The following is a 50,798-nucleotide window of genomic DNA, read 5'->3' as shown; positions in this document are numbered from 1 at the left end:
GTCTTGTCGTTTGTCTTGTCGTTTGTCTCATTTTGTTGTTGATTAATAATTGAGGTAATTCTGTGTCTTTTGGTTGTCAGTCTTCCTCTCTTTCTTTCTTTTTGTCTTATTCTGCAACTTTGCTTTGCCACGTTTATACCTGTTTGTCTCCTTTTGGTGAATTTGCTTTAAAAATGTTGTCATTTTGTGTCAGCCATTTGCCACGTGTGAAAGTCTATATGTCATTCTTGTGCTCTCTCTGGAATTTATGAGACATTTCTAGGATAAGACCAGGGCCCCATTCACTCCTTGGGCCCTGGCCCTGTAGCTACTAGGCCTGGTAAAAAACTATTAATTTTTCGGATGTTCAGCATCTGCCCCTGTGAATAGAATTACCTTCTCCCATTGTGGTTGAATTGCATACGGTTTGCAGTTATCTTTGTCCTTTTTTATTTCATGCGCTCTTCATATTGGTGGTTATTCATTGGTTCTCCAAAATACTTTTCTCATTTGAAAACAAAATGAGATGCCTGATAGCTCTTTACGCATGCGCAGTGTCGCCGAAACGCTTTGGATCCAGTCTCACCTCGAGAAGTTATTAAATCTGAGCTGCAGGGCGCGTGGTAGGCTCAATTGTTGACGTCGTTACGCTGGTTTAGCTTAAACAAAGTCGTACCTTACTGGAATTACTTCTATTTATTTATTAATTTATTGTATAGAAAGCAGGTTCAAATAACCGTGTTTAGTTAAGTTTGTTAGCCACGCTTTTAATTGTTATCATGTTTCCAACTTCCAGCAGAGTAAAACTCAACCGAGTGGCGTTAAAAGACGTTGTTGGGCTCAAACTAGCCCCGCGGAGGCGAACACCTCCAAAACCAATCACTAATATTTCAGCTGGCTCCTCAAAACAAGGAGAAAACGTAGTTTCTGAGTCGGCTTCTTTTAATAGCAATGAACCACTCCAGACTTGTTTAACACAACTACAAAACCCAGAAAGTGGGACGGATATGCCCATTGACATCCCTGGCGGAAAGTTAGAGGAGAAATGCGTAGGGACGCAACAAGCAAAGAGGAGAAATTATCATGTGTCACGCGATGATATGGAGTGTAAACAAAACCGGCCTAACACTAGAGGCAAGTATCAGCTCTACACTAGGAGCTCTACACTCTACACTAGGAGCAAAGGCAGGTTGGAGCAACCGGAAAGGCTCGGCAATTTTAGATGGAGGTTCGCATGGTGCGTTTGCGCCGATTCGGACAGCGAATTGTTGAAAAGCAGCGGGGTCAGCGGCAAGGTGAACAGAGGGTAAAAAAATACAATATGCCCCGCCGGGTAAAACTGACAAGCGGGGCACCACCAGTCACAAAGACCGCAGAGGGGCATACACAATTGGCCTTCGAGCCAGGTAGAAGATGTGGATCTGTAATGGGGAACGATAAAAGTTGTGTTAGCCGCGTTGCTAAGAGCGCTGGAGGTGGAGGGGGAAGGAGCTCAGGGAAGGCCAAGTCCGAGCTGTGTGACCCTCAGCCCGCTGCTGCACTTACGGGACGAGTGACGCCGTCAGTACTCTCAAGACCACCAAGTAAGGTGCACTATAGGTGTTAGGATAGCAAGCGACTGTAAGGTATTTCACTGAGCACATGGCACTTTGTCGAAATGTACCAGCAGTTCAATCGGCGGTTTGGTTGCAGATAGAAAAAAAGATTCAGCTAATTGTTGGCTAAGTTGCTTTTTTTCCCCCCTTTTTCTTTTGTTGCCAAGTTTGTGAGATCGGTGTGAGATGCTAAGCTAACGGCGGGATGAATCTAGCATCTTTACCTACTGAGCAAAATGGGATGTTTTGTTTCTTGGGTGTCCTGCAGGGCCAAAGACCAGATATTACCTAAAACCACACTGACATTAAACATCAACGAGGAGGCTGATAGTTTGAGTCCTCGAGGGGCTGCCATGTTGTGCTGAGACCCTTTTTTGCTTTAGTCCTCAATTAGTTGCTGTTAAGAAGCCAATTGGCAGCACTCTGTGCTGTTCCAAGTAGAGATGATTTCATGTTACTTAAGGATCATAGGGATCAGTTAAAAAGAAGAGCTCATCTATTCTCTTTGGGGTTTATTAACCAACATTTATTACTAGTATAATCAAGTATATTATGATAAGTATTGAATATTCATAGGTCTAGCATTCTTTTGGGACTGTCTCATCTGCATCCTGGGAGATGATCCCAGATGGTTCCCACTGAAGCTGCACTGCTCTATAACCTAAATGGGAAAGTTCATTCATTGTACATTTGCTAGCAATTGGTCCTGTCACCTAAGTTGTTCCCACTTGTAAAACCAGGATATTTTTAAAGCACTCCCTACATAGTGTAAATCTCAATTTTATGCGTTCAGGTGCGTTCCACTGATGTCATTTGAGGTTGGTTTGGGCCAAGTGGGTTTGTCACCTTTTATTGGAAGCTTGTTAGGAATGATTTGTTTTCCTCCTAAGCCAACAACTGGTAAACTGTAGCAGCCAGAAATACAGATAAAGGGTTAAAGGGATAAAGTGTCTACCTCCAGAGAGGGAGAGAAGTCCAATTTTCATCACCATTTCAACATGGTTTCTCAGTTTTCTTCGCCCCTTCTGTTGAGGTCTAATAGCACCAAGAGTTCACGTTGGGGAGTTGAACTTCTGATTTTCGACCAACTGCATTTTCATGAGCATCTGTTCTCATAACATCAAGTATTTAGTCACTCGGCCAAACACGACAGCATCGAGGTTAGGCTCGTTTTTGTGTTTTCAGCCAAATTAGAAATAGAGAGGTTAGAAAGTTGCACGAGGGGCAGCTTTTTGCAGCAAAAGGCCACGGTTCAAAGGCACCAAAAGACAGATCTTTCATGGCGGGTGTTTGGCTCACAGTTGATGTCGGATAAGATTTCATGATTGTGACAGTTTCAGGGGGCCTGCTAATGATGTCGTGGTGATCAGGTGCCGAGTGTTGCGCTCCTGTTATGGCACTTTTTTTACTTTTGTTTTTGTCTCCACCTGCAGACATTAATAGAAATGCACACCCAAACGCCACTGGACCTGCTGGTTTGAGAAGATCCTCTGGAGCCTCCCACTGTGTTGCTTGTGGGGAAAGTAACCACGTTAACTCTCAGCAGAAGAACTCGCGTAAGCAAGCGCCAAAAAGGTCTCGTCCGGGGTCAGAGCCACGTACCGTTGAGTTTAAGGTCAACAGAGAAAACGCAGTGGGCGGGGCAACTGACAAGATCATTGTGTGGATAAACCAGTATCCAAAAGTGACTCTTTGCGACGTAGCCAAAAAATGTGACGCATGCCGTCACAATTGTGGCTACGTGTTGCCGGACATTCTGAAGAACAAGGTTGTGCGCTGCTTCAAACGGGAAATGAGAGCTGGATTTCGATTTTGGCCCGGTTGTTTTGGGCGTGACAAAAATGAAAGAGAGGCAAGTGCTCAGGCTAAAAGTAATAAGTGCTGTCCCAGTGTTCCAGATGAGGAGCGAACCTGTCAGCCTCCAAGTCTGGATGAACACCTGGAAGAGGGCAGGGATTCACGGGCGCCGTCCTGTCAGACTGCAAAGCGTTTCCGCAGCTGCCGAACGAGGGAGGACTCTGCAACTCGTTCGGCTTTTTTCTCAAGTGGCAGACATGCCAAAGAGGGGGAGTACGGGACTGGCGTGTGGGGCAGAGACGCCTTGGAGGACACCGGTCTGGGATCTGACCCGGTGGGTGTAGAGATTCACAGAGACAAGAGAATGAAGCTTGGCGATAGCGTTGTGAGCAGCAGCACTTGCGGCTCAGCGGTGAAAGAAAACTGCATCGCCAAGAACCCTTGTGATCAGAGAGGAAGTCCTGCAGAAACTAATGGAGTGGAAATGTCATCGGAACCTTTCTGTGAGGAGGATGAGGCGGGCACAGATGAGGCAGAGTCATTCACTTGTCAGAGAGTGAAGGCGTACGTCAGAAGAATAAATTTTTCCTGTGCCCGCACATATGTATCTTGGCCCTTCTTAGGTGGGGGCCCGGCTCGTGCTGCTACCGCGGCCACTTCGGCAGGCTCGATCCATTCATCAGTAAGGGACAGTCCCTCTGTTAAAGCCAATCTGAACGAGGCCAGTTCATCCAGCGACCAAACTAAGAACCTCCTCCCGGGTGCACGCCGAGAGGCGCAACTAGAAAATGATGAAAGCATTTTGGAAAGAAGAAATGGGAAACGACATAGAAATGCATTCTTAAACACAGATGGAACAAATACAGGGATCAGAGGGCAGATAGCGTGGTCTGAAGAATCTGTTTCCTTTTCCTTCCACAGTCAGCGTGGAACAGAGCCTGGTGTTGATGCAGCACTTGCCTCATCTCTTCGAGGTAATGGGCCTGAAACCTACAGCTCCATGTCCACCCCTTCTCCGTCAGCCTGGGAAACTGACACTACTTTGTCTACTGCGTCAGATCCATCCACAAAGGATGGTCCAAGTAGGCTCTCAGCCACACCACCCTCCCTCCCGCTTCTGCCAGGCAAAGCCAGTGACCTTAAGTTGAAAAGCGTAGAAAACTTGCTATTCCACTGCAAAGAAACCCTGCTGATTTCTTGTGGTTCTTTATCCTCTGCTCCACCTAACTCGGTCTCCTCTCGTTCAGGTGAATCCTCCCCGCTTCTTCTTCAAAACACACACAACAATAACGAGTTTCTCCCAGAAAGGAGCCCACCAAAACTGGAGCCTCGTTATTACACAAGCACCATTAAACACGGCTGCTCATTCACCGGGGAGCATTGTGTGGTGACGGACTCCAGTGGGTTTATGCTTCCACCGATGCTTTCTCCTGTCACTTCGCCACAAATGCACTCGTTCCGGAGTAGCCTCTCGTCCCAGAGCTCAAGCAGTTCTGAAGAAGAGGAGGAGGAAATGATCGCAGACGCCAACAAAAACAAAGCGGTAACTGAATGTCAGATGTCACAAATCGTTAACCGCTGCACTGAAAACTCCATGGATTACCATGAAGAACGGGAAGCAGTTTCAATGAATTTCAACAGCCTCACCACCACTGACGCTAAAGAGCTGGGTGATTGTAACGAAGAGGAAAGCCAGGAGGAGTCAGATGACAAAGATGATGTGGAGCAGGGTAAAAGAAGTTCGGAACAAGTTCCCTTAAATCCGGAAATAAAGGCTTCCCTTGGCTCAGGTGTTCTGACTGAAGCCCACTCTTCTCCCAGCAGTGACGAAGAAGACGGCGAGGAGGGAGAGCAGAATTCTGCTGGAGAAGTGGACTCAAGGCCGTGTAAGATTTCAGGCAGGGAAAGGGATAGAACCAAAGCGGGGGCAACCGATGAGTCTCAGTCGGACATTTTGAACGAGTTCACAGCTTACGAACAGGACATCCTGCTCGTCGATGTGATCCAGGACGACCCGGAGCTGTTTGACAACCTGCCGGAGCAGAGTCTGCTGAAGCTGGGCCCTGCCAGAGCGACTGAGGCCCCCAGAAGGAAGCTGACCGCGGTGGTGAAAACATCATCAAGGATAGATGGCACACCGGCGGAGCTCGATCGGAGGTACGGTCTTCACAGCACAGTCTCAGAGGAGTTGTGCTTCAGCTCCTGTAAGTGAAGGTTTTTTTGCCTTTTCAGATTCACACCAGGAACTGGAGACTTTCACTGCCACAGCCCCGATAACACGGGTATGAGCAGAGGTTGCTGGAGAGACAGACAAGGCCGTGACGGAAATTTTGTATGTTCGCTCTCATTTTTCTCAAATGTGGTGCACTGATTTCGATTTTTGGTATTTGCAGAGGAGAGTGACAGCAGGCCATGGAGACCGCGGCGTGACACCACCCCAACCGAAATGCAGAACACATGCCCCGCCACAAACAAGCAGCCCAGACATGTGGTAATGTAATGCGGTCTGCGCTACCCCTGCTTTCTGTCATGTACCGGAGAGCAAAGACCTCTTCTCCCGGCGCCCATTTTGAAGCATTTTATTGCAGGGCCTCAGACATAATAATATCTCGGCTTTAGAGAGGAGCGTTTATAGTGGTTTGTCTTCCATAAAAGCTCCAAACTCAAAAGTGCAGAATGAAGACCGAGGAAAAGAGCGTGACTTGTTTCAAAATGAAGAAAACACGACACCCTTTTATCTGTTTTTAGGTTGAAACGACCAGGATTTTCACAGTTTTCCAATGCTTAGTTCGTGATTTAATGTCACACACTGGAGACGCTTAGACGTTACGTACAAAATCTGATTGGGTGTTATTAGAGGTGACTCTTCTTTTTTCCTTCTGTTTTTAAAAAGGGTCAGTCCGACGTCAACAACAATCACACGGACGGTGACCTGGAAAGGTACACACACAGGTCACAAGATCAGAGCTGCTTTGTGTGTACAGTGTTCAAATGTTGTGTTCGTGTCCACTCGCAGGAGTCAGCCCATCCACACCGGCTCCCCTCACAGCATCCCCCAATTACTGTCCATAGGCACTGGTGAGTAAAGGTGAAAGACGCTTCTGTCTCTGATGAAACTGAGACAGAAGCTGAGAAGATTCACTGTCGGTGTGAATCTTCGGCCGTGTTTTCCTTAAGTAAAATAAAACCGTCTGCCTCCCCTCGCAGGGCCGTGGATCAAAAACGCATCAAACGGGACTGATGTGAGGCGGCAGAAATCTAATGCTGTAAGTGTTTTCCGTTGTGTGAAGTATGATCACCAGCTTCCCTCAGAACAAGCCTGATTTATGCTCTTTTTTTTCATACATGATCACTGGGTTTAACTTAGATTAAATTGTAGATTGTTGGATTGTTTTTTTTTAAAGAATCTGTCTGGAATCAGCTGGTTGAATGACTGTGGGTGATGCATTAAATCTGTCGATGCAAATTGGACAAAAAGGGACATTTGTTCCATTTCCTCTGCTCTTGCAGCTTAGTAGAAAACATAAAAAAGGACCAAAGAGTGGTTTGAGTAATGAATTCTTTGGAACTGCGGTTTAGTTCTGTATGGCACACGGTTGGTTGCGGTGTTTGGTTCATCTGTGTAACGCAGCAAATCTTCTTCTAACTCTCAGTACTGCAGGCAGTTCTTCAGTGAATCTCTATCCTGTGGGTTCAAGATGTGTCGCTTCCAACATCTGCCTGTGGAGGGGGATGAGAAGGTACGTTGAGTAAAATGCATTCGTTCTCAGCTTGAAACCAGTGTGCTTAACTGTGAAAACACTTGTAGAGACCTGGTTTCCCTTAATTCAGCAGAAGAAGAATTGTGAACGGTACATTTTTCCTCCATCATTATGAGTATTGGAGGCGAGGTGCTGTGGGAGTGTGTTCATGTCAAAGCTTTCAGATGACTGTTGAGCTCCCCCTGCTGTGCTACAGCTGTGATTGCACGCTTCTGATCCTTTGAGGCTGTTCTTTTGTTGTTATGTCTCTACTAGTTCTGTGTTGAAACTGTGGCAAGGTTCAGCAAAAATCCAGCATGCCTTCAGAAAGCTGGTAAGTCCTCTTTTGGATATTTGATAAATTTGCCATGAATGCTATATCCGATGGATTTTGGAATAATCCCTGCTTCATGAGCATGACTGCTCTTTCCTGCCTTTCTGTGCCTGTCTGTAGGAGCCGTGTTTACAGGATACTACCACAACAACCCACCGGGAGTGTATTTCTCCGTGCCGGTCCTGCTGTCCCTGCTGCGGGCTCTGCTCAAAGCTGCCATGGTGTCTGATGTCTTCTCAGTCCTGAGTGTCAGCTTGGCCCACAGCATAGTGGTCAGTGGGGCGGTCGCTCATCTAACGTTAACATTAACATCACACTGCAGTATAGTAGCTGTAGCAGGGTCTGTGGGGAGTTACTGCTCACCTTTGGACACCGGATTAGACGTTGAACTTGTCCCCCTCCTCCCCTCTTTCTAGCCTGGCCATGAGTTCCTGCTGGACCTTTTTAACTTTGTGAGAGAGAAGGGTCTCGTGGGCTTAGTACCTGAACTAATGCAGCTCACATTCAAGGTATTTTAGTGCCCTTGTGCCGTATTTACAGCAGGCCGGTAGGATCTGCATTTGTTGTGGTGCTGGATGTTTATTGTGCGTGTCTGTTTACAGATGGCCAGTGTTGGTCTGGAGCTGAGCTTGGATTGTCTTGACTGTGTAAAAAACGCTCCTATGTTCCAGCAGACGGTCAATCCAAACTCAACTGTCGCCGTGTCTGCCAACCACAAGCAAGTGGAACTTTTTTTTCTTATCCATGCAGTGTTTTCCCCCCTAATCATAGTATAATCACCTGAATGACTGTCTTCATTCCCTAAGGTTATCCACCGCTGCACATTTTCCAGAGTACCTGAATTTAGCCCATGCAGTTGTTGAAATAGAGGTCGGTGCTTTGCTTCTTTCGCCTGTCATAAGCACGTTTGGTTTCACTTTACTGTCATATCTTCACGAAATGAATTCTCTTTGTCAGCTTTGCACCAAGCAAGAGGACTGGAAGCGGATTGGAGAGGTTTTCAGGTCCATCTGCCAGTCCAGCCACCACCCCAACCAAGTAGAGCGCATCAGTGGTCGCATTACCATTGCACTCCTGTGTGAGAGCAAAGACAAGCTGTCGCTGCCCTTTGCTGCCTTTGTAGAGACAGGTACCAGCTGTTTGTGAGCATCGCTCTATTCACTCGTGCTTATCACTCTCCTTTAAACATATATGATAATTCCTGATAACATTGTTTTTTTTTAGTGTGTCAGAATGAAGGTGAGGACAGCCTGATCAAGAGTTTTGTTGGCAGAATCGGAGTCTCGTTGATGTTAAGATACCACAAAACTCATCAGTGGGTCAAGGTAAGTGAAGCGCCTGCGTCTTCCAAAGGTCGTCTTCATTTTCCGTCTCATTTCTTATGCTCGTGGGATATTGTCTTGTGCGTCTACAAATGTAGGGTCGCAGGGTGGTGGAGATCATGTCTACTTCAAAGGTCAGCTTCACAACACTGAAGGGTTTGTTTGGGAACGAGGATGGAGCATCGCGGTGCTACCTGGTCACTGTGGCAACAGAGCTCCTCCTCCTCAGTGGCAGTGTGGAGGGGGCTCTAAACACACTCCGAGGTAACAACTCTCAGCTGACCTTATCAAACCTGTAAAGCTTTTTTCTGTAGTGGATTCTTCTTGATGGTGAGACTGGTGGGTTGAATAAAGGGGAAAGCAGGCGACTGCACTCGTGTTACACCCAGCGAGCAGCAAAAAGACAGCTGGCCTAAAGGCCGGGGACAGTTTGACTGGCTGAAACAGCTCTTAAATAATGAATAGCTCTTGTGCGATTGACAGTAGCAGCAGGTTCAGAGAAGGGTTTTCCTTAAAAGTTAAGAGAAGAGAACCAAAGAGATTTCTGCCATTAACAAAGACAAGTGCAATCTGACATTTGTCTGGTTTGTTAGCTTTCTGACTGCTAATCATTATTCTACAAAAGTATGACAAACCATTGACGTGATAAGCTGTTTAATGTCTCCCATGTTTAGTCTGTGTCAGTGCGTTGTTTTTACTAGTCGAGGCGACCTTATCCGGAACCCAGAAAGCTGATTTGGCGTCATTTACACCCTCATCTTTGCAGTACAACCTAGCAGTTCAGACGCTTTCAGGATTTTCCTCATGAATTTCCACATCAGCGAACTTGATCTCTGGCCAGATGTTGACGTCTGCGGTCCAGATTGTTTGGGAGGTCCCAAAGATCTCACAGCCTTGACATTCAGCCTATGTTACGGCCCCTGGTTTCAGAATATTTCTGATTATTTATTCATGCTGTCATTGTGCGATTCACTAACAGTTCAAAGTGTGGAATAAAAGTGTGTTTGATCCTTCCACTGTCGCTGTAGAGCGGAGAACGACATCATTCATCGGCCCTGGTCGACGTCTCGCCTCATATCTTTTTTATGAACCCATAAGTGCCCGATTTATCTTTAATGTGTAGATTTGCTTTGTATACGTAGTTTATAAGCTGGAACTGAAAGTGAAATATTTTAAGGAAATAAAACTCCCAGAGGAGGGCAGAGGAGACAGGATCCACATTCAGAGTGAACTGGACTTGCAGAAACTACAGTGTGTAAACAGACTTGTCAGCCAAGTCTTGACCTCTTTTTGATGTGTGGGTTTTCTCCGTCCTGTGACAGACTGGCAGGTCTGTCCAGGTTGTACCCCGCAGTTTGCCCGATGGCACCTGGGTCGGGCTCCAGCTCCCCCACAAGCCTGAATCGGATAAAAATGGATGGATGTGAATGCACTGACAATATGGAAATGGATAGCTGCTGTTTTTTCTTTCTTTATTTTGAACTGTTTAACTGTTCCTGTAAGTCTTCAGATTCATACTGATAGATAATGCAAAGAAAAAGCCCATCTTGCATAAGTTTTGCTCTGAGCATGGACCAAATGTGCAACTCAGTGGGGAAAAGGGTAGGAAATGATCTTAACGTGCACTGATGCAAACGAAAATCCAGTGAGCCTGAACTTAATGTTTATGTAAGCAAAAAGACGATACTCTACACTTCCCGCTGTAATAAAAAAAGAGAAAGTGGTGAATTATTGCACCAGCCTTTTTTGCATTGCATTACACTTTTATTGTTTTTCCATTGGACTTTTATGGGATACTTGATACCGGCAGATGGCTTATTTCTGCTTCTGTTGGCAGTAAATTTTCACTGAGTTCCAGAAATAATAAAACACCTAATTGGACTGAATTTTGACCCTTGAATAGAGTTTTTGTGCAGATGTAGCTTTGAGATCTCACCAGACTGCGTATGATTCTGTGAAAAGGTTAAAAAGCAGACACGCTTCAGTGCTTTTTTTGCCTCCGTCTTGTAAACCGCTTTACGAGCTTTGGCAAGTGTTGTTGATCTTGTTTGTGCATCTGTCCACTCAGAAAACAAATGGTTCCTGAGCTCGTCCTTGTGGCCGTGTGAGCCTGCAGATCTGGAGAGTCGGACTCATGTGTTGATGCGTCTGGCTGAGAAAACATCCCACAGAGACACGCTGGAGGTGCTCTCTAACCTCCCTGGAATTAAAGAGCCGAATGGTGAGCTGTGGGAGGGAGGGGGGGTTGGTTGGTTGTCAGATGCTTGGAGCATCGGAGAAACCAAACAGTTGAAAGGTTTTCCTTCACCAAATTTTCAAGTGTTCCTATAAGTATGTATTTAACTGGGTGTCCTCTGATCAGTTGGATTCCCTTCTTTCCCCTCAGACTTGATCGACATCTCCAGGTACACTCCCCTGTTTAAGTCCCACCTACAAGTGTGTGTGGACAGACTGATGCTTCCTGTAGCTTCGGACACGGTGGACTTCATGCTGTCTAAAAACTTGGCTGTTGAGCACTCGTTGCTGCAGACACTTCTACACAAACTGGGCAAGCAAAACATCTGGCTGCGGGCCCGGGAGGTCTTCAGACGTAAGCATCGCGCTCTGGTTTATTGTTTGGCTCATTTATGGCACAGAGGGAAAAAATGGCCAAAAATTAGACAATTGAGCTTTCGGTTGAGGCTATACACACGTAGCAGGAGGTCGTATTCCTGCTGGAGGAAGAGTAGGGTTAGGGTTAACATGGCTGCTCATTGGATCATCCATTGTCTCAGATGGGCATTAGCTTGGAGAGGCTGCAGATTATTTTTTCTAGGCTTGAAATGATCACAGCTAGGCTGACGAGCTACAAAATTAACCCCTTTGGCTACTAGTGTGCTGAAGGATTAGGATTGAAGACTTCAGTTATAGAGCAAGCAAATTTACAATTTGACTTTATTTTTTAAGATCTAATAGCAATTCAATTTAAGTTTATGGTGACACACACTGCGGTAACAACCTAGGCAACAACAGGAGGCCGGAGCATATTGCACAATCTGCCTCACAAAAAACGAGGAGCTAACAGCAGTTAATGAGTTAGCCCAGTTAGCTTTGGCACGCTAGTAACCAAAGCAATAGACTAATTTGAAGGTTGTCTGCCTCAGTATGATGGTTACAAGCCATGCTAATGCCCAGCTGTGGCAGTGGTCACCAGCTCAGAGATGCTAGTTGTTAGCCTCTCCAAGCTAACGGACAGCTGAGACATTAGGCGATCCAATGGGTAAAATGCACGAGTTACCGACCAAGATCCGTCACCAACCACTGCTACACTAACACGGCCTTATTTTCTCACCCTTTTACTGCACCATAGAAGGTTGACCTTAAATAATCGATCAAATTCAAAACATAAAGTTGACTAAAGAAAAGGAAATAATTTAATCTGAACTTTCAGAGATTGGTGAAATGATTTTTTTTTTTTTTTTTTTTTTTTTTAACTGAATGGTCACCTCAGTATGTGTGATCAACAGGTTCTTTAAGTGTGGGCTACTACCCTGGAGTATCTGCTCCCCCTGGTGACATGGCACTTATCGTCCCCTGTGAGCTTGGAGAGGTGGAGCTGGCCCTCGCCTTTGAGATGTTCATCACCGTCAATGCATCGGTCATTCTTCCTCTTCAAGAGACCGCCACTTCTTCTCTCAGCATCACTCTCAAAAGGTAAATTGCATATTTGTGTGAGAGAGAATTCCAGCTTGTTTGGTCTGCACGTACGTGATGGTCTCGCTTCCTCGTCTTCCAGGAACCAAAGCTGTGAGAGCGAATACCTCTCAGCCGGAAGCCGCCTCCTCTCTGCAGCTTGCATCCCGCAGCCCAAAATCATTGTCCACTACACCGCGGTTAACTCCTCACAAGAACAGGTCTTCAGACTCGACGTATCTACAGCGCGCCGTTGGCTTCGCCACAATCATTTATGGGCCAGTGAAGTGTGGACGCACTAAGCCAAATCTTTATTCCCCTGTTGTCCCCAAAACTGCTTATCTTCAACACGCGTTATTCAGTGAACTCCCTGAAGGCGACCGATGAAATCAGGAAATCGAGTGTACATTTTGTATCGGTTCAAGTGTCACTACAGATAAGATACAGAAGATCACAACCAAAGACTGACGCCAGAACTTTACCTTTGTTTTCTGTTCAGATTAGTTTTAAAATCTCTGTCCGAATAATTTTGTTTCCTGAATCATTTGTGTTCATCTGTAACTCACTATTTTATGAGATTTTCTATTTGAATACAATTATCTTTGGGAATGGAATCCAGTATAATTTTGCAGCGTCATTGTTACAGTATTGTGTTAATTGTAAATAGAATTTGAGTGTAAATAGATATATATTTATAATGGTGTTTAGTCTTTGACAGCATTATGTTACTGTGTTAATAATTGTCAAAATCTCAATTGTTGCTTGTTCAGGAGCTGTGGTTTACATTTTCTTTGTATAAAGTTTTTATTAAAAAAAAAACAAAGATTCTTCTGTGGTGGATTTGAAGTCAGTAAATGTAGTGTTGAAGAAAACTAGATTTAGTTATTAATTAATTATTAATCTCTAAATGGGGAGTCATTTTGCATCCTAAAGAATCAAAACAGTTACAAGTCATTAGTTATAAAAAGAAAAAAAAGTAATTGTGTAGAGTTATTGCTGTGGGGGAAGTAGTATGATTACAATCTGTGAGTGACTGGCTCTGGTGCTGCTGAGGCAAACGGATGGCTGCAAAGAAAGTTGTTCTCGTCTAAGACTTCTAAAAGCTACGCATTATCTTGATGCACGGTCAGGACTTAAGTTGTGCTGGAAATCTGAACTGTATAGAGTTAGAAACTGTAGAAGTACAGTTCCCTGTGGTTCTCACTTTATTAAACACAACTCTTCTAGGCTCACAAACTATGGTCTTTTCCAGGCGGTTGTGGGGCACCCCCCTGTATTTTATGCTTCTTCTTATAAAATTATAATATAATATAAAATAAAGTTGTTTTAAAAACACTTAGAGAGCTCAAAGAACATGATTCCCAGAGTGCTGCTTGTTCTGTCCAGGTGAAAGTAGGCTTGCTGCAGCAGGTAGATGATGACATCTCTGAATCCAAACCCAGGACAATTAGCAAACTCTAGTGGTTTTTGAAAGTTGATCATTTACTTACTGAGGTGAGCCAATAACGATCTCTACAGGGCTTTCATGATGTGAGGTGTTAGAGCAACTGGTCTGTAGTTGTCCTTGAAGGCTAAGGTTGAACAGAATCCCACATAGTTGTTCCACACAGGCCTTCAGGAAACTGAGGCTGGCACCATCTGGCCCTGTAGCCATGCTGCGGTTCTGTCTCTTCAGCTGCTTCTTCACCTGACTGCTGGAGACTGACAGGCTGGGCTGTTAATGTCCATTACTGAGCTGCAGGATGACTCTGTAGAGGATAATGCTGTGTGTTGTTTTGAACTGAACATTTTTGACAAGGTGTTCAGGTCACTATACAAAAAGGCTCTGTCGAGACTTTCATCAATCTGTTGTTGGAGAAGCACTTCACTACCTTGTGGGGATGATAGTATCCACAAGGATGCCGATATAAGCTAAGCTGTCACAGGCTTGGTTATAACGCTGGTGTCATCACCATGTGGCTCACAGATTGTCTTTCAGGCTCTGGCCTCAAAGTACCCCCTTCAGAGTTTCTCGAGCTTCCTGAGACCACCTCCTAAGATTCTGTTTGATCACAGGTTGCTGCTGAACAAGTACCAGATTGTCGTTTGATTTTCTTAATGGTGGATATTCAGAGGAGCTGTATGCATCTCTAACAAAAAAAAACAACTTTATTTTCTCTGGTGGAGCAGCTGACAAACTGTTCAAAGATTGGATTTGTAGAAACGTAGTTGAAATCTCCAGAGATTGACATGAATGTGTTTGGGTGTTTGAAGCTTGTCAGCATCTCAGCTAATGAACATGTTATATGTTTGGAGGGGAACTGAGTAACATACACACCGCTCCTATATTTATACAGGTGAAGTCTCTCAGTACAAATGTTTTCATTCTCAGTGACGTGTCCAGGATTCCTCCGTCTTTTTACACTCTTTCTGGTGTTGGTGTTTGCCTACATAATCTGAAAGTGGGGTCAAGAGGTGTTTGAATCCGCCTTATGCTTCTGCCAACATGTCTGTGTGAAAAACATTACATTGCATTATCCATAGCCCTGCTTTGTCCTTGTGAGTTCTGCAAGCTTGTCCATTTTATTTGCTAGCAGTCTCATATTACTCATGTGGATTTAGGGAAGAGATGACTTAAACCTCCTCCACCTCCTTTACTGACATGCTACCGCCCAACATCCACAGCATTTCCTTTTCATCTATGTGGGGTCTTTTGGGGGCATTAATTGGCTTTTTAAAAGTCAGCTGCTCCATTTAGTGAACAACTCTTCTACTGGCATGTTAACTCATACCAGATGTTAAAAGGTATGAGAAGAAATCCCTCAAGCATCATGGCCTTTAAACCAGCATTGAAAATCAGTGGAAAATCTAAACAAAATACACAAGAGGATCTGGGCTGCTGCAACTTACTGCCGGTATGGTGTGAGGCATTCTAGAACCAATTTCCCCATTTCATTTCACTGACAGTTATGAAATTTCCAGTGTTCTTTAACATTTCCAAGTAATGTGCTTCCCTTTTGTTAATGCAGGCTTTTCCACTGGTAGCTTCCTTTCATTGACATGCGTAACTTATAAGGATGTATGGAGCACATGAGCACCAATACTTTTTGTTTTGATTAGAGCTCCATACTGTATAGCACTGGCAACAGACACTGCTGTACCACAGAATACATTGTTTGAAAAAAATAAATAAATAAATAAATATATATATATGTGTATATATCAAATGTATCCCTACACTTAACTGCAAAATAAAGTTATGTTCCCATAGACTATCAAATATTTATATTCATAAGGAGGTGCAAGATATGATCATAGATGTCTCTTTCTTAATCTTTGTTGTGCTACAGAGCTAATCAACCACCAGGGGGTAGTACTGGATTATAGTGAGAAGACTTATTAATGCAGATGATGGGCAGTTCAGTGTAATGTGAATAACATTAAAAAGATTCATTGTTGCATTGGTGAAAATCTACCTCTGCTCCTATGGTTTCAGGTGTTCTATGCAAAATCTAATTGCCTCTTTCGTAACTTATTCTGCCAAAGGCCAGACAAACACCTTCTCACTTTCTTACACAAACTAATGGTGTAATCACTTCTCAAATCACAGCCTTTCTCGCTTCACTATAGACATGTGTTAAGTCTACCATCCGCTGCAGCAAAGTTTTTGTGACCTTTATAATGTCTAGATGCACCTAAGTGATACAGAGACAAAGTGAGGCTGTGAAGGATGACTTCCCATTTCCTAAAAATCTCCTAATCTATGAGACAGTCATGAGATGTGAGCTCAGAGATGAGCAAACAGGAAAAAAACCCTGCAGAGCTTCATGTGGTGGTCTGAGTCCATTAATGTCTGAGGGGATGTCACTAAATCTTAACATTCTTAAGAGGTCATTCAGTTAGATTCCATGCCAGTGAGGAAACAGGCGCCTAGATACATGTCATCTAGGGATAGAGATAATCAGAACACAGGCTTGTTTGTGTGAATTTGATTTGCTCTGGGCTCTGCTGTCTTAATCACATTCTCCATCTCCTTCAGTCTATCACGGCAACCTTGACTTCCCCTCACATCTTGGCATGTGTCATCCAAGGACTGATGCTGCGTCTGTCACGTGATACAGTTCAGTCTAACTCTGCAGGCACAGCCGCAGGGACTGTTCAGCACCGTGAGTGTCTTGCTGCTGCAGATTTATGAATGACCCATGAGAAACTTGTGGAATGCTTTTAAACCATTCATCCCTTTATTCACCCTTGGTTACTGTAAATCAACCACCGTCACTGTCATTCTTTCTTTAAACCTTGAGACAAATGGGGCAACGTGAACAATCTGTGTTAAATTAACTTACTTAAATGACTCATATGATCTCACTTAGATAATAACCAAACCATAATTCCATAAGGTGCACAGTTGACCCTTCAATGTTTTTCCTGAACTACGACTGCTTTATTAGTTAGTTATGGCCTTGTCAGAGAGCATGATTATCTTATTTTTATTTTTGCTTTTCATGTTGTTTTTCCTTATATTGCCTGAGGGCAGAACAATTACAGTAGACAAAAAAGCAGCACAGAAGTACAGGAAATTAATAAGAAAGGAGAGTGAACGTGTATGTAAGTTTATATTACGGTCTATAAGTCGGCTGCATATCAATCTCTTTATATAGATACCTGCGCCTCACAAGACTGTGCTTTTAAAATGTGACACGGTTGAATGAAAACGGGAACCTGTAATGTGACATTTGAATAGCAAACTAATGTAAATCACTTCTTCATAACTTTTTTAAACTAATCCAAGTGACCTTTTCAATATTAACACAGTCAGAGGGGTTGAAATGAGCTCTCTCATAGCTCCTTGCACAATCGGGATGGAAACAGGGAAATACCACAGTAGACTTCTACTCTTTCTTATTCGTGACATCCAACAAGTCTGTGGATACTCTATAATAACCAGAACCCATTCTCCCCCCAACACCTGTTGTCTGGACTGTGGCTTAGAACCTATATCACAGTGTAGCACCCAACAACTGACTCTGTCCCTTTTCAGGCACATGCTCACCTTCAACAGTCATTAAATTGACATAAAGTGACAATAAAATCACTAAAGACGTTTCAAAACTCCAACAAGCAGCACATTTAGAACAAATTAATATATTAACATGGACAGTGGTTTAATTCTTAATTCTCAGGACCTAATGCTGAGTTTTCCACTATCTTCTCGCCCTCCGTACACATACAAACGTAAAAGAAAGCATTTTTATCAATTCCCTATTTTGGCTACATTCACTAAGATCTCTCTTTACCGTAAAGTTTTTTTTCAGTTTAAAAAAAAAAAAATCATGGTGGACGTTAGTCTAGAACCTGTTCGTCTGGTCCTTGAAACGAAAAACAAATTATTCAGAGGCCCAAAGGTTACTGAAGTAGCCATTAGCCAGTCTAAACTCCACCCATATCAGTCCACCAGCCAGTCAGAGACAGAAATTCCTAAACTGGTGTCTGACCATCAGTCATGGTTTACTGTACGTGCTGTTTATCCTGCTCTCAAATCAATTCAAAGAATAACTTTTGTCCCGTTTTATTTCCCTCAACTTTTACCAGGACAAGGCCGAAGCAAAACTGTGCATAAGCTTGTCACTCAGCTGACCATCGCTCACTTGCACCATGGCACGCACGCATTCGCACGTGACCACACTCCCCCAGAGCCTTTGGCACACACCCCTCTCTCCTCCCTTAGGACGGAAGTAGGTCCATTTTTTCCTCATCCAGATAAGAACGGCTCGAGGGGCCGAAGCCCGTGCAACACGCGCTCGTGAGATGACTTAATATAATGTTCGTGTGATTGTTAAGCAGCGAAGAACGACAACTCAAAGGAGGCGGCGTAATTAACCGAAATTTTCCTGTTGCAAAGACACCATTTTTGTTTTGGTTGTTGCTATCCTGCCTGGGAGGAAAAACCCTGCGCATTCCTCCACGCAGAGAGCCACGGACTGAACGGGGAAGGAGAGCTGGAAGCGGCCTCTCCATGAAGTGGACCGATGAATTCACCCTCAGAGGCAAGGGATAAACATCCTGTCAGATGTTTTGGCTTTGTCAGAGGCACGCTGTGGTTGTTATTTGACATATAGGTGACCCAAGGCGCACTATAAGGTCGCTGCTTTGATGAATAATTCACGGTCTCTCGGTCCAAGGCTCTCGCTGCGACTTCCAAACGACCGTTGGCTGCGCCCGACGCTGCATGAACGGACCCCCATGGTGGACTTTAGGCTCGTTTGGTTGTACTGGTTTTTCCTAAAGTGGAGAGCAGGGAAAGTATGAATTCTGTGTCGCTAGTCTAGGTGCTGCTAGGTAGCGTTGAAATCATGTTGCCTGGTCTGTGGGGGAGGATAGAGGAAGCTTCCAGTACTTCAACGCCGAACCAGTGTCTCTCCGTTTTCGGGTTTATTTAATAAAACACAATCGGACACCTAACCTAAGAGTCGTGTCATTTTACAGTAGACAGGGACGCGGATTATTTTCTTGAACCACCGAGTTGAGCGCAACAAATCTCGTTTTTACTTATGTTTGTAACTATGATTAATTAACCGTTTAACCAGCACTGACTACCTCTTTGTTTTATATTCGACAAAACTGTATGATATAGATTTAAAACTCAGAACCAACTAGCAGCATTTCCCAGGTGATCTGACTGTAAATGCCCCATGAATCTACTTCAAATGCCACATTATCCTCTGTGTAACACAACGGGCTGATATATCCTCATTTGAATGCCTCAACCTCATTCCTGCGCGTGTTGTGAACTGAGCCTTGTTTCGCTGCAGATGGCTTCGTTTCCAGACTCGGACCTGCAGACGTGCCCGCTCTGCAAGGAGCTGTGCGGCTCCTCAGCTCCCATTTCCTCCAGCTCCTCTACCTCATCGTCTTCCTCGCATAACTCGTCGTCCTCCAGCCAGACCTCAAAGAGGCTCCTCGTCCTGCCCTGCCTGCACACCTTCTGCAGGCAATGCCTGGAGGGACAGCGCAGTCCCAGTGACCCGCTCAAGCTGCGGTGCCCCACCTGCGACCAGAAGTTCTCCATCTCAGAGGCCGGGGTGGACTCCCTGCCTTCCTCTAACTTCCTCTTCAGCAACCTGCTGGATGTGGTGGTCAGCTCAGAAGATCAGATCCAAAACAAGAACGGCCTCCACCATCACCGAGGAGGGTTAGTTGGGGGCTCCTCTGCTTTCCATCACCCGCATGGAGGCCTGCTGCACCCGCACAGCATAGGAGAGCCTCAGTGCAGCTCCTGTGATGAGGAGAACCCAGCTACATCCCACTGCCTTGACTGCCAGGAGTACCTCTGTGACAACTGTGTGCGGGCGCACCAGCGGGTCCGGCTGACCAAGGACCACTTCATTGAGCGCCTGGGAGAGAGCCTCCACCTTGGCCGGGTCAACAGCAACGCAGGCCAGTCGGGGGTGTCCGTGTCCCTCGCCCAGTCCCTGCAGAACAACTTCGCCCTGCTGTCTCTGTTCCAGGACCGCATGAGTTTCTGCCAGCACCATGAAAGCGAGGTGAGTAGAGCACAGAACTTTACTCACATTACAAACTGTTGAAACTGAAGGCGGCGGGGGGGGGGTCAATCCATTCCCAAATGCTATTACTTAGGGTGTGTTTTTTGTGCTGTGGAATCTAAACCTTCTGCATTAGTCCCACACATACATCCACAGATGCTCCCATAGTGTAATAGCATTATGTGTGTAGTATAGAACCATACTGCGAGCCATATGGCCTTAGTTTCAAAGGGAGCTGAGTGGCTCTTCACCTAGTTCCCTGGAGAGGAACAGGCACGCGTGTTGAGCTGGATTTTCACACACACGCACACACAAAGGCCTTATGTGCACATACACGCTTATAGGGCAACGACGCACGCAGAGTCTGGTTAATCTGTACCACACCACCCATTCAAGGCAGAGAGAGGCCCCTGTAGTAACTGCACACATGTTTCTGCGAGTGTTAGAAGTCCTGTCCATGGACATTTTGTGAAGACCTATCTTTTTCTGATAATGGAAATGACAAGTTAGAATTCAAAAGGTTTTTGTTTTTTTCCCCCACTGCTGTAGGCAAAGCAAGCTACAAAGGCCTGTAAAGCAGGAAACCTTTTTTTCTTTTCTTGGTTTAGTCATCTGGTCAGGAAGAATAACAAATAGCATTAGTAGGAGGTCTTGGAATGCCATATTTGCAATACTTCTGGTTTCTGTTGAGGAGCTCGAAGTCCTTCGTCCTGCTAAAGACTCCTACATGGTCGCTCTTTTGACTGAGTTGCTCGTCATTAAATGTTTGTCCAAGTCTGCTCACCTAATTCCTCCAGAGAATATAGTGGCAGCACGTTGTAGTAAGTCAGTCAATTAATCTACTGCAGAACTCAAAGCAGTGTTAAGTTTTCCACGTAACCAAGAGCAGATTGCGGATACTTATCAATCTTTTAAGTTACAGTAGCATGTGTGCGCCTTACTGCCTGGGCCTGCATTTAAACACTGCCGACCCAGCAGGATGCCATTCATTGCTAACAGAACTTTCGAAAAACAAGCTTGCGGTGCCCACAATGACTTACTGCCTGCATGTGAGTAGAGGTATAACTCAGAAGTTAAAATAGGTGTGGCTTCATAAAACTGCACATCTTAATTGTGACCTGGTAGTTAAGTGTATTTCTACTTGCACCTTAGATATCATCACCATACTTGCTAATTGTGGTGTAAAATAGCTATGTTTCAAGATTTTAAAGCTATGTGTTCTTGTGCCACAGCGGTTACAGACTGACATTAGACGTGTTTCCACTCAGTAACGAAACAAACGAGGTGATCTTTAAATAGTGCCAAAAAAAGCAAGTTAGACGTGTCTCCAATAACTGGTTTGAAACTAATAGAGTAGGCTGCTTAATGTTACAAGACGGGGGTGTCACAGACTACACAGCTTGTTGTTGTAATTCAGTAGAAGAAGTAGGCTAGTTGTCATAACTGTAAACGAACATCAAAGAGAAAAAAAAAGACAATCGGAGAAACTGGGGCTGGGTGATTATAATGATAGCTATCGAGGAATAACTTTTCCTCGATAGAGATATGAAAAATGGTTGATACACTTTTTGATAGATTACATTCGTCCATCTTTTGAGAGACAATACAAATTGCCGATGACAACGAGAGTTGTGCGGCGCTGAACCAATCACTTTGCTGGAATAGAGCCATGCCAGCAGCTATCCGTGGCATATTTGTTTGTGTTGCTGCAGCCGTATTTAAAAAAAAAAAAAAAAAAAGTGCTCCCTCAGAAGAAACGACAGAAAACACAGCCCAGGGCGTAAGGGCTGACATTGTTGATGACATTGTTGATAAGAAGGGTGTGGAGGTATTTAGATTTTTTTGAAGTCCAACACGAAACAGAGTACTGTGCACTGCCAATTATGTCAGGCACATGTTCCGACAAAGACAGGGAATACAACTAATCTTCTTCATCACTTGAAGCAGCGCCAATCGTTTGAGCACGGAGAGTGCAAACTTTTTTTTCACAAAGTGCTAATCTTCCCCCAATAACAACGCCTGTGCAGCAGCAACAGGAGCCCATAGAGTCTGCTTTATCCAGCGCCATGCCATGTGACAAAAGGTCTAACGTGCTATTACAAATGCAGTAGCTTATTGTATTGCAAAAGACATGCTACCAATAAGCACAGTGGAGTATAAGGGCTTCAAGAGGATGCTAAAAGTTATCGTAATGATATCGTGATATGACTTTTTGCTACATTGCCCAGCACTAGTGGAAACACTTTAAAACTCCAAATGATTTGTAAGGGAGACCTTTCTCCAAGGGGAAGCCTCCTCCTGAGAACGTGTGGATCTGGCTAAAGTGTCTTTTGATTGGTGGAATTTCTTGAAGTTCGCCAACTAGCGTTGATAAGGAAGCCAGGGGATTTTGTAGTGGTGGGGGGAGATGTGAATGAGCTTTCATCTCAGGACACGGGCAACGGAGGTGATGCTGAAGTGGTCCAATTGAAAACACGGGGTCTCGTCACTTCTTTTGCTTTGTGGTGTGGCTCGTCACTCCTTCACTCGGTCAGACAGATGTTTGTTATTAGTTTAACAAGGTTTCAGAGTTAGCGTTTGTTAGACCCCAACGAATCGGAGTAAAACAAAACCTCCAAATGAGGGATTCTTCTTTCATTTGTCAAGACTTTGATTGGTCAAATTGTGACAAAAATATTTTAAAAACGCACAAAAAATCTTCACGTTTCTCTCCTTTTTTTTTCTTTTTTGTTGTGTGACCCCCAACCCCCATACACCCCCCACCCCCCCATTCCACTGCCAGTAAATAGGCAGGTTCAGTTTTCCAGTAAGGGCCTCATTTCCCCCTCAATCACTCGCAGTTCTTCTGGCCTGGGGGAGGGAATGACACAGGAGAGGGCGAGTCTTTCTTTACCTGCGAGCATTGAGAAAGCAGAGCCATTCTCCATCACCCAGCTCTAAGTCCATCATATATTAAAATTCCCCGTATGCTTCGTCATTCTGCTGGTTAAAAACCAGCCTTGACTTGTTTTTGTTTGTCATAGCAGCCAGTTACATTCCAATTTCAAGTCGTCGGAATGTCAGAAGATTAGCTTATTGGTTTCTTTTCTTTTTCTTTAATGTATTATTTCTGCATTGTGTTTTGTAATAAAGTCCATGGTATGCTCAGGAAAATCACACGAGGCATGCATTCAGCTGGCCATCAGCTGTAGCCTTTAAAGGGTTCTCAAGTGCGACTCTCAACGGGGGCACGAGGCGGCGTGCACGCTTTTGTCTGGGCTGGTTCTTCAAGGCCGGCTTGAAGTGTTTTGGCCCCCGTTCCATTATGAGAGGAGTATGTGGTGTTGTAGGTTGCTTGGTCTTTCAAAGGCAATCAGAAATTAATAGTGTTGACAGATCCCAAGATGCTACCACCCCAAAAAAATGGGAAATTCTTACGATGAACAGTTTGGTTGCCATTTTGTGATATAGTTGCCTTTAATCCTCACCTTTTTTTTTTTCCTTTGTGACAAATCTGCCCTAAATGATTGGGCTCTCCTCTGGTTATTTGGCTTAAAATTAGAGGTGGACAGATTAATCAGTTTCACCATATAATTGGTTCCAATGGCACATTTTTCTCACTCTGTATGATTTGTGGCTGATGGCTGTGCAGCCTCCACCATCTCTGCTCGTGCTTCAGAAAATGCTGAAAGACATAACATTGTGGTCAGTTTCATTTAGGCCACTCTGTTGATCATGCAAAACGATTGCAGTTGGCTCCAATAATTTCAATTAGTCGGTTATTTTAACAACTGTGACAGGCGTGAATAACAGATGTTTTATGTGTGCTGTTGTCCAAGAGCGGACGTTCAGTCTGGTTTTGCTTGGCAGAGATTAAAGGCGAAACGCATCCAGCGAGGGGTCAATTAAAAAGCCAACTTGGTTAACCTGTTGAAGAGGATCTCATCAGCCCACAATGGCTTATAAGTCTTAGACAATGGTCCTGGTCTGTAGAGGAGTGGAACAAGATTTAACACGGGCGTAAGTAATGGCATTAGCATTGACTGCGTTCTATTTGGACACTCGTGGTTTTCAAGACCTTGTTATTGTGCGTGTTTGTTTAGCATCTGGTGGGCAAATAATTGATGTTATTATCTACAGCCATGTCTTCTTCGTTTGAAATCAAAAGGGCTGTTTTGACAATTGAAGCCATATGGTGTATAACAACACGAATGCTTTCTTGCTGACTGTCTTTTGTTACTTCTCCACTGCTTCTGATAATTGTGACAAACTGCTCGTATGTCATGTCTGACATACATGTTTACATCGCCACAGTCAGAAAGGATCGTGAAGAAAAACAGCAACAGGGAATGGACAAAATGGGTGGGTTTGAATGTAAAACAGATTTGCAGAAGACTCTATGACCTATCCTCATTAATATTGATTGAGAAACTTCATATTTAACCTGATCTTTCGCAGACTGAGAGAGACGAAGGCTGTGGAATGACTGTAGAGCTTACTTGCTGTGGCTTGAGTTTCTCCCAAAGCTGTGCACACACATAGAAATTGTACATCTGTAAATTTGAACCTAACTTATTGCTGATTCAAATGAGGGTCGTTGAAGCACAGAAAATGAAGAAACCGTAGAACCTTGTTGCTTCCCAACTGATGGAGACAAAAAAAAAGAAACGGCCACTGAAAGGAAGAATTTCAGGTGGAAGATAAGACTCCTCGGTGTCTTATCAGTGGCAAAGGGAGTCGGCTCCAAGCTGATAAGAACACGCAGGGTATATGTGCTGAAGAGTGTGCGCAGGCCTACCTAAGCAGCGCTGATGCCACTTTTTTCTCATCTGGATTGCAAGCATGTAGGGTGTCCCACGCTGTGCGTGAAGTTTAAAATAGAAAATTGGATTACATCAAAGGAGCGCCCTCTGCTCGCTGTGATGTCACGCTCCTACATACAAATGCATTACGGGCCCCGTTTGAGAGACTGCTAATGATATGTTAATCCTACGAAATGTCACTCCGCTCTTTAGATTGAATTGTTCTCGCCCTGGTTACGTGCATGGCTGCACACATGCATGACTTCACAGCAACACACACACACACACACACACACTCACAACTGGTGTTCATGTTGAAGGGGTGGGGGGCTACTGGAGCGGTCTGAGAGCGGACAGAAAGTGGTTGCTGGGCAATGGGGGGGGTGGCAGAAATGTGTTGTGCTTTAGGGATGATCTGAAGTTGAACTAATCAGTTTGATGGCCCTCTAATGCTTTTGTATCTCCTGAAGGGCCCGGTTTGTGTGACGTTAACGTACGAAGGACAGTCAGATGCTTGGTTCTCCTGGGAGGTCTAAGAATGTTGCGGCGGGTTGTTTCAAATTTCTACTTTTCTGGCTTTTTATTTGTATATTTTACAGCTCTATTGTCCTGTTCTGTAGTAAAGGGTTATCGCTTGGAACACATGCTTGCTTGGCTTTGTGAACCCCTGTTTTACTCCCCCCTCCTTGGAGGTCACTTGTGGAGAATGTTTGCAAGGAAACCTAACCCAACACTGACGCTGATACAAGTCCAGAGGAATTCCTGTAACTTGAGTTTATACCTCCTGGGTTCTCTTTCCCCTTCTCCCTCTCGCGCACACATAACACATACTGGGTATTTCCTCTGTCGACTCCTGCCTTTCTCATCAGCACTCTCGGCCCGTCTGTTCTGTGTCAGAGACGAAGGACGTCGCAGATACAGAAAATCTCCAGCATGATTTAGCAGCTGTTGCTGTTAAGGGACTAGTGATTACGTTTCATCACTCCTGGATGCAACTGTGTGAGTGTGTGGCGGCAGCGTTTTTCTTTTGCAAGAGCATCTTCCATCTGTAGGTAGTTATCCCCTGAAGAGGATTTCTCCTCCACACAGGCAGCAGAGTTCGATTATATGAAGTTGGACTTCCAGGGTTTTAATGTGCAACATGTGCCCAGTAATTAGAGAGCATTCCTTGTTTCCTGCGCGTTTCATGTAGGCTAAAGGGAAGTGTACGTGTGTGTGTGTCCTAGCTTTGATGTCCATTTGAGGACTTTTGTCCATATAAATTTTATGGTTTTAAAGGAAGGCATTTATCACATTCCCTTTGACAACAGGATTTAAACCCCATTCAAAAACTGGAACCTGTGCAGCTTCCTTCTCAGCGGTTGGGCCCAAATGGGCTTTTAATTGGCCATTATTTGACCTCACTCAAAAGAATTGTGCTATTAACACATTTAACTTTAAAGCTCTCTGCCCTGCGTGAGGGACACTGCACAGCTCCCAGATACAGTTTGTCCGCTGGAAGTTTTGGTACACATTACAAGCTTTGGAAGGCCTTTCAGAGTTCTTAGCAGCTGGAATAATCCACTGGTGCTGTTCCCATTGCTCTCTTTTGACTACCATTGCTGCTTAAAGAAAGCCTAAAGGTTTGTTAGTTTGTGTAAGTAAGTAAAGATATGTTTTAAGAGGTTTCAAAACATGAAGAACTTCCCTAAGGTGACGTTAGCGTAAGTACTGTGTCTATTTGATTGCGCCCACTTTTTTTTCTTTTTTTAACTACAAATACAAACGTTGAATGAGTCGAGACTTAAATATGTCAAGCACAAGAGTTGGAGACGCTTCACACCTAAAACAATGTGGGTGACCTGGAATCTAGTGCCTGTACATAGCTGTACCACTGTTCTGTTTAGAAAATTTGGCCAGTTCAGGACTACCATCTCTGACTGTGTAGCGCTTAATTGAGCTGAGGAGCATTAAGCATTTGGGTTGTTTACTATGCTATCTAAATGCACAGCTAGCGTGGTTACGTGCCAAATGGAGTCGAGCCACGGTTAGGGTTCGAATTGGCTGGTTGAATGGACCGCCGTCTTTGTCCCAGTATACATATACTGGAAGGGAATTGAGTTAATGACCGACTTTTTTGACCACATGAGAAAGTGTGGTTCTAGATAGCAGGATTTTGTTAGAGCAGAAAATGTCATAAAGTGCCTAAAAGTCTCAATGAGCAGATTTTTTTTTTTAATCGTAATTACTGACGTGTTTAGTTGTCTGACAAGAGAGAGCAGCTTTGTTGCTCTCATTTGGAACAATTGTACACACACGTGCACATTTGTTGCGTCCCAGCTGCTCCACATTTCATTCACACAGCTTCTCCAACTGATTGATTCATGAACCAAGCTTTGATTTTGTTTTTGTTTTTTCTCTCCCGTCTTCTTCCCTCCATCGGGCCTCTGTCGCTGAAGTCCCACCCTTTCCTTCGCTGTCATTTATATCTATGTTTTTCTCAAAGAGCCACTTGCACGCTCGCTGTCTAAGGAGAGCGACCAGCTGACTCTAGTTTGTTTTCCTTCACTTGCGGAGCTGCCCAATCAGAGCGCCGGCTTACAGCCACCGCCCCTCCCCATGCTGTATCTGGCAGACTTTCAAAACATCGGCAGGAGTGTCCGGTGGCAACGAGCCAACGGGGTTTGCCTCAAGAGGGCGGAGCAGTAGTCAAGAAGGAGAAAGAAAAATGGCAGTGAGAGAGAAAGAGGGAGGGTAAGAAGATGTCTGAACAAGATGTGGAGAATTTGTGGAAAAGGTGAGAGTAGGTGTCTGTAATTTTTTTTTTTTTAAAAAAAAGCCCTTTTGTCTGGTGGTTTTCCGGGTTTGTCTGAGAATATTGGGATCAGGCATTCCTCAGATTACTCACCCTGAACATACCAGACTGTCTTAGGGCTGGTGCTGACTCTTTAGCCTCTCATTAGTGGAGACATTTTGCTGATCCTTCCTCTGTAAACTAGCTTGACTTACTAAATCGATCACTTCCTCACTAGCGGATAACGAAAGAGGTGCTGGTTGGTTTTAACAACCCCCTCTTGCCGTGGTAGGTTTGGCAGTGCGGGAAACACACTCCTGCAGCTGGTGTAGCTTTTTTTTTCCCACCACTTAATAATAAGAGTTTCCACTGAAAGTGGGAAAGTTTTGTTCATTTCGAGCCTTGAGACACCTGCGTCCGCCTGAAGTGTTGAAAAGGGGGATGCGTTTGAGTTACGCATTCATCAAATACTGGAGTCTTACTGATGTGGCTGCCAAAATTTGACCAGCTAAGAAAAATGAAAAAGAAAATTCAAATCCGTCCGATCTGCATTTTCCTTAAACGAGTAGGAGCGTGTTGTTGTGGTTGTTCTTTTAAAAGAACAACTACAGCATGGGTTACTGTACGGTCTGCAGATGTAGTCGTTTTAATTGTGGTTTATTAATTTGAATTATGGTTTGATTTTAGCAAGATCTTTGTCATTGTTTTAGAAGGAACTCATTTTAAAAAAAGTGGGAAGCTGCCAGATATGCTAAGAGCTGACATCAGCCTTCAGAAATGTGTTTCTTTGTTGGCGTCCGTACCTTTCTGACCCATCTTGTTTCTGTCTGTTGAAAGGCAGCTAATGAAAGAGCTCACAGCCTGAATCACGGACACAGTTTACAAAATAAAATGAAATCATCAGCAGGGGTGATCGACAGAGGGGTTTATTTAGAAAAATAATTCAATAAAAGGATTGGATATAAAAGGCTTCTTATTGGAGGCTTTGCTTCTAAGTTTCTTTCTGAAAACACTGAATACGGTTATTGAGACTCTTCTTGGCACTCTTAAACGTATGACTTTTCGCTGCCTTGGTAGAGAAAGCGTTTTTAAGCTCGAGCCACTGCACAGCGTTGCTGACCAGATAAAGTTGCCTCTCCTGGATTCTCCTTTATTGAACCTGTTTTAGCACTTCACAGAGCCGCTCTGGTTTTTCTGGCACCACAGTGTGACATTACATGGCCCTCGTCCCTTCCCCCCACTCGGCTGTGCACGCAGGCAGCAAATGCTGCATGGAGTGGTTTTAATGGCTAGTGGAGTTGGTGCCCTCTCCCCCAGTTCGCAGTACCTCTGAGGGGAGGATGGGAGGGAGGAAAAGGGGCTGATCCTGCTGCTGTGTGAACACAAAGCCAGGCAGCTCACAACAATCACACTTTTCCTATTTTCAAGATCCCCACAAGCATGTTTACATTCGGAAAAAAAAACCCAAATGGCATTAGTTCAACTTAAATCATTTCCAGACTGTCACTCTGCTCTTATAAAGTCAAATCAATCAGACAAAATCACCATCCAGGTGACTTAAAGACGGGTCTGAGCAGTGAATTCGGCTCTCCTTGCATGTAGCATGAGCTGCTACAGAGAAAGTCAGAAGTGACGGGATGTTTGGGCCGTTCTCTGACACAGTCTGCAGCGCCGTGGCGCCGATATACTTCACATACATACAAGGGTGGCGGTCCACTTAAAGGACCAAGCCAAGCTGTAACCATGGCTCGACTCAACTGTGCATGTCTGCATTTTGATGCTGTAACTTCTGAATGAAATGAATGAATGAATCAGAGCGTTTCTCATCACGTGCTGTCGTTGGAGCCCTGCTCTATTTATAGATTTTGTTTGATCAAATTAACAAATGAATTACGCTAGAGGACACACTTTCTGTTGTTTATTTATGTAACTATGAACAAATGATTCATATTTGCTGATAAAGGTATAGCTGGAAGTAAATATTTTTGTTGGTATTCTGGATAGAAATTAGCAATTTATGTTTTTTAGTTTTTACTCGATTTCCTTTAATAAAAGGTAAAGTGTCAGCAAAAAAAAGAGGGAAAGAAAGCAAAACATTCAGCAACACTCTGCAGTTCTTTCAGTCTTTTGTTTTTAAATTTTTATGATGTAGATGAGAAAAGTAAGAATGGAGCCGTGCTGTACGACGGGAGGGAGAATGAGAAGCATCCGGTGCGCTAATGAAATCCAATAACTCACCCCCCCCCAGCTTGGTGGAGCCCTGCTGCTCAGAGCTCTGCAGCCGGTGGTGCCGTGTTGATTTCAGCACAAAATGCACATCCAGCTTGCCTTTCTGCTGTTTGTGGTTCTACACCACAACTCCAGCGTGTAGTTTTACTTTTTTTTTTTGCTACTTTGTTAAGTGCGATGGTGCAGGAGAATCGTTTGTGCCTGAAGGCGTCCTGTTCAGGGTGTTTCCTGTGGAATTTACAACCTTTGTTAGCACGTCACCACACCTGCTCACCATCTCTTTTGAGTTTTTTTCCATTTCTGCAAAAGACGAGTGTCTGCTGGGTCCTTTTGTCTGTGTCAGGGTGTCCGGCGTATAAACATGGGTATAAACAGGAGTCGCGCATCTGAAAAATCTATATCCGCCCCCCTTCCAAAAAATATTTGCTTAGTCTCTCGTATCACCAACCCCGGTTTTATTTTTTCTTTAATTCAACCTGAGAGGCAGAACTTGGATATAACATGAGGCTAACATGTACATTTCAGCAAAGAAGAAACGGGACTCTTTCCTTGAAAGAGGAAGCGCGTGTATCCTGTGCCAGTCAATAATATTGACCGGTATTCTAAGGTGTCTCTGTGTTATGTAACCTGCAACCTCGTGAGTGTGCAGGGGTGTGTTCCACCTCAGGTTCTGGTGTGCTGTTGATGACACATAAGCAGCAGGTATCACTGAAGGCATCTGTAGTTGTTTGTCAGAGGATCTGGTTCGTGAAACGGGACTCCTAAACGGCCTTCTCGACCATCCTGTTTCTCAGGCGGTCGCGCTTCCGCACACGCAAGCAGTGACTCTAAACAGGAGATGACACTCTCATGAACTATTATTGATTTCTGGATGGGTCGCATAAAATCTTATGGGAAAAATGGATGTTCCGTTTAATTGAGATTTAACTGTCAGTTGGTTCATTTACCCTTTTGAGTGTTTGATATTTTGTGCTTTGAGTGGCGCAGAAGGCCTGAATTAAACCAACCCTCGACCAATTTTAGCTCAACATACATCCATCTTTATGTGAAATTCTAAACCTGTTGGTTGTTCCTATTATTATCTTGTTAGTAGAAATGGCAATTAGAATAAATCATTCAACAAGTTGGCCCACCTTCATTTCATGTTCTGACAGCTGCTGATCTCAGACCTGCAGCTGTTTTTATATATATATATATATATATATATATATATATATATATATATATATATATACATAGGGCTATATAGTGCGTGTGTCCCCCATCAGAATTCATCCTACCATTTTGCACCATCAATCTGCATGTCCATCACCTTCCTCTTCTGCTCCAACCCAGCTGCATTCCTCCCTTTTGTGTGCCCCCTCTCCCTGTTGAATTCAGGAGATGTCGGCGGGGGAGGGATGGGACAGGAAGGCAGAGCAGAGGAGGGCAATGAGTGACAGGATGGTGCAGAGACTGTAGTTGAGGCCAAAGCTCAGCAGAAGGAGCGACAGTAAGGGGGGGGGAAAGATCCAAAGAGGAGGTTGAGCCAAAGGCAGAAAGGAGGAGGAAGTCAAATAAAAGAGGGAGGTGTGTGTGTGAGGGACTCATTAGATTAGGCTGCTCCCCAAGGGAACCGCCAATATTGATGGATTGATTGCAGGCCCCTCTCCATCCACTCAGTTCTCCCGCTATTGGAGGCCATTGATCCGGTGTCTCTTTGGGATATGATGCACAGTGCATATTTAATTAACCTTCCATTACAGCCAATCAGAATTCAGACATGGGGCCTTTAGAGCAAAGCTCCATTTTTAGCAGCAAAGGTTAAATGACATTTTTCCTTCCTGTCCTGAGGGACGGGGGGGAGGGTTTGGTCAGCGCTGTTTTTACTTAATTTACCTTGTACAACCCTCGTACCTTGTCATATAAATGCGTGTCTATTCCAAGACATTCTCAACTGTTTTTAGCTTGAAATATAGCACGTCATCCATTATGGCCTGATGCTACATACGTGCCTTTCATGTTTCATGCCTAAAGTGACGCACCCGTTTTCAAAACTTATTTCAGTTTCTTATCTTAAAAGGACTTTTCAACATGCATCCCTAAAATGTTCAGATTGCCCAGAATGAACATTGATCATATTGACGTGAACATCGACATGTGGAGGACTTGTTTGTTTAGTCAATTGTAGTCTTTTCTCTTTAATAAGTTTTAATTTGCTTTGTCTTTGGGATAGACTGATACTTCACTCACTAATTTATACATTTATATGTTTTTCCACTTTGCGAGTGGGGGCCATCTTTTTAGGTTTGAGGGTCCCTGTGTTTTGGTTTTAAGCTCAGTTGGGTGTCTTTCTGTTCTGTTTATGATGTGATCTTTTCTTGGTCAGTGATCAACGCGTGGTCTGCAAAAGGACTTTTCTTTATGCCTGCGCCACCAGGTGGCATTTCAATTTCTACTATTCCGAGAGCAAACCTAATTTGTCCGCTTGTGTTTCTCAGGTGGTTTTGTTCTTCTGTGAAACCTGCTCGGTGCCTATCTGCAGGGAGTGCAGCTTGGGCCGTCACATGGGCCACACTTCAGTTTACCTGCAGGATGCTTTGCAGGACTGCCGGGCCATCACCATCCAGCTGCTGGCAGATGCGCAGCAGGGACGACAGGCAGTGCAGGTGAGACAGAAACTCAAACGGGAACATTCAAAATGTAACACTTCTAAAGCAGTGTGTTGAAACTAAATACAGTCAGTTCGATAGAGCGAAGCCAGATAAACTTCATGATTTTAAAGTAAATCATCCCGACTCATCTCCCTCTTGGATCAAGACTCTGTTTATGATGATTAAAGCCTGTGAATACATCATCATCCATCTTTTAGAAAAGACTAAGTAGAGACCAGGGAGAGCAGCTGTGTCTCGGCAGCACAGAGCTGCTCCCAGCTATTAGAGCTGATCAGCTTAAACCGGTTTGAGAGTGACCAGTCCGTGGCTGCTGGGAAGCCTGGGGTTAGAGGTGTCCAGCTGGCCCTTGAAAAGGGGTGGGTCGCATGGGTTGAATTCTGGCAGGGGCAGGGCTCAGGGTCAAAGGGGAGGGGGAGTGGAGCGGAGGATGGGGGAGGGTAGGTGAGGTATTTAAAGGATTTTAGAGAAAGGAAAACTCCACTCCTCTTTTGAAGAAGTGGAAGACTTTGCCCTTCCCCTTTTCACCCCCACCTCTCGCTCTTGCTCGAGCATACACGTCACCTCCCTTCATTTACATTATTATTGTGGAGGTTGCAGCTTCTTTGACGGCCCAATTTCATCAGCGACGCAGGGGTGGGAAAAGGCTGGTAGTTTCAGAAGCAGCTTGTCATGCACTGACTTTTTCACAACAGTCATATGAGTTGCATTTTATCTCACTGACCTTAGGGCGGAACAATTTAATAATCATTGCTTAAACACCGAACTTTTAAATAGATTAATGTAGTCTTTTTATAAAGTCTAAATGGCAGGCAGCCAGTTCCTGTTTGTTCTTTGTGTGTTAGGACTAGTTATGTAACAACTGTATTATTGCCTGATAGTACCCCCCCCCAGCCTCCTCATTTACACACACAGAATGTAAACCAGCAGGGGCTTGTGGTTGATGCTGAGTGTGAAGCATAAAGATTGTAAACCCAAATAAGTTTGAGATGTCTGGGGTGTCCCTGGAATGAATTGATCAAAAATCCACCAGAGACCTGACATTTCTTTAATATCAGACAAAGCAAAGCAAATGGTTTCTGAATTCTGAATCAGTAGTAAAAGGCAATAATAAGTGGCAGCCTGCCACGCTGAGCTCCACCTCCACTAAAGTACTTTTTGATTACATTTGCCTCATTACATCTATGATGTTATTATATAAATCTAATAGTGGCTCAAGCGACAAATTTGATTGCCTAATATGTGAATGCGTGTACAGCTTGTTAGTGTTTTTGTTTCAGTAAAGCCACTGAATGCATCTTTCACCGCGTATGAATTAAAATTTAGAATCATGAGACTGACTGGTGCTGCAGTGATCTTTGACCTTCTGCTGACTGATGTGGGGGGGGGGGTGTTTCTTGTCGAACAGCGAATATGATGCTACAAATCAAACTAGTGTTTGCTGACAACGAGAGCATGACACCACCGTCACTCGGAAGGAATGACAACTGCAGAAAGGGATTATTTTTTAAAGGAAAAGGAGTTTCTGTTGTTGTCGCTGTGTTATTTTTCATATTGTTCGCTATTGATTTTGATCACTGCGTCAAATTTGGTTATGCTGTCAGCGTGTTTGTCTACCAACAAACTTTTTAGGAATATTCGTATGAATTTACAGTTCTACTCATATTTACGTGACACTATATTTTAGCAACATCTTCTGTGTCACTCCCATTAATGTTTTTAGTAGCTGCCAGGCTGCAGCGCGTTGATTTGGATGCTAAACCTAAAACTACGACGGTGACTTAAAATGGTGGTTTTCAGCCAAATTAAATATTTGAATTTGTCCAATCAACTGCCTCCGTCTCTGCTTTTCTTCCCCGTTCCTCCCCCCGCTGACATTTCCGAAATTCCAGAGTGACACTTAAATTCAACAGAGGGAGACAATAAAACCTTTAATTGCAGTTATTTGCGTGACAGCTATAAAGTCGCCTCAGATTTCACGATTGTGACAGACCTGTTTGAGACTTTCACTCAGTCAAATGGGAAGGTTTGAAGGCTCGAAAACGTGTCGCATTCAAGCGTTTCCGTTTTTTTTAACTCTACAATTTGGTGCAAAAACTGCGGTCGGCATCTTGAAATTCATTGAGAGGCAGTCATGAAATCATGAATCCCATCCATTTTCAGATTCCTAATAGGATGAGGTTGAGATTTATTCAAAGGAAAAGGAATTTGAATCCAAGCTTTATTTCGCAGTTCCATTTTGTTTGAAGTTTTACTTTAGCTCTATTCTACCTATTCTCTGACTAATAGGTCAATAAAAAATAAGGTCATCTTTGCAGTTTTCTAACAAACATAAGTTTAGAATCTATCCATCAAACGCAACTAACTGAGATGGGTCAGACACATTAATGTTACCTAATTTGCCTGGAAGGTGGGGCAATGTTGTGACCTTGGCAAATACTCACCCAAAACATGAAACACAAGCTTTTCCACTGAGGTCATATGACATTCTGGCATGTACTGTCTCCTTGATGAGGCATGTGCCTCTCCTATCCATTTCTTAACTTGACCTTTGACTGCCTGGGTCATACTTTGTATCTCATGGCTGGATGATTATGTCACTCTTGGTGCTTTTGAATTGTTCAGAAATTCCAAGATATGGCAACACGGACGTTCCCATCTCCAGGCCAAGTGTTGTAAACTTAGTTTAACGTTAAAATCGGGTCCCTCGGCACACATTTGGAATCGCAGCAACATGCTTGTTCGATTAAATGAAAAGCTCCGAAATGCGTGCTGTTGAGTCAGAAGACGCACCGCCTGCCATCTGCTGATACCTCGTGCTCTTTGGTGTGTGTGTTTGTCCACTTTTGTCCAGGTCACCGCCGGAGTAAACGCTGACGCCAGATAATATGTAAACACACACACAGATATACACGTTACACACACGCTCCTGTCCCTTGAGGTAGGAAATTTCCGCCCACTCTACACCCATTATCTCTCCTGACCCCTGACCCTGGACTTGTGACCTCCTGGTTGGTCAGAGCTCTTTGCTTCTGGGCTTTGATTGGTTGGTTGGTCTCTTTGTGCTCCAAGCTGTGCTCCTCTGGGAGTGCGGAGAGAAATGCGGAAGATGATGGAGACACAGAGACTGGGAGCAAAAGACAAATGATGAAGACGAGACAGAATATGATGTGTGACCGTGTTAGAGATGGCAGGAGCTGGTTCAGGAAGAAAAAGATCAGAGAAGAAAGAATATAACAAGCGCCTGAAAAGGTGTTGGATTTTAGATTTCACCATGGCTCCTTCTTCCATTAATTGATGGTGGCCCTCCCCCGATTCCTCCAGATTTCCTTTCCTGCTGTTTTGTCTCTGGAGGCCTGATTTAGTTGTTCCTTTAGCTGGCCATTTCAAATGGCCTTGCCAGAAAGAAAAGGGCCCTGCTGACAGGCTTTGTTCTTGTGGAGGTGCAATGGGGGTGGGCCGCATGTGTCTTAAGACAGGGATTGCGGATCACGACCTATAGAGGTTTAGGCGACCTTTGATCTTTGTCGCAGATATCACAAAGGAAGCCTTATCCCACCTCCCCTTCGTGCCTGTGAGGTCCAGTTCACCCTGCGACCTTCCAGAAAGCGCCAGAGGAAAAGCCTGATAAAACTCAGTGGGGAGAGGGTGACAATTTGGCCCAAATTGTGTGTTGTAAATGCTCAGACCTTTATTTTGATACCTCGGCTTTTTAGTGCTGCAGGTAGTAATAAAATCTGTCCTTTCATGTCATTGTGTCGACTCTGTCAAGCCGGATTATTTATTACCATCCTGTGAAATGACACCAAAAGTATCTTTGCACATAAAGCATTGTATTGACTGATGTGTTTTGATAACACAGGAAATTTGATACCAATGTGATCTTTTTTTGTATTTAGTTGGCCAAATCTTTTTTTAATTTTTTTTTTTTTTTTTTTTTACAGTTTTTGCCTTTTATAAAATACACTCGTCACAATTTGGTGAAAAACAATTCATTTTAAACCTGACACTTTTCAGTGCTCACTTTTAGTGCTCCCACAGCTGTGTGAGTGGAAAAACGTCTTCAAAGGCAGTGTTCTCACAGATCCAAGGGTGCAGACTCTGAATAAGACAAATGGAAATTGTTCAGATCCAGCGGGACGTTTATCATTTTGTGCAGTGTGAAGTAACTTCCTATTCCTGACCCACATTTCCTTTCCTCCTTGACATAAACCACCAAATGTAACAAAGGAATAGACTAGAAACAATGAGCATGTGATTTTTGCATAGACTTGCCAGGAAGATGTTTCATACAGTGTCCTTTATTTTAATGTTTCCTCATCTTCTGCTTCCTGTTGCTGGAGGTCATCTGTGTCCCTTTTGAGCAATCTGGCGTTTCCTGTCCGATCCTTTGCCACACTTTCCGTCTGTATTCATGACCAGTGGATTTTTTTGGATTTATTTGTAATACCGATTGTTCCAGCTCTGTCGGAGTGTTTGCCGCATAGTGATTGTCGCCCCGTTGTGTCGTGTGTTCTCAGCTAAGCATGGAGAAGGTCCAGGCCATGGCAGAGCAGGTGGAGATCAAGGCCAAGGTGGTGCAGACTGAAGTGAAGGCCCTTGTCCTGAGACACAAGAAAGCGCTGGAGGAGAGGGAGTGTGAGCTTTTGTGGAAGGTAAGCTACTACCAATCCTATTTTTAGGGTCCAAAAATAAAATGGCTGTATACACATGATATACAAATGATTTATTCCAATAATAACCAATCGTCTGTGGTTTACATTCTGAAACTCTGAACTCGTGAGCGCTTCCATGACGGGAAGGTTTTCCACTCTGCCATCTCACTAGCTTCAGAGTGGGCTACACATCAAATGAAAGACTGGCCTCCTGCTGAGGAGCAGATGTGAAGCCAAATGTGTCTGAGACTAGTGTCTTTCTCCATTTGTTGTTTTTTTTTTCAGTCATTTCTTTTGTCTTTATGGTAACAGAATGCGATGGCGGAGCACGGGCACAGCAACAGATGTTGACAAAGCAGTTCCAGACCACTTAAACTGTAAAAAGTAACACGGAATGAGTCATTTTTTTGCTTGTGAAATGGCATTGTTAAGGATGACCATATTGCTAATTTCCACAGGGGACAAAGCTAGAGGAAAAATGTGATCACGGTGGAGGGGGAAGGTCTGCTCTCACCAGCATGTTGTGGAGATTAGGAGCTCTCTTATGCACCACACGAGGGAGCTTAGGGGAGCAGCTCATAAGCTTCTTGGCACATATCAAGAATTTGCCAAATGTCTTTGATTCCGCTCTGTCTTTCTAACAATTATGTTGTCTTTCTTTAGATTAGCAAGCTTTAGGCTGTGTATCCAAGCTGCCTAATATTCTCTTTGTCAAAACCAATCGTAAAGCTCTTTAATGTTCACATTTGAGCAGCAGATCTGACTAATTTGGACAATCTGGGAGAAGAGACTTTTTTTTGTTGGTTTTTTTTTCCAGATGTTGGAAGATTTGATATTCCAAGTCAATTTTTTGGCTGCTTGCCTTCCTTCCAAATGTGTCTAAAAAGTGTCCAAAAGTTCACTTGATGCATGCATCAAAGGGCTTTTTCAATAGTCTCTCGCCCTGTCAAAATAAAGAAGACATCAGCTGGATACCAATCCTCCATGTCCTTAGTTAGCGTATGTAGTTGGGGGGAATATGTGTAATTCCTAACGCCCTCTAAATGGTTATTCTACGCTGTCTGTGTCAGTGCTTGGAGGAAAAGACATGTTTCCTCTCTATTAGAAGTTCTTTAGTCCCAATTAATGCCCCAATCACATCATCAGGTGTAGATGTGTTGAATGAGTAATTTGAGTTTCATTTAATTTGTCACTGCACAGCACACAGTTGTATAACAAAGTAACAGATGTAGTACATTTGTACATTATGCTCTAAACCCTCATTCCTGAGGCCCCGTAACCTCTGGATAAATGTTCCCAATCCCATAACAACATAGAATGTCAGTGGTCTAAGAGTATACTACATGCATATCCTTGTTCTTATAAGGCACACAAACTTAAAAAACAAGCTATGTGGGCATGACACTGAAATTTGATAAGAAAAATGTTAATATTTTGCTCTGTCAGTTTTTTTTTTAGCTTGACCCAAATGTTTTTTAGCTTGATCTAAATGTTTTTAATCATTCCCTTCACAGCAGGATTAATGATATCGTAACAGACCAGTGTCCCATACTGTTACAAACATTAAAGGAAAACCTACAAGCCTGGAGAAAAAAAAAAAAAAAAAGCATCTCTGGCCACAAAGAGCCCAACTCCCAGCCTCGGAGGACCAAAACTGAGTGAATGATCCGAATCAACAACTCAACAGGATTAATCAGTCCTTCTTCCACCTCTTGCTCATATTCCTCCTATTATTTGCACCGCTAGTTGACTGCGCCACCTCCACCTGGACATCCCTTACCACAACAGTCCGCTGCCCTTTCTCACGAGGAGAAGGCTGGAAGTACAGGTAGCAAGTTTATTTTTCCCGTGCCTTCAAACACCATACAGCCTGTGCTTCTTATACGGCCGTTCACTGAGGGATCCAGCTGCAGAGACTTTTTTTTTTCAACACAGATGACAGGCCTGCGCCTTCCAAAAAGATAACAACACACAGGCTTAGGCGACGACGCCTTCAGTTGACCGAAATTTGATTGGTTTAAAGTTAGCTGGAGCTGACTAAAGCCTGGAGGGGCTGACAACAACCTTTTTGTAAGAACAAAGAGGATGTAGCACCAGCTTAAGAAACAACAACAGTGCTAACACGGCCGACAGCAACCCACACCTGGCAGCAAAACGCTTTAACATCTAGATGTGCACCTGTAAGGCACCAACGGAGAACTGTGCTCAGCTTATTGGGGTCAGGCTACAGGACCACGTCTCGTCCTTCTTGCATAAGGACACAGGGGTGTGAGTCTGACTTGCTTGAACAGAACAGGCCCTGCTGGCAACTGTTCTGGTTCCCTTCATCTTTACTCTCCACCACGGACTTCACGTTTAACTCTGATTCCTCTAGAACTGCTGGAGAGTACAGAGGAGGAACACTTAAAAAACAAATGAATAAACGGATAAATTGGATCCTGTTTAGGGTTGCATACAGTGGTTCTTTTATTCCTAACGTATTTCTGTATTTTGTGCATACGCCTGTTGCTGCTGTGCTGCAGCTTCTCTTGTTGAGACACAAACAAAGGAGGATTCTGTTTTGTAGGTGTGGCTGTGGATGTCACACAGAGGCTTTTAACTTTACACGCGTCTCCCCTTTAATCCCATTTCCACCACTACAAGAGTTACTTTTCATCCCTGACCAAATAAAGAGATTACAATCTCTTTTCATAGCTAAGGAGACTCCCTGGTTATGCCACTGTGTTTCACCTTTAGCTTCTTCGCACCAAACAGCCAAAAGCGGTTTAAAGCCGTCCTATTGTGTGCTTTCGAATGGCCTGCTGACATTGTGGGTTTAGTGGTGTGTAGATGTAACGGCGTAAGTGTCTTGTGGGATGTTTTCCAGGATGCCGTGTCTCGAATAGAGCACAGTTACAGCTCGATTTGCTCATTTGAATAGACAACCGTCCTTGCCACGGGCTTTTCATGCAGAGGAGCAGAATTGAGTTATTTAGTGAGGTATGTCTGACGCTTTGGTGCTGTGGACTGTGTTTTTCTCCTTGGCTTCTTCTTCTTCTGTGGGAAATTGTCATCCATCTAAGCACAGCTGAATTAAGACATTGTCCTAAAGTTACTTAAATGGGGAATTTGTCAGTTGACTGCAGTTATGAAAATCAGGATTCTATTTGAGCAGAGCCAACTGTCCTGAGATGATTTAAGTGGTTTACTGCTCTTACCAAAAGATTCTTTTTTTTTTTTAAGAAGGTGGAATTTCAGATTGTATAGAGGCAAAATAGGAAAAATGCCAGAGAGCGAATGCTTTTGCGAGCCACGTTAAATGTAGCTCGGCTAATGCGTTTGTTGTCCCTTACAGTTCTGCCAGAAGCTTGTTGAAGCTTACCAAAGGAGTCTGGTCAAGGTTCAAAATGCTGGGTGAATATATGACTACTCTTCTTGGCAGAATTGGTAGAGTTAATTTGGGTTTTTCTGGCACTAACCAGGATTTTAAGCACAATCCATGTGTGTTTGCCAGCACTGTGACCTGGACTGAAGGAAGAACATTCCCAGTATTTTAGGAGTAATTGTCATTTCCGACTGGTACATCCTCAGCTCAGGAGGTAAGAACTTGCAAGCTAAATTAAACAGCCTCTGAGTCAGTCTGGATACTGAAAATGATTGCTGTAGTTTCCCGTTGCTGTTTTGATGACCGCTTGTGGTGTCAGAGAAATGGGGAGTTGAAACCGATTAAGCTGCTCCTCTGTGAGTCAGCATTGTATAACAAGCTATAGAGATTCACAGCCGGGACAGGCACAGCACGGGCTACAACTAGACTTGTAGGTTAAGTGTAACACGCTGGTCAACGTTTGTCTGGGCGTGTCTCATATTTGCTGTTGTGTGAATCAGTAGCCCAAAGTTGTGCTGGCCGAGGAAGTAGTCATTTTAAAGTAGTGCTTACAGCGCAGAACACCAATCGCTTTCTCTCGCTCTTGTTCCGTCTGTTCTCTGGGACTCTGAAATGCACACCAACACGGCCATTCTTTCACCCAGCTGAGGATCTAAAACTAGTGTGTCCGTCAGAAGGCTCCAGTCTTTGTTCTCACCAACCATAAAGTGTAACTCTAGTCTCACAGATGCAAATTGCAGGTCAGCGCCTTCTCTTCTGGACTCTTTGTTTCTTTCAGAGTCCCTCCCTAACCATGGAGGCAGTCTCCTATTGTGTTGGACTCTTTTTGTTGGTTGATGGGAGGTGAGAGCCCAGCCTCTGTGCCTCGGGTTGTATCCCACTCTTTAAGGCTTTATACACAGTGACTTTACTGTAACCTGATCTGGCTTCTCAGAAACACAAATGTGCCATTTATTTTCCCATTCCTTTTAACGATGAGCAGATTCTAACTAGTTTTTAAGGCTGGACTCTGACGCTTTTGTTAAAGCCAAGACTGAAGACATGAAGAAATATGCTCTCTGTGCTCTGTAAATAATCTTGAGCAAAAGCTTATGGTTAGCTTTAATGTTTTAACTAATGTCAGAGTGGTGACGGCTTCTTGTAACAACCACTTCAACCTCCCCTTTTTTTTTCATTTAATCTACATGCTGTAAGAACGCTTTTAATGCCGACACACTAAAACATTTGTCGCAATTGTGCTGGCAGCTGTTTGCAAGTCAAAAGCTTTTGTTTTCCTTCCCAAAGTGAATTGAACTGCTTCGCACATTGCTGCCACCTAGAGGGCGGAGTGGCTGTAGTTCCCTGTTGGATTCCAAGAGCTGTGACGCATTACTCTGCATTCGGTTTTACTTCTTCCATTTATAGTAGAAACCACACACTGCAAAGATGATGGCACTGCTTTAAACCTGTGTGTGTTGTTTTTTTTTCATTTCATGTCAAAGTGTTATGTGATCCATGGATCATCTAAGTGCAATCTGCCATGAGTTGAATTCTCTAGCTGTTGAACAGTTCTTACAATGACAGTTGCATGTGTTCAGGTTTTCCTCCCATTGAGTCATATTCTGTCTTTTTCCAGGTGGAGAAAATCCGTCAGGTGAAAGCCAAGTCTTTGTACCTGCAGGTGGAGAAACTCCACCAGAGTCTGACCAAATTAGATAGCACGATTGCTGCTGTCAGCCAGGTACTGGATGAAGGCCACCACCTCGATGTGCTGCTGGCCAGAGAGAGAATGCTCACCCAGATCCACGAACTCAAGGCCCTCCGGGGCCTGCTGCAGCCACAAGAGGACGACCGCTTCATGTTCACTCCTCCAGACCAGGTGGGTACTGGCACCATTTAAACTAATCAAAAAACTAGTGACCTTGGTGATACTAAAACTCAACTCACTCTGTACGTGTTCACACAGGCGCTGTACATAGCCATTCAGTCCATGGGCCTGATCAGCAGCGGAGCCTTTGCCCCTGTAACCAAAGCTCACGGTGAGGGTCTGAAAACCGCGCTTCGTGGCAAGCCAGCCTCCTTCTCCGTAATAGGATATGATCACGATGGCGAACCACGTCTTTCTGGTGGGGATGCACTGTCCGCACTGGTCATGTCAGTCGCAGATGGCAATCTGTCCGCAGTGGAGGTAACAGATCACCAGAATGGCTCCTACACCGTCAGCTACCTCCCTAAAACTGAGGGGGAGCACCTCGTGTCTGTGTTGGTGTCTAACCAGCACATCCAGGGCAGTCCCTTCAAGGTGATGGTGAAGTCGGGCAGGAGCTATGGGTCCCTCGGCTCCCAGGTGTCATCCTTTGGATGTGAAGGGGAGGGAGATGGGCAGCTGTGTCGTCCCTGGGGCATCAGCGTGGACAAGGAGGGATACGTGGTGGTGGCTGATCGCAGCAACAACCGCATACAGGTCGAGCACAGTCCTTCTTTTTCTGTCTACTATCAAGCAACGGCAAAGAATGTTTAGAGTTCTCTACAGAGCAGCAGAGCCTAACTGAATATCATTTATTTTTCTATGGATAAATATCATCTGTATCATCCACTCTGGCTTGTGTGCACTATATTCACCTTCAGGTCTCAGTTTAAAAATTAATTTTATGATAAAATGGAGAAATGAATGCGGAACATAATCTAATGGAACAGTCGTAAATATTATGGCTTCACTGACGTAAACTTTACAGCTTGCCCCACACAAGTGTGCTTAAGTGGCAGTACTAATAATATTAGTGTAATCCTCTCCTTAGTGGAAGAATTATCTGTGTTTACAACCTGCAACATGCAGGATTCTGTTCTGACCACGCAGAGCAGTTTGTTTACTGCGGTTAACCGAGAGCATTCCAGCTTACAGTGCTGGTTCTTACTGAGGGCTCTGCTGTCAGCTGTCTGTCTTGAAAGCAAATTGGTGAGCAGAGTTTCTTTCCACAGATATTCAAGCCTTGCGGTACCTTCCACCATAAATTTGGCTCCCTGGGTTCTAGGCCCGGTCAGTTTGACCGTCCCGCTGGGGTTGCGTGTGACAGTCAAAGACGAATCGTTGTGGCTGATAAGGACAATCACCGTGTGCAGGTATGAAAACCCACTTCTGCATGATCAACACATCCCTGCTTAGCTATTTTAAAAGCGGAATATTTTGAATTTGGAATATTGCCGGGAAAAATTGACTACTTTACAAAAGCCTGGGAAAAGTTTCCTTCAAAAAAAAAAAGTTTATACGTTGGTGAATGCATAGTTCCTCATGCTGACTCTTCTACACTCCTCGTGTAAACATGTCGGGCTTTGACACATTTGCTCTGTCTGACAGGTGTTTACTTTTGAGGGCCAGTTCCTGCTGAAGTTTGGGGAAAAGGGCACCAAGAACGGGCAGTTCAACTATCCCTGGGATGTGGCTGTCAACTCTGAGGGTAAAATCCTGGTCTCCGACACCAGGAACCACCGCGTGCAGCTCTTTGCCCCTGACGGCTCTTTCCTCAACAAATATGGCTTTGAAGGGGCCCTGTGGAAACACTTTGACTCTCCCAGAGGAGTGGCCTTTAACCACGAAGACCACCTGGTGGTGACTGACTTCAACAACCACCGGCTCCTGGTCATCCGGCCCGACTGTCAGTCGGCTCGCTTCCTGGGCTCCGAAGGCACCGGTAACGGGCAGTTTCTGCGGCCCCAGGGTGTCGCCGTGGACCAAGAGAACCGCATCGTTGTGGCTGACTCCCGCAACCACAGAATCCAAATATTCGAGGCTAACGGAAACTTCTTATGCAAATTTGGCACGCAGGGGAGCGGCTTCGGACAGATGGACCGCCCCTCTGGTGTGGCCGTGACGCCCGATGGAGTCATTGTGGTCGTTGATTTTGGAAATAACCGCATCCTCAAGTTCTGAAAAAGAAAAAAAGAAGAAGAAAAAAAAATCTATTTTTGCATTCTCTCCCTCCATTTGTCCTTTTTGCAGTTTTTTTGTTTAGTGAAGGAAATGGAGGTGAGAGAATGAAACATTGAGAAGGAGGCGCGTTCAGAGAGGACAGAGAGCATGCTGAAACGAAGGGGAAATTAAAACTATAGAGTCTTTTCTTCATCTTCACTTTCTCCAGAACACATCTCTGTTGTGTATACAGCTGAGTGGACCTCCAAATATTGATAATCAGTTTAAAAAGAGCCATATTTCCCTTCCCGACTCTCTGTGGCTCTCGGTTCTCTCTGTCAGCTCTCCTTTGGTATTCATCTCAGGGAATTTCTCACTTCTTGAAATCTTGTATCCTCTGCTCCATACCTACCTCATTTAGCTCTTTATGAATGTACTCATAGTCACTGAGCAGAGGTTTTAGTCCGTGAAGTTTTACAAAGAAGAAAGTCTACCTCTATGCTTTGTTATTTAAGAGAGACAAAAAAAGAATACTCTTGGGTTGATATTTGCACAGGATTAATGGAATTCTTGCTGTGCATTTCTGAAATATGAGTTAGAGTGAACCCCCTGAATGTTGTTGCTGAGACAATGCTCAGAGCGCTGTAGAGGCTGCATGATTCATTCTTATTAGACTCATTTTCCTGTTTTTACGCTACTTCGTTTTTTTGCTTGTTTAGATTGACCCTTGTCTCCGTTTGGCTCTGTGGAGTTTCACATGTCACGATCGGCGAGGAAAACTGTGTAAAGAAGATGCCAAACCTTGATAGAATCAAAATGAGCTCAGGTCATCATTGGGACTGATTGAAATGATCAGTGCTTTTCAGGCTCTCTTTCCAGCTTCACTGGCTAATGCTGATCAGATGAATTTATAGACAAATAGAAAGTTTTAGGAAATCAGCTCTAAAATCATCCCTGAAATGATCCCTGATATATGTCATTGTTGGAAGTATTTGACCGTTCTCCTCGTCTCTTAGGACTGGACAGTGATTGGGTAATGTTGGAAAATGTAACGCGTCAGTACTGTCCAGTCAGTTACTTAAACAAAGAATAATATGCAAAGGGAGCAGCGTCTTCTCAAAGGGGAAGACCCGCGAAAGATCTTGGAGACGAAACCTTCAAGATCTGGACCTATTAGACATATTCACATAGAGATTTAATCATTTATAATTATTGAATGAGACCTTTTAGATGTGGCAAGCTGTGTCACAAAAGCCTCAGAGGTAGACATTTAAATTTGGCTGTCCAGAGGACAGAAATGACATCAACTTAAAGGCCTAAAATAGCAGTCTCTTGGATTTAGAATGTGGTTGAAAGCTGCACCCTATGGCTCCTGGGGCCTAGGATTTAGTCCAATCCAATGAGAGGGCACCATAACGAAGCCCGACCCTATTTATTTATGCTTGGAGTTAAGAAGATGCCTCCAGTTTTGGCGTTAGTGGACTGATTCCTCTAATGATTGACGTCTGCAGACCTATTACTAGAGTAAACCAAAGTTAGAATTTCTGCACAGCGGCCAACTGTAGATTTGGCAATTAAAGAAACTTAAAATCCCTCGTTAATACATTATTTTTCTTTCTTTCTTTTAAAAAAAATAAATAAAAAAAGATTATAGTTATCAAGAAGCCTTAAGTTCCTGATACTGGTGGAGTTCAGTTCATCGCACTGTCTGCGTTAGGCTTTGAAGAATGGAGCGCACAGGGTGTCGTACCTTCCCTGCCTGTAAAGACCAAGCCGTGGCTGCGTGAGTGAATGCTCGGGTGTTTGTTTAGAGAGCGGAAGACACCTGCTCCAAAGAGAAACTCTTTGTCCATCTTACATCCGTTGCCTCGGTTCTTCAAACAACGCCATAGTTTGTTTTTATTAACATTAGCCCGTAGGCTCATTAGCATGTCAGATTAGCCTCTCCACCCCAAGTGGTGGGTACTAAGTCTTTGTGATGTGTTGAGGGGTTTCGAATCTCCTCACCCCTCATTCTATGTCCCTCTGGAAGCACTAGACAATTAAGATTCTGCCAATTTCCTCAGCCTGGCAAAGAATCTATCAATAAACATTCAGACTGGTTCTCACCTCTGAGGTGACGGCTGTCTGCAAATGATCAGGATCGACGTCCTCCTATATCAGATATCCGCTGTTTCACCCTTTTCTTCTATACCTCAACTCCGGAATACCTCAAGTATGTTCCTCATAGCTGCTGCGCATTGAAACGTTCAAATACCTCAACTCATTCATTCTGAATACCTCAATTTTAGTCTTATTTAAGCATGCCTTATGGGTTGTTGTTTTTTTTTGTTTTTTTTACCTCACAAATGGATACCTCTTTTGTTACAGTCCATTACATGCCTCACACCTCAAGGACCAAAGATCATGGCACTGTTTTGAGTTGAAATGGAGCTTCTGTGATGATTACTACCACTCCATGCTTGCAACCCTCAACAGCTTTTGTTCTGCTGAATCTACTGTAAACTGCCTGGTTAATTATGCCTTTTATCACCAAGATACCAAATATGTCAGATTGAAAGCACCGTGCCAAAAATGATCTGTGAGAGTTCTGTGCCAAACTGGGTTGGCATTTGGACCCCGCTGTTGTAGACGAAGTGTCACTGGACCATTATATCATTGACGCAAATGTTAAGTCAGAGCAGCTGAGGATAAATCCTCTCATCCTCTGACTGGATGCACTTAAGAGGGCTGGGCCCCGTTTATCTTTACCTCATGATGATGATGATGATGATGATGCACATACAGTTTCCACTTGTACTGTGTTACTGTGTGCCAGCGGTGAGGAGCTAATAGAGGAAGTGGCGTCTTTTTCGAAAGCGAGTTAACAACTTCACACGTCCGCCTTTTTTAATGCACATGAATTACCTCTAATCTCAGCACAATTAACCATTATTTCAGTGTGGATTTTAGGATGCTTGACATTAAGATGAGTCTGAACTTGACCATTCTGACTGTGGTTTAAACAAACGCATCGGAGCATTGCGCCTAATGTGTGACAGCAGGCTGGTTTAATAACTGAGTGGAGCTGTTAGCATGTTGATGACGAGCCAGCAGACCCTGCTGCTTTGAACACAACACCGAGTTTCAACCAATGAGATTGTTTTTTTTGCTTTTTCAGTATTACTCTATGAGATGTTAACTCGTGTTGCATCCGTTTTTTTTTTTTTTGTTTTCCTTTTTCCCCGTTTTTTAATTAAAATGGCAGAATTCTATCTTTAAGATCCTTTGGTCTTCACTCTTAAAGAGGAAAAAAATGTATTTTAAACCTTTATTTGTGTTTCATTTTGTTGCATGCTTTAAAAGTCCTTGTATTATACTGGTGTCTCCCAAATAGGTGTTGAAAAACTCAGATGGGGTGGGTAGCTGATTGTTGGGATGGTTTTTCCAAATGTATACCCAAAGATGTGTATGTGCGTGTTAGGATTGCGTTGGATGGAATTAACCTTTTGACCTTTGCGATTGTATTTTCCTTCTCTCAAGAGGCTCTGCAGAGCACAACCTGTTCAGCCAGCGATGCTTCGATTCCCGAGAGATGAAGGAGGTAGAGTTTTGGTGTGACACTTAAAAATTAGTGCTTAATTTTCTTTGACCCCATTCCAGTTCCTCCCCTTGGCCCTAACCCCTCAGTTTTGCAGAGTCGAGCTGCCCCCCCTTTGTCATAGGGATCAAGGACTAGTGATGTCTAAAAGAAAAGTGGCTCCTCACCTCTGTAAAATGGAAGGTAAGGGCCAAAGGGAGGAATTAGACTTCGACCCTTATCTCCCTGTAATATGCTTAAAATGTGTGGGCGTGTTGACTTACTGTCCTTTCACAAAGAACCCCTGTAATTTAAAGAGCTTGTAAAAGCTTCCGAGATAAATCCACAGAGCGGCCATTTTGTGTTTGACCCGGTGAAGAACGCCTGAGTGTCATGTGAGAAGCAGCTAGATTTCTCCAGCACAAACCAGCAATCGTCTCCCCTTCTCAAATCCAGGAAGTGAGGTGACGGCTGATGTGTTCCCCAGACTGCACTCAGACATGATGGGCCCTGTTTTTTTCTTGTTGTGCCCCTGTGGTTTATGTCCACCAGTTTATTCCTGGCCTCTCAAGACTCAAGAGAAAAGAGGCAGAGCTGCACCAGGTAACACGTGCAAGATCATAGACCTCCTTTTAAAATGATTGTATACTCTAAAGAAAGAATGGAAAACAAACAAACAAACAAACAAAAAAAGGTTTGAAAATTTAGAAAGGAAAAAAAAAAAGCCAAACTCAGGTAGTTCCCGGCAGCCCTGTGCTGCAGGTGTCTCATTGAAACGTGTCCTGTAGTGATAATGTAGTGAACTCTCAGTACTAGTCTGATTCTTTTTTTTGTGTGTCCATTTAAATATTATAAAACAAATTATTTCTCAATCTGGAAAAAAAAACAAAACGTATTTGATTAGTCTGCCTTGATTCGTCTCTCTTTCTTTTGTTTTGGGTTTTTTTTTTCTTTTACAAAAAGTACAAACGCTTCACATCGCTCGATGCTCGTTGGCCCTTTTAGAATGTATTTTGTGAAGTAAAGGGACAAATGGGATCTTGCTGATGCTCACTTGCAAACACCAGCTGCTGGGAGCGCAACGGAACAGAGCGGAGGCTGTGGAAAAACCTCTTTACCTGTCGGTGGAACGTGCAGAGCCGCATTTGTTCATAAACCCGCTTAAACATCAGCCCCTGGCAGTTCTTCCTGTCTGAGCTGTCTTCCCCCTGCTGTGTCCTGTTGTCCCAGCACCCGGCCGGGGGCGAGTACTCTGTTTGTGCGCTGCATCTTTGTTATCTAAGCGGAAAATCCACTGAATGTATCCTCCTCTCAGTCCAAGAGACGGGGCGAGCCAGCGTGGCCAGCTGAGTTTAGATGGGTGCTGCTGATGCTTTCATTATCCGAGCTGCTCTGTGTGTGTGCGTGTTAATCTGTCCAACCTGTTTGTGAATGTGTGCTTTCCAGCACGCCCTCTTAACACACACCCACACATTGGGCTGAATGGAAGTGCAGATGTCAGGTCTTCAGTCTAAATAAGGCCGATGAGACTATAATATATTGGCCACCTGCAGCTCTCTCTGTACTCTGGGGACTTTAAACATTTCCTATGCAGTTCTTTTGGTTGTTTTTTTGTTTTTGTTTTGTTTACGCTTTAATAAAGTTGTATTTCTTTGACTTCAAATCCTGCGACTGTCTTTGCTCTTCCACTGCAAACACAAAGCCATTGAGCATTGTCTCACACTGGAGACCTAAGATAGTGACTTAAGATTAGCGCTGCTTTTACCCAGCTACACTTGATACAGATGCACATATTAAACATACTAGAGCCAGAAATCCATGTCACATGCATCCCTGTGAGTCCCGGTGATTCGTGGAGAGATGACAAAAGGCAATCTTCGCAGAATCCAAAGTGAACAGCTAAACTGGCTCAAGGCGTAAAAAAACACGAGCTGTGTTAGTTGAGAACTGGTTTGGACAGTCCCTCGTTTCATTGGGGGATGGAAGCGAGCGCCTCCATCCTAATTTTAAACAAAAACACCTCTGCTTTGTCGCAACACATAACAAAGTTTGGGCGAGCGGTTCAGGAACACACTGTTTTTGCAGAATTTCAAGTCTGTGTGAGGAGATGTTGATTTGACAATAAAAGAAGATGCCATTTGTTGAATGTCTACAGATAAAACTTGAAATGAGAAAACATGAAGGGGGGAGGACATTTGGGCACACAGGAAATCACTCTAATTAATAAATAAATAAAAAAAGAAGATTGTATACTTGAATATTGTATAATCAACAATAGGTTTTTCTTCCTTTCAAGGCACATTACACCTTGACTAGTTCATCATGGGCTACTATCTCCCCCTAGTGGAGATGGCAGGAAGTAGACGTTTTTGTGATTTTTCTTTTGGTGCCTTCCAACCAGTTAAAGGTCAGCGGGGAGCCTGGGAGTGTTCAGCTTCTTTCCCAGCTTCGTGTCAGCCAGACACCTGGATATGATCCTCTGCTGGATTAAACTTTCAATCATTCCGACATCCCAACCGGCGGTATCTGCTTCGCCAATTACTCCACCAAAGGAGTCTCATGCATGCGCGGTAGATGGAGAAAGGACATTTATGCACTTCTTTAACGGCTTGCTTATTCACTTACAATTATATTTTCCAGCTTATGGTAAATAATGGAGGCAGGAGTGTACAATACAGTGCATAGTTGGTCCACTTCGAATAAAAAAAAGTATTTCTGGCAGCAGTGTATGTGGTCCTCCGAGGCCTCTGAATAAATTGATGTTTGGAGCTCGATGAGCCCTTCAGAAGGAAGATTTAAACCACTGATGGAGCAGCTGAAATATTTCAGTCATATCCCACAACAGCTACAGTGATGGCCAGTAATGCAGGCCAAAATGGCATAAAATCATTTTTCATACTGTACCCTCAAAGTGGTTTACGGTGTGCGCACTGATCAA

At 44.0% G+C, this 50,798-nt stretch overlaps 2 protein-coding genes across 3 annotated transcripts; both read left to right on the top strand.

Annotated features, from left to right (window-relative positions):
• Window positions 1-7,365: 7,365 nt before the first annotated feature.
• Window positions 7,366-13,204, top strand: topaz1 (testis and ovary specific TOPAZ 1). The gene is made up of 12 exons (XM_072370114.1): window positions 7,366-7,445; window positions 7,566-7,717; window positions 7,862-7,954; window positions 8,048-8,167; window positions 8,217-8,315; window positions 8,403-8,574; window positions 8,670-8,770; window positions 8,866-9,031; window positions 10,836-10,988; window positions 11,154-11,357; window positions 12,274-12,460; window positions 12,543-13,204. The coding sequence occupies exons 2-12, from the start codon at window positions 7,664-7,666 to the stop codon at window positions 12,739-12,741; spliced, it is 1,548 nt and encodes a 515-aa protein (XP_072226215.1). The 5' UTR covers window positions 7,366-7,445; window positions 7,566-7,663; the 3' UTR covers window positions 12,742-13,204.
• A 4,974-nt stretch (window positions 13,205-18,178) lies between these two features.
• Window positions 18,179-45,922, top strand: trim71 (tripartite motif containing 71, E3 ubiquitin protein ligase). 2 transcript variants are annotated; one of them, XM_072370510.1, is made up of 8 exons: window positions 18,179-18,465; window positions 19,231-19,962; window positions 32,226-32,393; window positions 36,917-37,051; window positions 42,031-42,273; window positions 42,361-42,858; window positions 43,374-43,514; window positions 43,750-45,922. In XM_072370510.1, the coding sequence occupies exons 1-8, from the start codon at window positions 18,448-18,450 to the stop codon at window positions 44,320-44,322; spliced, it is 2,508 nt and encodes an 835-aa protein (XP_072226611.1). In that variant the 5' UTR covers window positions 18,179-18,447; the 3' UTR covers window positions 44,323-45,922. The 2 variants fall into 2 exon arrangements, with proteins under 2 accessions (XP_072226611.1, XP_072226610.1); XM_072370509.1 differs by lacking the exon at window positions 18,179-18,465 and having other exon boundaries at window positions 18,476-19,962.
• The last annotated feature ends 4,876 nt before the right edge of the window (window positions 45,923-50,798 follow it).

The sequence above is a fragment of the Leuresthes tenuis genome, unplaced genomic scaffold, assembly GCF_036924035.1.
Source record: "Leuresthes tenuis unplaced genomic scaffold, fLeuTen1.0.hap1 SCAF_18, whole genome shotgun sequence".
Taxonomy (NCBI): domain Eukaryota; kingdom Metazoa; phylum Chordata; class Actinopteri; order Atheriniformes; family Atherinopsidae; genus Leuresthes; species Leuresthes tenuis.
Note: the sequence above shows the minus strand (reverse complement) of the source record. Positions and strands in the feature narration are given on the sequence as shown.

Bases quoted from the DNA above. Each gene is read 5' to 3' on its own strand.
- topaz1 (XM_072370114.1), top strand. From the start codon at position 7,664: ATGGTGTCTGATGTCTTCTCAGTCCTGAGTGTCAGCTTGGCCCACAGC. The intron at 7,718-7,861 runs GTCAGTGGGGCG...CCCTCTTTCTAG, and splicing joins GCTTGGCCCACAGCATAGTG to CCTGGCCATGAGTTCCTGCT. The intron at 10,989-11,153 runs GTGAGCTGTGGG...CTTTCCCCTCAG, and splicing joins TGGAATTAAAGAGCCGAATG to ACTTGATCGACATCTCCAGG.
- trim71 (XM_072370509.1), top strand. From the start codon at position 19,177: ATGCCTCAACCTCATTCCTGCGCGTGTTGTGAACTGAGCCTTGTTTCG. The intron at 32,394-36,916 runs GTGAGACAGAAA...GTGTGTTCTCAG, and splicing joins AGGGACGACAGGCAGTGCAG to CTAAGCATGGAGAAGGTCCA. The intron at 43,515-43,749 runs GTATGAAAACCC...TCTGTCTGACAG, and splicing joins AGGACAATCACCGTGTGCAG to GTGTTTACTTTTGAGGGCCA.